This window comes from Brienomyrus brachyistius, chromosome 19, assembly GCF_023856365.1.
Source record: "Brienomyrus brachyistius isolate T26 chromosome 19, BBRACH_0.4, whole genome shotgun sequence".
Lineage (NCBI taxonomy): Eukaryota > Metazoa > Chordata > Actinopteri > Osteoglossiformes > Mormyridae > Brienomyrus > Brienomyrus brachyistius.
In genome coordinates this window covers 9,939,363-10,011,451 of record NC_064551.1, presented here as the reverse complement: position 1 = coordinate 10,011,451, position 72,089 = coordinate 9,939,363, and the positions used below count along the sequence as shown (strand labels likewise).

General features: G+C 41.0%; 4 protein-coding genes across 8 annotated transcripts; 1 reads left to right on the top strand and 3 right to left on the bottom strand.

The window, feature by feature from the left end:
• Positions 1-7,764: 7,764 nt before the first annotated feature.
• On the bottom strand, positions 7,765-11,204 carry LOC125714335 (cytosolic 5'-nucleotidase 1A-like). Its single transcript, XM_048984840.1, is given in 7 exon segments — positions 7,765-7,947; positions 7,949-8,268; positions 8,581-8,765; positions 9,063-9,185; positions 10,129-10,252; positions 10,436-10,525; positions 11,000-11,204. Coding segments are annotated over 7 exon segments (936 nt in total). The 5' UTR covers positions 11,036-11,204; the 3' UTR covers positions 7,765-7,889.
• Positions 11,205-34,923: 23,719 nt separating this feature from the next.
• Positions 34,924-37,358, bottom strand: LOC125714334 (retinol dehydrogenase 14-like). Its single transcript, XM_048984839.1, has 2 exons — positions 36,855-37,358; positions 34,924-36,196 (listed from the first exon to the last, which is right to left on the bottom strand). The coding sequence occupies exons 1-2, from the start codon at positions 37,221-37,223 to the stop codon at positions 35,579-35,581; spliced, it is 987 nt and encodes a 328-aa protein (XP_048840796.1). The 5' UTR covers positions 37,224-37,358; the 3' UTR covers positions 34,924-35,578.
• Positions 37,359-37,393: 35 nt separating this feature from the next.
• On the bottom strand, positions 37,394-41,562 carry LOC125714333 (cytosolic 5'-nucleotidase 1A-like). Its single transcript, XM_048984837.1, has 6 exons — positions 41,267-41,562; positions 40,943-41,110; positions 40,630-40,759; positions 39,755-39,877; positions 39,297-39,481; positions 37,394-38,756 (listed from the first exon to the last, which is right to left on the bottom strand). Exons 1-6 carry the CDS (start codon positions 41,372-41,374, stop codon positions 38,391-38,393), a joined length of 1,080 nt encoding a protein of 359 aa, XP_048840794.1. The 5' UTR covers positions 41,375-41,562; the 3' UTR covers positions 37,394-38,390.
• Positions 41,563-47,422: 5,860 nt separating this feature from the next.
• LOC125715156 (synaptotagmin-14-like) lies at positions 47,423-66,848 on the top strand. Of its 5 annotated transcripts, XM_048986438.1 has the most exons (9): positions 47,423-47,557; positions 50,395-50,442; positions 55,151-55,306; positions 57,600-57,782; positions 58,681-58,958; positions 59,682-60,131; positions 60,719-60,902; positions 62,707-62,763; positions 65,643-66,848. In XM_048986438.1, exons 1-9 carry the CDS (start codon positions 47,545-47,547, stop codon positions 65,957-65,959), a joined length of 1,686 nt encoding a protein of 561 aa, XP_048842395.1. In that variant the 5' UTR covers positions 47,423-47,544; the 3' UTR covers positions 65,960-66,848. The 5 variants fall into 5 exon arrangements, with proteins under 5 accessions (XP_048842395.1, XP_048842393.1, XP_048842394.1 ...); XM_048986436.1 differs by lacking the exons at positions 47,423-47,557; positions 50,395-50,442 and adding an exon at positions 55,969-56,932 and having other exon boundaries at positions 55,171-55,306; XM_048986440.1 differs by lacking the exons at positions 47,423-47,557; positions 50,395-50,442 and having other exon boundaries at positions 55,204-55,306; positions 58,808-58,958.
• The last annotated feature ends 5,241 nt before the right edge of the window (positions 66,849-72,089 follow it).

Below are 72,089 nucleotides of genomic sequence, written 5' to 3'. Positions count from 1 at the left end.
AGCAAAGGGTTCTGATTTATAAAACCATTCCTAGTATGTACAAATTGCCTGTACACGCAGGTATATAGGTATAAACAGCTACACGAAATGAATGTTAAGTCTCATGCATTTTAAATGTGTACTTGCACAGCACGATTAATTTGTCAACACTTTATTATGCCCATGTTTTTAGTCATTTATAAACACATTCATAACAAATAGTAATGCATTCATAAAGCATTATGCTGTAAACATGGGTATAAATATAAAAAGGCTTAACCACGTTTATTATGCATTATGAATGCTTTATGAAGTTCTCATCTATAATGCACTACAGATACCTTCATAATGCATTATAATGGTCAGTTAAGGATGCTTTGTACTGCATTATGAAGGTATCTATAGCATATTATAGATGAGAGCTTCATAAATCAGTGTGTAGTGTTGGGCCCTTGTGTAAGGCCATAAATCCCAGTTACTCTAGGGAACTCCAAATTCATAAACCAGGTAAACAAGTGCAAAGTTAAATACGGCAAAGCTGAAAACTAACAGTAAACAGTTTGGATAGCTTTCCTGTCCACTCCTGCCACATTGATCACCTTCACGGGAGTAGTATGTCACGGAAAGGACAAATGAATGGTATGGACCACTGCCAATGTATATGTGCTCTGAAAGATTCAGGAACCGTTCCTCAGTTAAATGATTGCAACCCAATTGCTTCATTCCCTGCCTCTCTCTCTCTCTTGCTCTCTCTCTCTCTCACTTTATCACCACACAGAAGCATACAGATTATCCCTACCCACAATGCATTGCTGAATAATGACTGACTCAGCAGTAGAGGCTCTTGTTACCAAGATTCAGGGAAAATACAACAATATGGCCCCATCATAACTGAAGTAGCTGCACTTGGCAGTAGCTTTTGGCCTTTTCCTGAAGTGTGCTCATCAATAGCACTCTATGCACTCTAATCACAGAAAATGCTTATTTTTCATTCCATCAGGAAACAGTGTCAAGGAGCATGAGAATGATTTGTAAAGGATAATGGAGCACTGGCAATATCGTTACATTATTTAAAAGAGAGCTTATTTACCATCACTGTATATGAATGTGCATACTTTGCAATCCGAATTATGTTCTGGTAGGTTAGTGTCAATAGACAAAATAATCCTGACATTAGCAACAAAATGGTAAATGAGTTGTGAAAGGCATCTTTGGCTCCTTCACCGATCTCCATCCATTAAAGCTGATTGGTTGATTCTTTAAGAGAACATATAGTATAGAGGGTCAGACGTCCTCCTCTCCCAACTCATTGCCACAGCTGTTATAATAACCAGACTGACAATGTACCGTTCACCCCGCCAGGTGAAATTAATTTTAGTTATCGCAACTATACATCAAAATATTTATTTTTCTGTATAAATGCGAGAGATCTATCGAGAGCGGCAGGCTAGCGGGGGCAGACTAATGTTCCGTGGGCTGGGATGGGCCGGTGTTCTGTGTCATGAATCCCCATTAATCGAGGCTCCCCTGTCACACTCAATTCTACAAAGAAGCTTGTTTTTATACATATGAACACTGTCCTACTCTGTTCTCAGCCCTGAAAAGCAAACAGGTGAACCAGGATTTGGTTCCGGTTGCTAAGAAGTAAGACAACCACAGTGTGCACTCTACATGGAGCTGGGACCGGGCCAGCAGGACTTTCTGTACTGTACCGACTGACACGCGATAGGCCAGAGGTCTCCATTCTGCCTGCAGCTGAGCCAATCGTGTGAGAAGGATTTACAGCTCCTCAGAGCCCACAAGCCACAGGCTCCTCCTACAGACGCCACTGCAGACCTCACAATGGCAAATGATCAATAACCTTTATTATTTTTGTTCAACTCCAGATTCCACCTTACTTGCATTGAGGAGTCTAGTGTCACATTTGCTTGCAGTGCCTTATTAGTCAGCAGAATTAGAAATCAATACCTGACATCCATGAATTGAATGGATTTCCTATGTACTGCAGGGGTGTCGCATGACGTAACATGCCGCAGAAACACATCGACAGGGTTGCTGGGGTTTGAATGCTGGATCAGCGTCTAATGTATGTAATTGCGAGTTAGGTTAAGGGGCACTTCAATCTCTTCTTTTGCAGTCATGCTGGCCGACCTAAGATCCGCGGATAAACTACCTTAACTTTAGATAGACCTTGTACTGGAGACTTCTAGAAACAAATTTCTGTATCATATACTGTTAATAGGCCACTAGGGGGCGCCATTCTCCACAAATCTGATAAAATACAGCTTGGTAGAACTGGTCCCATGACCCTGAGCAGGTAGAAAGATGGATGGATGGTAAAGCAGGTCTTGTACTTTAAATGGAATTTTAAATTGTGATACTGATTCTCAGTGTTGATTAAATATATAATGCAACCTAATGACAATAGTGGCCAAATCCCGACACAGACAGAAAAGCATCCTTCAGCACAAAAATTAGCTAAATAACCTCTTAGCCATGAAAAAAGTGTGGAGACTTTTCGGGAGAAGAACAGATGGCAGGAGGGGAGTCATTTACCAAAAGCAATACAAAATGCTTTAGTTTGACTTAAGACTTACATAATGTAAATCATAACATAATAATGATTACAATAAGGGCAGCATTGTGGAATTGCATATCAACAGTAACACAGTATTAGTATGGATCCCGATCTCATTTTATCAGTTGTCTAGCATAAAAAGATTACATTGAAATTATTGAATCATTGCTGAATTTTTATGTAAATGAAATGCAATACAGGAAGCGATAGACTGGGGTCATCATGTGAAAAAACAGACACTGCCTTGTTTACATAAGTAAACTTTATGCATGTCTAGGTTTCCTAACTAAAGGATATTTACTAACTGTGCATGTCTAACTGCAGTGAACTTCTTGTAGAAAGTTCAGGAAGGGATCTGTATGTCTTTTAATTGTACAGCGAGCTGTGAGCTGTGCTTACACTGCCTCCTTCTGGTAATTCTACAGTATATCAGGATTTTATTCTGAAGAACAGTGTCCTGCTCTCAATTACCCTGCTGCAAGACTAAAACTCTAAAATGCATGAGTATTTAGGGTTAGATAGTCATTTAAAATTTCCCCCATCTTCCTTGATGGTTTCCCTACAATAGAGAGCACTGGGATTCTAAGACCTAATATTTAATGAGTTCTCACTCCAGCTAACTAAATTCTGGTTTCAATAGTTGTTTTCTCCATTGTGTATGTATGTGTTAATAAAATACATCAGCAGAAACTACTACAAAAGGACAATTGAGTTTCCTACACAGTGTAAATTGCACTATAACTAATTCCATTATCTTTATACTTACACCTAAATGTTTAAAACATTGCAGAGAGGCAGTTAAACATACTGTTAATGAGTCATGTGTTTGTCAGAGAAATAAATACCATGACACAGGGTTAAAATTAAAATATACTTTAAAATCCACAATTCTTAACCAAAAAATGACAGAATCGATAAACAAATGTATAGCTTATGCACTGAATGGAAAACACATTTTGTATGTATATTCCCTCACATAAACGATTTGTATATAATATATAGAATAATTTTCTAACTGAAATCATGCAAGATGAGCACTGTGAGTAAAGCACTTGGCCTGAGTCTCAGTGTGTAGCTTATGTCCTGTGGTACTGTAGGACATACCATTCGACATGTGGGGATCAGTGTTAGGACCTTTCACTACATAGGAGCCTTAATTCAACCACCATATTGCTTTTAGTATTAATTAATACACTAATAAGTTACCAGAAATCTATTTCAACCCTCAAACTGGTTTTGCATATTAACCTGAGCTACATGACAATGAAATCCTTAGTAGCACAAGAAAACAGCAATAAATAGAAAATAAATATGAAAGACTTTTAGATATTGGCAATCTGCAATACTAAAACAGGAACATAAAACATAGAAAAATGTAGTGATGCACCGATTCCACTTTTTCTGTCTCGATACCAATAGCTGGGCTTTGGGTATCAGCCGATATCTGGTAATGATCTGACACCAGTGTTTAATTAATAAGCTATAGGCTGTTTCCTCACTGTGTGGAAGAGACTCTGATCATTCTTTTATGAGTAAGGCAACATCCGGCGTAACTTAAAACTTAAACTTATTGTTGTAAAACTAAATGTAACACATGCATATATATATTATTATTATTTATTATTATTTGCTAATCAGTGGTCATTGTTGACACACCACAGCACAGAGTGCAAAGCACATGAAATGTGTCCCCTGCATTTAACCCATATGTGACATCGTGACATAGCAGGGGGCAGCTAATCCGGCACCCAGGGAGCAGTGGTTGGGGGCAGTACCTTGCTCAGGGTACCTCAGTGGTGCCTTGCTGGTTGGGGATTCGAATATTATATGTACAATATAATGGGGTTATCATATATTATGTAATATGTATAATGAGGTTATTATATATTACATATAATGACAATTCAGTAACTTTATATACATGAATTTATTTACCTTACTTGAACCCCAGTCATTTATATTAGGATTCTCAATTCTGAGCTGAAAAGGTCTTTACAGAGAAATAAATCCTTGACTGTAAAGAATGATTTATACTCCTGCATCGAATCGATGCCGTGAGTACGACGTAGCGGTGGACCCTACGCCAAGGCCTGACATGCATCTCCCCAGAAATACAACTACGCTGTGCGGTAATGCCGACTGCAAGAACCGTCACTGGTTTGTTTGGTAACTCTTGTGTTTTTTTGTAGAAATGAAGAAAATGAACACCCATGTATATATATATTGGTGATTAAAGCTGAATCGTTCATTATATCTAACATTCAATAACTTATTTAGTTTAATCAGGTCAGATAAGGTTGGGAAGCATGCGCTGATGCAGCACGTTGCCACACCCACCACAAAGCAGAACTCCTCGGGATCCCGGGTGGCGACCCCCCCAGGCAGACGCGTGGTCCAGTCCCACACTCCGGAAATGGCCATCCATCTACCGCAGCCAGATGTTACGTGGGTGTCCCCTCAGCCTGGTCCAGCTGCTTGAGTCCTCACCAATGAGGATCCTGCAAGCCGGATCACCCTCAGGGAAATACGTCACATGACCGTAGTGCCGTAACTGACACTCCCTCACAATGCAGGTAATGTGCCACATTTAGGACTCCTTTAGCAACCGCTCGCTCAAAGTTAAACCAAGGTTAAACCAGTGGTACCTGAGGATTCTCTGAAGAGACACCGAAGGAGTGCAGTCTTCGTCTCAGCTCAGTCCATGTCTCACAGCCATACAGCAAGACAGGGAGCACCAGGACTCTAAAGACTTGGACCTTCATCCTCTTGCAAAGATATCGGGAGTGTTACACACCCCTTTCCAGCGACCTCGTGACTCCCCATGCTCTCCCAATCCATCTGCTGACTTCATAGGAAGAGTAACCAGAGCCATGAATGTAGCTGCTGAGGTAAGTAAATCTCTCGACCAGGTCCACATTCTCCCTGCAGACAGATACACTACTGATGGCCGTGCCGAAGAAATCATTAAATGCCTGGATCTTGCTTTTTATCCAGAACACCAAACACTCCCAATCCCAAACACTCCTTGCACAGTCTCGCGAGAGCCCTGATCAGAGACTCCATTGAGTCCGCTAAGATCACAGCATCGTCGGCAAAGTCAAGATCAGTAAATCTTTCTTCACCAACAGCGCTGGACCCCACGACTCTGCCCAACACCCTGTCCATAAAAGCACTGAACAGAGTAGGAGAAAGAACACACCCCTGGCGAATCCCAGAATGAACTGAGAAGAATGCAGAGGTTCTCCCTCTCAGTAGCAGTATACAGGCCGGCCATGATGTCCAGCAACTTTGGGGGATCCCGTGAAATCTCGAGATGTCCCACAGGGCAACTCAATCAACCAAGTCAAAGGCTTTATGAAAATCAACATAAGGCAAAGAACCACTGCCTATATTCCCACTTGTGCTCGATTAGAACCCTCAGTGCCAGGATACGGTGATGGTAGACTTCTTAGGCATAACAGCAGACTGCTCTGGTCACTGACAGGTGAGCAAGTGATTACGGATCCTGTTAAGGATGACTATAGCAAGGACCTTACCCAGCACTGAAAGCAGTGTTATTCCTCTGTAGCTGCTGCAATCCTGGTGATCACCCTTTGCTTTCCAGATAGGGACCACAAGTCCCGTTTTCCAGGCATGGTAGGTGTTCTCGTTGTGTGCACGTGTGTCTGCCTCCATGCATGGTGCGCCTGCGCTTGTGGTTTTGTTGAAAGGGACAGTTCTCAATTCTCTGGCAGCCAACCATGTTCAGCCAACATCTCTGTCGTCACACCCCACTGTTGATGTCATGCACCTCTATGGGTTAATCATCGCACTCTACTGATGACGTCACATATCTCCATCAGCCAATCATCGCGCTGGAGAGGAGGAGCTGGGGTCTTAAATCTTGCCCAGGAATGCTTTGGAGGGGCTGTTCTTTCCTGCTGCCTGCCAGTTGAAGAGGGTCCAGCTGCAGACGCCTGTACAGTGGAGCTCCACCGGAAATACGTGACCTCCACGGGAAACACGCGATCTTTAAGGACGTAAAGTGGAGTTCCGGTTAGGGTTTGGGTTAAGGTTAAGGTTAGGGGTTATTCACTGTAAGTTGAGATCACCTGTTTCCCGTGGAGGTGATGTATTTCCAGTGGAGCTCCACTCTACAGGCGTCTGCTGCTGGACCCTTCTCTGCCAGTTTCTTATACTCACGTTTGCCACGGCTCGCTCTGTTTTGCGGTTTGGTTCAGAGGACTGGACAGGGAAGCAGGGGCGCAGCTATACATTCTACCACGTAGGTTCGACCCTGTGTTTAGACACCCTAGGTAAAGGCACGGGTACAATCTCCTATGTTTTATTTTTATATAGGTAAGCTTAGAATAGATAGACATTCTTTTGTTTAGTTTATTTTCTAGTTAGATACATTATTGAGCCCTATTAGGGAAACCGCTTGGTTCTGTTGTGTTCTTTGCTGTTTCGCCATCCGCAGCCCAGGCCCCCTCTCCTTTTTCTTGTGAGTTTTGTGTTTAGTTAATGCCCAGTATTGTTCTCTTTGTTTTTATTTAAATTTTATATTCAATAGTGAAATAAATTTCATTGAATGTACTTCCCTGGTGTAGGTGTGAGTGTGTGTGGACTATCTGTTTGGGTTGCTCCTCCACTGTCCGAAATTTAAATGCTTTTCACCCCCCTCCATTCTTAGACCTTATACCGAGGAGGTGTAACATTCACACAAGCAGAAGCGGTGAGGGACAGCATCAGGCAGCACAGCGGTGGCCTGGACTGATGCCAAATGTAAATAATGCAAATAGCCGTATGTAGTCAGCGTTCATTGTTTTGTACTGTGGTGTCACGTGTGGTGTTAATGTTATGTGTTGCACCCACTGTGTGGCCTGTGAGTAGTCAGGGCGGCCGGCAGTTAGCAGTGTTTATGCGTGTGTGTTGTCAGAGTGACTGGCTTATGTAAGTTAACGTCATTTTTGTGCTTTCCTGCACTTCGATCAGGCTCATTTTTGCTATATATTGTAACCATGTCTGGTACCCACACCTCAGTGCAATTAGTGTATCTGTTACATTTCTTACTCTTATGTGAAATGCTGGTCATAACACAAAACAGAAATCAATATAATATTAATATTTAAACCTATGAAAAATATAAATACAATGAATGACATTTTCAGACATAGACATTGAGACATACACGCAGTATACAAGTAACCAGCTCACGACAGCAAGACTCAGGTAAAATCACATTTATTGATTTTCAAATTTCTCGTACTTCTAGAAATTGTACAGTTTGGATTAGACTCGTGGAGCACATGACAGAGCTCTCCGGGGAGAGCCCCCTTTAGAAGCCCCCTTCTCACAGCCCCCTTCCTAGCTTTGTTTTGGGGGGCTTCTCAATGACTTTCCCTTTGCTAATTCTGTGTGATATTAGAAGGCACACGTGCTGCAGTTACCCCATTATCGGCAGCTTTCTGGATGTGACCCAACTGGTCATCGAAAAAGATGTGTGGGCATATCACCTGAAGATGGGGGGTCTTTGGGGCCCCAGATAAAAAGTAAGCCTGATCCATATCCAGGCGCCAGCTCCTCAGGGTCTTCAGTGCTCGAAACCCCGCACTGGCAGCGTCGCGAGACGTCACCAGGTAGGTCTGGATCGGGCAGTCCTTCACCATGCCCTTGTCATGAAGCTTGCGCTGAAGATTGCTCAGGGCTTCTAGGAAGCATCTCAGAGGACCCTGCAGGTACCAGGTGGACACAGATGAGTCAGCAGGAGAACCAAGGAGCTTTGCTGCTGCTTCATAACAAAGTACAGTAAAGAAACAAAATACTGAATTTGGTCCTCAAACACTTTCAGAAAGTCAAGTTCATCCCCATACCCCAAAATGAACATTAAATTCAACTAAATAAAACTCGAAGCCCTCTATAATCACTGAGTATATCTGTGCACTTTATGTACCTTACTGCATTATGCATAGGAATATCCCCCTGGGTTCAACAAATATATTTTGTCTTTACATGAAACAATTCTTATATATATAATAAATTACCGGTTCCATGGGCTGGTCTTCCTTCGCCCTCTCATTTTCGAGGTAGGCTTCAAGACCCTTCTCGCTGAAAACTTTCTCCGATTCATTAGAGAAGAGGACGGCGTCACCATCGAAGGCCACGCGCAACTGAGTGTCAGGGGGTTCAATTGCTTTTTTAGGGCTGAACATGGTAGCAGCTGCAATACCTTCAAAATATATTGTTAGGTGCTTTAGGTCAGTGGGCCATTGTTATGCAGATAAAGTTAGTGAGAAAGTGTCATATGTCTTATTTTTTAAATGCATTAAACAACATTATTACCAAGACAGACCTGCATAAGACTTTCTTCCAGCGCAAGTCAGTAATCACAGATCAGTTCTATAGCTATAAATACCTTATATGTCTAATACACCTCTTAAGTTAATGGTAATAATAAGCACTGATCAAGTCAACTTAAATGGCTTCGCCTGAAGAGCCTTTTGATGTAACAGAAAATTCAATTTACCTGCCACCATGGCTTCCTGGACCTTCTCCTCGTTCTCGGACAAGTAGAGATCAATCTTAAATTTCTTCTGAAGTTCAGTTAGGCATTTCTCACCAGTCACAGAGAGCCTTTCAGTAGGCAAACCTACGAAGGATAAATACAAAATATATTACAAGATATTAGACTTCTCATGAAATTATTTTTTCATATAAGACATATTACTTATATGTGGTTAACTAGCATAACATTTCAGTTGAATATAAACTGGTAGTTATTCTATACGGTTTTGAATCATGGTACAGAAGCAATGCTCATTTAAAAAAACGAATTTTTAACTGGAATGTTGGTTTTGTTGCTAAAGTAGGTTAAGAACAATATCACTTGCAGGGTGCAATATTAATTGGATTTTAGGATATTCTAGGTAAACTTCATTGTCTGTTGTTGGCTTTGTGAAAGTGTACTCCTGCACTTTATTACAATGTACTTAATTAGCAGGCCATTTTATCCACAGCAGCCATGACATGCGCCCTCTACTGGCGTTTTCTTATGTGCCCGTTCTTGTTCATTTGCGATGTTCTCATTTCAGACAGAGATGCCGTCCACCAGGCCCTAATAGCAATTCTATAAAAGTCCATGACCAAAGCGGGGGGGGTGGGGGGTGGAACAAATAACAACCCTCCTGTTTGCACAGAGTCAGTTTTTTTCCTTATTTTTTGGTTGCCAGGTCCCTCCAGTTCCCTTCTCTTTGTGTTGCAAGTTCAGGATTCAAAATCAGTTATTAGTCAAATGCATGTCATGTGGTACAAAGTCGCTCCTGGACTGTACAGTAGAAAGAAGAAGTGGAGAAAGAAGCCGTGTGTAACATTACATTTCTGAATAATGGCTTTATGTTGCCGTTTTTAATATTACAGTCTCTTTTTGAAATTTTAGGGACTGAAACTTTATGTTATGTTATTCTTTATATAGTCTCTTTATGTTTTGTTTTACTAGCCGATGTATTGACACAATGACAATTAAAACTTTTGAATCTTGAATATTTACATCCACCAAAGATGACAAACGTGGACTGAAATTCCAAAATACCCACTAAGGTGTTCGATACTGTTCTTGACACGCCTCTCATCCTGATTTTCAGTCATGACGACAATGTCGAACAGCTCCTCACTGTCAGGGTACAGCTCACGCAGTTTGGCGTTCACTGTCATCAGAGCCTAAGGAGACATCATACAGGGCGGATGCTGCCGCATCGACTGAAAGCCATTTACTGAACCAAATACTTACAGTAATACAGCAGCCCTTTGATCATTATGGGATAAAACTAGATCTGCAATGTTTACAGAACCTGATACGTCCTTGAAGACCCATGCAACTCTGGATGTGCATTTTAAAAATACCTTAACGAATGGAAAGGCTGCTCCTGGCTTTAAGGGTTCGTCCTCCAGCAATAACACCCGTGATGACAAGCCGATGGTGAATGGCTTCATCTACAAAGAAAAGGATGAAATGGATGGCTTATGGGTGATGCACAGCCATTTCCACACTATGCCGACATCAATGTTCAGTATCTCCCATAGCGTGAATGGCTGCCTATTAACACAAACCTAATTAGGTGACAGACTGTCAAGGTAGCACCAAGTGAATGCTAGTAATAAGTCAATAACCACCCCCCCCCAGCTGCTGGCCATCTTAGGGCATTATTTGGTATGTATGACATAGCAAATAGTTAAACTAACACCAAAAATATAACATCTGACTTCAAAATTTCAAACTTTTTATGAAATAAACAAAAGTGTAACACTTAGAGAATGGCTAATCACCGTCATTAATCAATCAGGACGATCTTACATCACCGATAAAGAATAGTTCAAGTAAAACAATAAACAAAAATCCAATTCATATACTGCAAATATAGGAAGGTCAAACTTCTCCTTATAAAAATCTGAAAATACAGAACTTACCGCCTGGTTGTACTTCTTTTTACTAGGACTACTCATTCTCTCCTCTGATTTAACTAACTTTAGTTACTGTGTAAGCTTATAAAAGAGAACTTTCTCCAAGAGGGGACAAGTCAGGTATGACAACCTGTCTGGAAACTGGAAAATACTTCTCATATAAAGGTGGATGTTAGTTCCCATAATGCTTCACTTTATTGTTCAGTTGCGGTCATGTGGCTTTTTTCCACCGAACCTGTGTTTGACTAATAAACTTGCTTATGTACTTGTATGATCATCATATAATGACATATACTGTATGCCAGGAATGAAAAGAACATCTGCCTGGTCAAACCAGTCTGATATCTTTTGAAATTTTTCTACCTCGAACATTCACAGATATGACAGGAGTTCAGGGCGGATTGCATTTTCAAGGAAAGCGTTTAGTCCATCCTTGTCTATGACACCTATGAGTGAGTGGAATTTGGCTATTGTTCTTTAAAAACACAGTGGTGTGATGACAAAAAACTTGTTTTTCCAACTGAAATTCCTGTGAGATCACTGTTAATAAAATCAGATAATACTGTAGTTGTGTAACCACTAAAAACAGGTAAGGTGCGAGAGGGCATCTTCGCCTTGTACCTTTTATATATTGCCAAGGAGGTCAAGAGATATAGTCAGTTGTTAGTTGTAGAGACCCTATTGATTAAATACAGGCACCCTATTACTGCAACCCCAGAATAGATATGGAAGGTAGTATTCCAAATTCCAAAGAAGTAGGACAATGAATTGCTGAGTTGTCTGATTAAAACTGGCATGATTTATGTTCAGTTTGTGCATGGGTAGTGGTCATGTGATAGACAAAAACAGATTTTTTTGACAATTATTCATCAGCTCAGGGGTCTGATTGGTCTGAGATCACATTTGTCAGATTCGGTCAGAAGAGCTAGGAAGTTTTGGAAATTAGAAAAATTAGCCGAAACTATTTTTTGGACGGAGTTTAATAATGTGATTGGCAAGTTGGTAGGGCAGGGACTACTGTATCTGTGGTAAAAAGAAATTTAGAGTCTATGCCTAACAGGTCTGGAGATATAGGCTAAAATGTGAAATGCTGCAATGTCCCCACCCCCAATGACTGTCTGGGTTGGGTTGGATTTTCTGACTTGCATGATGGTCAAAGAGAAATGATGAAAATATCCGTCGTGCTGGTTTTGCAGGTTTAGAGACACATGTTTAGTTGCTGTAGTACCTCTATTGACTGACTTGCCTTAATTTTGGAGGGTTTGTCCATAGTTCCCTGTTACAGTAGCGATTCAAATTTTGCAAGGATTGGCTGAAGCATGCAAGAGATATAGCTGTCCGATAGAAATGGGGGTGGGACCGTTATAGTTTGGGCTTTTTTGAATGATTTTAAGGGCAGTCTGCTGATTTTATTTATACCAGTTATGTCTATAATGGGTGGAGAATGTAGGACTAGTAGAAATATGTCTTTTTTGAATTTATGGAAATTACTACAAAATGCAAATGACTGTTCCTTAACAGGGACTTTGAGTCACAGAACTCAAAGCAACAAGTATTGTCAAAGAGAAATGATGAAAATCTATCCAATGACAGAATCCTTTTCGATTTCGTGGAAATGTGGACATTGCATTGGTCGTTAAACAGATTCATTGCTCGCACTGCTACACCCTTATTCAGGTGCTTTTCTACTAAATTTTGACTATACGACTGAGACCGAGCATGGGAAATGATTACCCACAATCCCACAGTGAGAGAGAGAGAAGAACCATCGGCTCAGTTGTGATCACGTGACACCAAGCAGACGAAGTGTATACGTAATACTGGTATTGCAAGACCTCGCTCGTTTACTGTATCAAGTTAAAATTTATTTTCAAAAATTGCTCGTCTTGCAAAACACTGCCAAACCAAGTTACTTGCAATCCGAGGTTTGACTGTACAGTTTTTTGCAGGTTTAGAGACATGTCTAGTTGCTGTAGAAGCCCATATTGACCTACTTGCACCAATTTGGAGGGCCCCTTCACAGGGCAACGAGGGAATGGTCCAGGTGCTGATGTGCTTAATCTTTGTTTTTGGCCAGGACTGACAGCTGCACCTCATTGACTTAATTACTCAATGCTAGCGATGGTGCATTTGGTACTAACTCTCTGTATCATGTTGAGTACAGATGATGGTTTTCGCCAAAACTCTGCATCGACATGCTTATTGTTTCAAAAGGAATCACGTGACTGATACAATAGCCGCGTCAGTCTGAAGCATGTGCGTCTGTGCGTCAGTACTGAGTTGACACAATTTCTATGGCAAGTCATTTTAACATTTAATCACTAGACTGGATATGTATTGCAGATGTCCGTAACTCAGTTTTCCCTAGTCAAAAAGACCATTTTGGATATCACAATGACATTCTCATCCACAACTGCCATTTTATATACATTTCATGTATGTGCTGGGTGAGCTGCCCCAAGGTAACATATACAAGTTTGGTGACTGTGTACATATACAAGTTTGCAAGAAGACTTTGATTTTGAAGCGAACTCTTAGGACGCAGGACAAACAGGCTGAAACTGGATTCTCGAAAAGTGTCTGAATAAGTAAAAAATTTCTGAATAAAAGAAGAAAATATTGGATAACAATAGTGTCATCACACTAATGAATAGACCTGTAATTTGTTCCATTACTACTTTCTGAAAGCATTAAGATTTGCTTCAAACAGGTCACACGGTGGCACACCACGTCTATGAGATACTTAAAAACCTTGGCGAGCCCCCAGCAGTAGAATAAAGTCCTAATGAAGACACATTAATTAGACTGGTGCTTTCTTTGTTTCAGCAACAATCAGCTTCTTCCAATTTGTGTTTGTCACAACAAGATCTGGTAGGCAAGACGCTTTCTTCCTTCTACAGCTGATCTGCAGAAGTTTCATAGTCATGGATTAGCTAAACATTAGATTGCAATATAGAATGAAACACAGCAGCTCTTAAAATTCTTTTGGAAGCAACTAAAATAATTTTTACAATAATTTTTTGGCATTTTTCATCTTTACAGCCCAGTCATGTTTATTTTGTGTTGATCGTCATTGCATAACTCTGTGGGTAAAGGCATTAAATCAAACCTTGATCCCTATGATCAATGGTTGTCTTATAATAGGCAGCAAGATAGGCTGAGACATTGTAATATCCAAAGCATATCTATTGATCATCAAAAGCTGTTTCTAAAGGAATCAAATAATACACGCACTGCACTGAGCAGCAAGGCCTATTCAGTCAACCTGTCAGCTACAGTAAAACACACTGGAGAGAGAGTAGTTGATGAGACCAAGACTGTCACCTGTGTCGTAGACATGGAGATGCTAGAAAGATACCCAGTGGGCTGACTCATTGAAATGACATCATCCAAATGGTCAAGTATGACCTCAGCAAGGCAGAAGCAGCTTCTGCTTATTAGTCTCCTTGTGGCATAAAATGTGCATTTTCCAGGAAATTCAGACCAGGCTAAATAATAATTATGGCGATAGGAGTGTTTATCCTTACAGATCTGTGACCATAGTAGTGGAGAACACAAGATTCAGACAGGATTTGGCTCATTATGATTCATTATTTAATATTTATTTTTACAAAGTGCAAATAAGTGTGCGGTATGTTTCGTTATTCAGACACATTACCATTGGTTTACAACTGTTCATAATTGTTTGCAGTATTTAAAATATATATATATTTCAAAATAAATTCTGTTTTCCCTACTCTACCAAATTGTGAATCAAAAAACGAATTTTGTACCAAACCACAAATTTTATATACCATCACACCCATAGTGTGACCAAAAAGGCTCTGGACGAACATATCGTACATCACACCATAAAGAACAGGGCTCAGAACCAATATCTCCTACATCACACTGCGAAGAACGGGGCTCAGGACGAACATATCGTACATCACACCATAAAAAACAGGGCTCAGGACCAATATCTCCTACATTACACTGTAAAGAAAAGGGCTCAGGACAAACATCTCCTACATCACACCATAAAGAACAGGGCTCAGGATGAACATCTTCTACATCACACTGTAAAGAACAGGGCTCAGGACCAATATCTCCTACATCACACCGCGAAGAATGGGGCTCAGGACGAACATCTCCTACATCACACTGTAAAGAACAGGGCTCAGGACGAACATCTCCTACATCACACCGTAAAGAACAGAGCTCAGGACAAACATCTCCTACATCACACCGTAAAGAACAGGGCTCAGGACGAACATCTCCTACATCACACCGTGAAGAACAGCGCTCAGGACGAACATCTCCTACATCACACCGTAAAGAACTGGCTCAGGACAAACATCTCCTACATCACACCGTGAAGAACAGCGCTCAGGACGAACATCTCCTACATCACACCATAAAGAACAGGGCTCAGTACGAACATCTCCTACATCACACCGTAAAGAACAGGGCTCAGGACGAACATCTCCTACATCACACCGTGAAGAACAGCGCTCAGGACGAACATCTCCTACATCACACCGTAAAGAACTGGCTCAGGACAAACATCTCCTACATCACACCGTGAAGAACAGCGCTCAGGACGAACATCTTCTACATCACACCGTAAAGAACAGCGCTCAGGACGAACATCTCCTACATCACACCATAAAGAACAGGGCTCAGGATGAACATCTCCTACATCACACCGTAAAGAACTGGCTCAGGACGAACATCTCCTACATCACACCGTGAAGAACAGGGCTCAGGACGAACATCTCCTACATCACACCGTAAAGAACACGGCTCAGGACGAACATCTCCTTCATCACACCGTGAAGAACATGGCTCAGGATGAACATCTCCTACATCACACCGTGAAGAACAGGGCTCAGGACGAACATCTCCTACATTACACCGTGAAGAACAGCGCTCAGGACGAACATCCCCTACATCACACCGTGAAGAACAGGGCTCAGGACGAACATCTCCTACATCACACCGTAAAGAACAGGGCTCAGGACGAACATCTCCTACATCACACCGTGAAGAACAGGGCTCAGGACGAACATCCCCTACATCACACCGTGAAGAACAGGGCTCAGGATGAACATCTCCTACATCACACCATGAAGAACAGTGCTCAGGACGAACATCTCCTACATCACACCGTGAAGAACAGTGCTCAGGACGAACAACTCACATTATCAGATCATTACTTGTTAACATTTGAAATCCAGTATAGCCTCCTGTTGACCACCACTTCAAAGTATAGAATCAGACGTTCTATTAAGGCACTAACTACAACAACATTTATGAAACAACTTCCACAGTCCTTTAGCCTTACATCTGAAGCATCGTGTGTAAATGAACTTGAACAGGCAACTTCAAACATGGAAAAATCCCTTCGCAGCACTCTAGATCTTGTGGCTCCACTTAGGAGTATAAAGCATAGCAATAACAAACCTGCCCCCTGGTACTCTGATAATACACGTGAACTCAAACAGGCATCACGCAAGCTAGAGCGAAAATGGCGCTCAACTAAACTGGAAGTTTTCAAATATGCCTGGAAAGAGAGCCTCTCTAAATACAGACAAGCACTAGTAACTGCTCGGTCTGTGTATCTCTCCAGATTAATAGACATGAACGAAACCAATCCTAAATTCCTATTTGAATCCGTGGCTAGGATAACACAGAATTCCTCATTAAACTTGCAAATCCCACAAGCTCTTAAGAGTGATGACTTTCTTACATTTTTTAATGGTAAGATAACTACAATTAGACAGACTATACAGTGCACACCTTTACCTACTTACGGCTGCCTGCCTCCTGCTAGTCTTATGCCTACCAATAATGAGACCTTTGAATCATTCATTCCTATTACACACTCAGAACTTTTGAGCTTAATTTTCTCCTGTAAATCCTCTACTAGCCTTGTAGACCCAATTCCTACAAAATTCTTCAAGGAAATTGCACCACAGATTGGCACTACCGTGTTAAATGTGATAAACTCTTCTCTTAGGCTTGGATATGTTCCAAAACCTTTTAAAATGGCTGTTATCAGACCCGTCCTAAAGAAACCAAATCTTGAACCCAGTGTTTTAGGAAACTATAGACCTATCTCAAATCTTCCTTTCATTTCAAAGATCATGGAAAAGGTTGTAGTTCATCAGTTGTCCTCTTTCCTACAAAAAACTAATGCCAATGAATTATATCAGTCTGGCTTTAGACCAAACCATAGCACAGAAACTGCTCTAGTAAAAGTAATGAATGATTTACTTGTGGCTTCTGACCGTGGCTGTGTATCTCTGTTGGTATTGCTAGATTTAACTGCAGCGTTCGATACTGTGGACCATAATATCCTCTTGGACCGGTAAGAAGGTGTAGTTGGCATTACAGGGACAGCGCTCTCTTGGTTCCGCTCATATTTGTCTGATCGCTATCAGTATGCCCATGTGAACAATGAATCATCCAAGGCCACTAAAGTTGAATATGGTGTCCCACAGGGATCAGTCCTGGGCCCGCTACTGTTTACCCTATACACGCTACCTCTTGGTAACATTATTAGAAATCATGGTATTGGGTTTCATTGTTATGCAGATGATACACAGTTGTACATATCTGTTAACCCTGATGATATATCACTGCTATCTCGGTTAGAAGACTGTCTATCAGATATCCAGTGCTGGATGGCAAAAAATTTCCTTATGTTAAACACAGAAAAAACAGAAGTTCTGGTAATTGGTCCCAAGGCTGCTATAAATAAGTTCCACCACCTCAACGTTGGTAACCTTCCTACACAACCTAACATGGTAGTTAGAAATCTTGGCGTTCTTGTCGATTCAGATCTATGCTTTGATGCTCACATAAGAAGTATTACTAGAACTGCATTTTATCATCTACAGAACATAGCCAAGCTTCGTAAGATGCTCTCACTTAATGATGCAGAAAAACTAATACATGCCTTCGTAAGTTCCAGACTGGATTACTGTAATGCCCTCCTATCGGGTTGCCCGTCTGGATCCTTGCATAAACTTCAGATGGTACAGAATGCTGCAGCCAGAGTTCTAACAAACACAAAAAAATTTGATCATATTACACCGGTCTTATCCTCTCTTCATTGGCTGCCAGTTAAGTCTCGAATTGACTATAAAATACTGCTATTAACTTATAAAGCACTAAATGGCCTTGCACCAGAATACCTTAGTGAACTGCTGACCACATACAACCCTCCACGCTTGCTTCGCTCTCAAGCCATGGGATATCTGTTAGTGCCTAGGGTAGAAAGAGCTACGGCAGGCTGCAGAGCTTTCTCCTACAAAGCTCCTCTGCTGTGGAATGGTCTTCCACCGGATGTGCGGGTTTCAGGTTCACTCTCAATATTCAAGTCCAGACTAAAAACACACCTGTTTAGTTTAGCGTATAGGGACACTAGTTCTAGCCCTAGCTAACTCTTCACTCCCAGTCAGACCTGTAGTGTGAGGTGTAGAGCTGGGTGGGGATCGGTGCCATTGGCTTTGGATGAACTGGATTGTCAGTGCTGTCACTCTAGCTTTGCAATCTCTTGTGGAACTGGAGTGCTGACATTTCAGGGACTCCCCATGCCGGCATTCCCACTTGCCTCTCCCTCCTACTGATGCTGCCATAGCCATATCTGCCGGAGCTTGCAGATTGCACTTCATATTGTACTCACCTAGCTTTTAGCACTGCCAATAGCCTCCTCTACTATGCCTAATTGTACATTTTATTTCCCCTACTCCTCCTGGGGGGTGATGCCTGGAGACCTCAATCTATCAAGATATCCAGCACACCCGACCACCACCAGTGACGTCCCTGCATCCAGCTCGCCGTTCTGATCTTCCATGTATGACCCGCTGCCTTACCTCTGGTTTCCTGGCAATTGGAAGAAGACTCGGCTTCGGCATTGGCTTATCTTCCTTGCTCTCCTCTCTCTATTTGACTATCCCTGCCGGCCCCTGGAGGATGGGCTTCCCCTTTGAGTCTGGTCCCTCTCAAGGTTTCTTCCTTCTAGGGAGTTTTTCCTTGCCACTGTCGCCTATGGCTTACTCACTGGGGGCTTTGGGTGAGGATACTGTAAAGCGCTTTGAGACAATGTAATGTTGTGATAATGCGCTATATAAAAATAAATTTGTTGTTGTTGTTGTTGTTATGGCAAAATTACACAATAAAACTTCCAGGACTTATGGAAAAAAAATACCTTTGGGCCACTCAAAACTGTTTACAGTTACACTCATTATTGTAATATTTAACCAGTATACTTCTTCGAGACTTTCTGGAAAACCTCAATGAGTCTTATGTATGGAAATGGAGTAGATTTGGTAAAATTCACACCTGCAAAAAAATACTACCCATGCTATATCAGTATGAAATACATTCCTCCTTGAAATTTCGCTCAGGTGTGTTACCCATAATGTAAACATGCCTGGGATGAAACTCTGTATAAACCAGTGTGAGATTTACACTGCTGAGACAACTTTCTCACATTTAACAATTGTATATGGAAACTCCTTTTCACTTGCTGTTACAAAAACTGCGTGTCGGGTTGGGTTGGATTTTGTGACTTACATGATAGTCAAAGATAAATGGTGAAAAAAAATGATTAACTGAAGTAATAACTGAAAATGTAGCATGTAATTATAATTATGCACCTGATAAATTACTGAGATAAGTGAGCTTGTCTCTGGCCACACAGTTTATCAATTCTGGGAGTGATGGATGACAAGCAGACTGAGGTCACCCTCCACACGCAAAAGTGCTCTGTCCTTCGTTTTCATGGCAGCCAGTGCTGAGAATCAGACCTCACAAAGGTAGGTAGTTGGAAAGGGAAGCAAAATTCTCATGGCCTCTGCAGTAAGTTCAGGAAGCTCCTGTGAGATGGTAGGATAAAAATCTGCATGAGGCAACTGCTGGAATTGGACCTTTAATGTCCTGTCACACGAAAGCTCAAACAGTTGCTCTTCTGCCTTACCAGTTGTTGCAACTGATACAAATGGATCACGTACCCAGTCCCAGGCATCAGTGTTGACATCAGAGACGTATGAAGTGCTTACTGAGTGAAGTTAGGTGTGTGGTAGCCAATTCTCTCACTGTATCAAATGACAGGGAATTTTCATTAAGAAAATCTGAAACCCGGGAAAGCATCCACAATTCCATCCTGTAATCTTTTTTTTCCATAGCTCAGTTTTCTTCATGAATGCTGTGATCTTGTCATTCACCTCCAGGACAGAAATGTAACCTCCTTGGATAGAGAGATTGAGGCTATTTAGTGAGTTGAGTATGTCTACAGAGTAGGCCAACTTTGCCACAAATACTGAGTCAGCAAATAAAGATTGACATCTCTTAAAAAGTCTGAAATCTCCCTGCGTAGCTCAAACACTTTTCCTCACAAAAGCCACCACACTTCATAATACATCGTGACCAGCACCAATCTCCTTACAAAGCTGGCCAAACAAACATGACTGCCAAGCTCGAGACGTAATAAAATTCACTGTGGTCACAACTGTGCTCAAAACTGCATAGTCCTGGTTCTGGTTGTACAGTATACCTTTAGATGTAAGACCTTGCCGATGCAGCATGCAGTAAGTAGTTACGATAACTCCACTCTCCTGGCCCATCATTGCAGCTGTGCCGTCACTATAAAATAATGATGCATTTTTCCCAGATCATTCCCACTTAAGTCATGAAATTGTGCAGAAGTGTGAATAATTTCTCACCAAATGGCACCTCCTTATCAAAGAGAAAGTGTACCAGTATTTTTCCTTTCCCTGCGTAGTGAACTAACACAATTGAGCTACTTTAGCTACAGTATGTCTGTTGATTCATCCAACTGAATATAAAAGTGGTCACAGGAACTATCCAGTTGCAACGAGCGAATGTCAGCTGAAATTTCTTCAATTTGCCTCTTCACATTTCTCACCTTACTACCGTGTTTCCCCGAAAAGAAGACGGGGTCTTCTATTAATTTTTGCTCCAAAAGACGTTTTAGGGCTTATTTTCAGGGGATGTCTTAATTTCCCATGTACAACAAACTACAGTACATTTACCGGTATTCATCAACAAATATACACATTTATTCAAATACAGACACCATGTCATCTTCTAACTGTATCATTCCATGTAAACAATCTAACGGTACATTTATTCATGAACAAAATCTACTGGGTATACGTTTATTCAAATATAGTCATCATGTCATCTTTTTCTGGAACATCATCATAAATCTCCAAGCTCCAAATTCCATCTTGAATATCTCGCAACTCAATTTCCTTTAGAACCTGTGGCCCCGATCCCTCATGTCTGGCAGTAGCACTTTCCTTAATTGAGCACCTCTTGTCCATGTAGCCTGCTCGTAGTGCATTAGCAACGCAACTGTTGGCAATTTTATGTCATGAATTCTTCACCCAAGTCACGACCTCCTGTATTCTAGACTTTCCACACTGATTTCTCTCCATTTTATTTTCGGTGCAGTCATTCATTTCCATGCGCAAATTGTCCTTGAATGGCTTGTTCATTGCAATATCAAGAATCTGGAGATAGGGAGTCATTCCTGCGGGAATCATTATTTGATAAATTCTTCTCCGTGCAAGGAAGTTCTTCATGTCTTCAGCGCGGTGTGTGCTGGCTAAATAGCAGACTAGCAGACCTCTTTGGTCACCTCGCAAAACAAGTGGCAGCATTAAATTGAGCCACTTTCTTAAAACAGCTTGTGTCCACCAAGCTTTTTCAGTTTCAAGAACATAAATGCCGGAAACACGTTCAATCTTCTCTTTCTTGCCCTTAGTGATGATTAGGTGGGGCTTTATTTCCATCCAGATGAATTGCCAAAATACAGAATACAGGTAACAGGTGCAGTTTCATAACCAGTGGAGGGAATGTACTGTAGATTGAGGAGGCATCTCGCTGATCAATTGTAGTTTGGGCTCCTTGGCCCATATACACCGCAGTTTCATCCATAGCAGTCATGTTGGAAAGTTGATATTTTGAAAAATTGATCTCATCAACAAAGCACTTGAATGCAAGTGCACGTTTAATAATTTCAGCATATTCCAGTTTGATCAGTGTTGTCGATCTTAGAGTCAGTTCATATCGCTGGAGGAAGCCATCCAGCCAGCGTTGTGATGCTTTGAATTCTTCTGTGGTGCCATTGTATGGGCAAATGCTTGAATATCAACCCTGTGCACAACCAAAGCCTTCACTCTCCTGTCAATCCATTCACAGATCATGTCTTCCAACTCAGGAAATAGTGGTTGCCGACCTGATCCACACTTGCGCTTCTTAGCATTTTCCTTGTCCACCTGTTGACCGAGGTTATCATACTCTGCCCGCCATTTTCGGACCATTAGGATATCCAACTTCTCTTTGCAGGAAGCCGTAAGATTCTTCTCATGGGAGACAGAAGGAGCTCAAAGTGGAGTCGCTGCTCCTCTTCATCAAAAGAAGCCAGCTGAGGTGGTTCAGGTATATATGTCTTCTGGAAGCCTCCCTAGCGAGGGGTTGTGGCCATGTCCAACCAGGAGGAGACCCTGGGTGAGACCCCATGTTTCTACCAACCAGACGAGCATAAAGATTCACAGTCACAGAGTACTAAACTGGTTGGTAGATACAAAATCTTGGTCTGGATTTGTAGCTTCTGGAGTGAAAATGTCCAAGAAAAATTTTCTCTCTCTACTGGCCTGGGAATTTCTTGATATTCCCCAGAGGAACTGAAGGAGGTGGTCATATGTTCGCCCAAATAAACATTAACTTTTAAGTTTATTGTTACTTTCCAACTTATACGTAAATCTAATTTTAGTTGAAGGACTTGGCCTGAATCTCAGTGTGTATACCTGTAATACTGTACAACATATCAATACTGTACATACTAATTTCAACTACGAGTATTAATGTTAGAACTTTGACTTTATTCTTATGGCCTTAATTCTTCAACCATCCCATTGTTTTTAGAATTAGTAGTAGTACCATAATAAATTACCAGAATTGTATTTGTAACCCAAAACTCGTTTTTTATTTTAACCTGAGCTAAATGGCAATACAAGAAAGCATTATTAGATATTAGATGAACATGAAACACTTTTAAACAATCTGACGGTTTAATCATGAAATAAGGTACTTTCACATAGCAGGAACTTTTGTCAGGAACCAGAACCTTTTTCCGGAACAAGGAACTTTTGCCGCGTTAGCACAACAAGAACTTAGTCTGATTGTAGCTCATTGGAGGCGGTTCCAGAACCTGACACTTGCTCTTTCTTAAATTCAGCATGACAGGCTAACTAATGCTCAGATTTTCACTTCTGTGGAACAGCCTGGTAGTAAGCAATAGGTCCCCACCAAACTGCGGAAGAAAATGGGCTGAGGCCTGGGGAGACCCACACTACCAGAGCCTGCTAGCCACCCAGCTCCAACTAGCAGCCTGACTCTTTTAGCAGTCCCCAGCTACCCAGCTCGATCTGCTGACGGGCTAAAAATGAACAGAAACCCATATCTTGCAATTCCTGTACTTCTCAGCATCTGGTGTTTGAATGACATTTGATAGGAATATTGTGTCCTTCTATACAGCTGATCACTCCTGGGAAGATCCTACATTCACAGAACTGTAATTTGTAAAACTTGATATCTTGAAGTAAAACCTGTCTCCTTGGAGGTTTAGTTTAAGCGTTCCTTTACTCCTGGAGTACATCTAATCTTCCTCCAGGAAATCCATCCATTTTCCAAACCGCTTATCCTACTGGGTCGCGGGGGGTCCGGCGCCTATCCCGGAAGCAATGGGCACGAGGCAGGGAACAACCCAGGATGGGGGGCTAGCCCATTGCAGGGCACACTCACACACCATTCAGTCTCACATGCATTCCTATGGGCAATTTAGCAAGTCCAATTAGCCTCAGCATGTTTTTGGACTGTGGGGGGAAACCGGAGTACCCGGAGGAAACCCCACGACGACATGGGGAGAACATGCAAACTCCACACACATGTGACCCAGGCAGAGACTCGAACCCGGGTCCCAGAGGTGTGAGGCAACAGTGCTAACCACTGCACCACCATGCCGCCCCTCCAGGAAATCGACTCAGTTAATTCAGGACTAGGCTAAGTCTGGAACTATTTCATACTATGACTGAGAAAGCAGATTTCGGTTAATCTGGTTTAAAAGGCCTTTTTAGTCTAGGACCAGCATTAATCTCTGTCCAGGAAACTGCACTTAAGATGTATCTTACGTTATTTCAACACCTGTCTTCAGCCTTTCATTTCAAATATCACACACCGTGAATTTGCACTCGGAGTACAGGAAGTGACAAACGCACTGTCAAAGAAAGGACATGCTGAAATAGCCGAAAGTAGGCTATGTTTGGCACTCAAAAGGCTACTGCTTATTTTTATCATTCGTCCTGGACGTGGACATCTGAGAATAATTACTCTTGGAATCCTCAACCTCATAGCACAGCAACTGAATGTATTACTGTATATGCATTTTTTTAAAAACCTGATCCGCAAGTCACTATTCAATCACGTACTGTACAGTCACACCTGTGTTAATTTTGTTGACGAAAATTTTTCATCAGTTATCATCAAATACCTTTATTTTTAGACTAAGACGAGATAATAACTAAATAAAAATGATCTCCCGATAGAGATGGATAGCTCGACTCGTTAGTACACGAACTGCTGATATGTATAATGTTATCTCATTTGCTAAATAAAAGTATGTAGGGCTGCATTTCAAAATATGAGAAAATAAATAAAATGTGAAAATTGCGCACGTTGAAATAAAGTACTTAACTTACAGTAAGACATAAAACCCTAATGCAGTATTGTTTATGTCATATATTTTAGTGTTCATGGATTTCGATAATCCCACATCAGCCATAAAATTAAAATCTCGTTTTAATTTAAATACATATGAACTTTAATCGCTATTAGAGTAGGCTATGGGCGGCCTTATTATTTCAAAAGGATATGAAACGTGACATTTATATTTGTTTGCGTAACAACACAAACAGAATAACAAGCCGTTTCAGGCGAAAACAGCGCATTTCAATTTTCATTTCAAATAAAACATGGGGTTGCCAACTTCGGATGACTGACTGGAGTGAGATTTTCAATTTGAGATGTTTGCACGCATTGTCAGGGTCGGCCCCTGTCGTCCCACTCTGTGTCCCTTCCCCGTTCGGCCAGCAGGCGTCGTTGGTCATCCCGCCCTCCGTGTTGTCAATCTGTAGTGCTTCGTCGATTCCCTGTCAGCCACATGGCTTAACTTGTTGAGCATGTGGTTATCTGTACCCCTCTGTCATGTGTTCAAATCCCACTTCCTCCGGTTTTGTGTTTTACTCCCTAGTGATTCATTTGTATGAGTTTTTATAGTTCTTGTGATTTTGTATTTGGTTCTAGTTAAATTCTTTGTGCCCGTGCTTGTGTTCCTACCTGTCTGTTACTCCCCAGTCTTAGTTCCCGTTTCCCTGTTTCCTTGGTTAGTTCTTAGTTTCCCTCTTCAGTTCCCTGAGTGAATTAATTTCACCTGTTGCCCGTTCTTGTACCTGCCCTTGTGTGTTTTCCTGATTGCTCGTTGTCCTGCACCTTCCCCTATTGGTTAATTGCTTGTTTTCACTCTTGCTTGTCATTACCCTGTTCAGTTTTTGTATTTAAGTTCCTGTGTGAGTTTTAGTCCCTAATGGTTCATTGTTTGTGAGTGATTGTGAATGTTCTGTTGTTTGAGATTGTTGGATATTGATTGTTATGATTCTGTTAGATGTATGTTCTGCTTACCCACCTGTTTGTAATTAGTCTTGTTTATCCTTGTTTACTTTTGACCCCTCTTGGTCCTTTGTTTTGTTAGTGGTTTTTTGTGTTTTTTAGTTCAGTTAATAAACAGCGTTTGTCTTTTGAGCCGCAAGTGAATCGTCCACCTTTTGTGCCTGCACCATGCCTCTTCCCCGCTCGAAACCCGTTTGGATCCATGACACACATATGTAACAATTCTTACCTTATAGTCTGCTTTTGTATTTAACCGTGTAAATACACAGATGTAGCTAATTTTAGGTTTATAATGGTATAATATAGATTTGCCATAAGATTTCCTGTGTGAGTCTGAAAGCGAATTATGCCAGATTCTTGAGATTTGGCAACCCTGAAAACGTACATTTTTTGTTTCACCTGAGTTGATTTATATAACAAATTACATCACTTTATACAGTTGTTAAAAAGTGGAAACCTCAACGAAAATGAAATCACCAATAAACTACGTCCGTCTTTGTGTACTGCAGAATCAGACCTTAACACCATTCCTTAACACTGGCTTCATGTCATCTGGGTGAACATAATGACTTTCAGAAATCGAAGGGAAACATATTACACTGGGCACGTTTAATTTTAGTCGACTAAATACACTGTAGTTTTAGTCGACTGTAATCTTATGATTTTTAATCAACTAAAACTAGGCTAGAATTAAAATAATCTACAAGACTAAATTATGACTGAAACAAAATTACATTGTAGTCAAAAGACTGACAAAAAATAAAAATTTGCTGCCGAAATTAACACTGAGTCACACCCTCCACTCCTAGTTCCACCACTAACTTGGTAGGAATGCTGATGTGCATTGGCACGTGTGACCACAATGAGAATTCCAGTAAAGGAACTGCAGCTACAGACAAATACAACAAAACAAAAGAACCTGTCACGTTACGTGCTGGTTTCGATCGCTGGGCGAACGGGTGATCGCACAGGCAGGCGAGCGCGCGCACAGGCAGGCAGGCAGGCGAGCGCGCGCACAGGCAGGCAGGCAGGCGAGCGCGCGCACAGGCAGGCAGGCAGGCAGGCAGGCAGGCAGGCAGGCAGGCAGGCAGGCAGGCGAGCGCGCGCACAGGCAGGCAGGCAGAATTCGGGGAACAACGGGGTTTATTTTGAGGGCAGGACGGAAAACCGAGCACTGCCATTAACAACATCAATGACAGACATTGAACTCTGGTAAGACAAGGACTCAAATAGACAGGACTGATTGAAAGTAAACGGACACAGCTGGGTACGATCAGGGAAGCACACGTGGGTAAGCAGGGGGCGTGGCACACAGGAGGAGCGGACGAGCTGGGTGTGACAGAACCAAACACTCTGATTAAATAACATTATTACAAAGACAGACCTGTATAATATAATGAATCTGATTGAATGGTTCCTCACACAAGCGATTGTACTGTTTACACTGTATAGCAGCTGTCACGCCCAACATCTCTTCTCCCCTCATTGTTCTGTCCCTCATTTGAGCCACACCTGTTACTTTTTTACTTTGTACATGTCCTTACAGCCTTCATATGGATCACCCCAGGTGACTCTCGTCTTCTCACGCATGTGCCCTGAATAAAGTGTCCTTCAATCCTGCGATCCCCAGTCCAGTCATTGCTGTTACGATCTGCATGTGTTCCTGAGCGTGCCCTGTGTCTTATGTTCCTGCCTTTTTCTCCTCTCCCTGCTTCAGCCCCTCATGGTTTGTTTCATTTGCTCTGTCCATATTGTAGTGTCCTGTAATAAAGCCACTTTTGATTTCTCCACGATGCCTGCCTTCACTTCCGTCCTTGCCCTTGACATATCAGCAGCCATCCATTAGCCAGAAACAGAACAAAGCAGGATATTTCAGCCAAACTCCTGAGAACAACAGCTCCGGAAAATGTTCGACTCGGAAGGTCAGTGTTCCCAGATTTGATACTATGCGAATTAAATTTGACCAGAATCTCACACACTCTTTCATGCACTGAATGTCAGCAGCAGTTGGCTGAACTTACCTGTTGACCAGTGGCATTCTGGTGATGATTTCGACGCATCCAAAACATTCGTTCACTCCGTGAAAGTTGTCAACGATGCAGCTGAGCACAGAATCAAACTCATCACTGACCTTGGTACATGTACAGTATCATCCCTGACCCAGTCCAGTGAGGAGCTTTGCTGCAAGCTGTTAGACATCATACACAGTTGTATCCAGACAATCAAAAGAAAACTTTAAATGCTTGAAGTTGGCTGGCTGCAGCCAAACACTGACAAACAACAGTATCTAATTGGAATTACAGTTTGATTGGCATTTATAGGCCATCATGAGAATATGTTTATGTACTTGTGCAACAGTGTTGTCAATTTTCTGTTCTAATAAAATTCAACAGTATGGTATTGATCTGTGACTTTTTTAAAGTACAGATTTATATTATGACTAGTACAAATGCAAATGGGAATATGTGTATAGATATTATGGATATATGTAACTGTAGTTCTTTCCACAGAGAATGTGTGAATTTTCCACCAGGAACAGGCAAAGGAGCGGTAGTACCTTCTGGGCACTGTGTGGCGGCAGCAGCATCTCCTGAGCAGGCAGTTGGCTCCACCCTTGCCCAGAGTTTCTGCTTTTTGCAGCAGGAGACAATGGAGAACCACGGAGGAGTCAGCAAGCAGATCAGTGTCTGGCTGTGGTGAGCCAGCGGGCAGATAAGTGGCCATCAATGGAGTCAGCAGGTACCTCAGGGGAACGATGGAGCTTGGACACTCAATGAAATGAGCGGAGCCCAGCAGCCCCTGTAGTCACGCAGAGTTCAGACACCTCACACTTGATCACCTCCTGCAGCATAATCAGCAGACGGTGGATCTTCAGTGCATCATGGGGGTTCAAGCCAGGGGTGGGGCTGGGAGAGCTCGTTCTCCACTAATTGGTAGAGATCCACAGCTTTGGGGATCCTCCATACTACTGGGTTTGCCTTCAGCTTTAGGGTGAGGTCCAGGAGGGTGAAGAAATCCTCCACCTGAAGAGAGGGCTTCTCCCAGGGTCTTTGTAATCCCCCCCCCTCCCCGGGTCTCTGTGGTACTCAGGGTATCCGGTATCATGGATGAATTGATGCACACAAACCAGACACACTAGACACAGGGACAATCACTGGACTGGGGGTCGCAGGACTGAAGGACACTTTTTACAGGGCACATGAGGGAGCAGACGAGAGGCACTTGGGGTGATCCACACGAGGGCTGTAAGGAGAAGTAAGATTAAAAAATATCGTAGCCACACAAGGGAGAGAATGAGAATGAGGGGGAAGGAATGCAGGGTGTGACAAATATACATTAATAATCTAATAAAACATCTCAATGAAAATTCTTATAGAGTAAAATATGCAATTGTAATCAGTCAAACATATTGCTATCAAAATAAATATACATGAATTATGTAATAAAACATGTTGATTGTACTATCAAGCTAAATGTAAATTATTTCTTAATAATAATAAAAGCACATTTGTGAACGCATTCGATCTAGCTGACTAATAGAACATGTCGGTTCTAGTTCCATATCGCTATCGAGCTAAATATACATTAATAATCTAATGAAACATGCCTGTCATACTATCGAGCTAAATGCAAATAAGTTGTTAATGATAGTTAATAAAAACAATTTAAAAAAAATCATTTGTAAGCATATTTTATTGATGTGAACACTTGGTAATGGTGAACCTGAAACTTACAGGTAACTTGAAACTTATGGAGTAACTCATAACTTACAGGTAACTTGAAACTTATGGAGTAACTCATAACTTACAGGTAACTTGAAACTTATGGAGTAACTCATAACTTACAGGTAACTTGAAACTTATGGAGTTTCATAATCATCGCGATTGCGTCATCAAGCCTGACAGGTGAGCGATACGTCACAGGAGGAGGGAATTCAGGCAGCTGAAGAGACAGATTAGGCCCCTCAGCACCTGGACCATTCCCTCATTGCCGTTTTCACTCCCCATAGGACTGACAGCTGCACCAGATATCTGTAACTCAAGTTTTCCCTAGTCAAAAAGACCATTTTGGGTATCACAATGACATTCTTCTTATCCAGAACTGCCATTTTAGATACCACAATATCACTCTCCCTAGAACAAATTACATCATTTTTACCATTAATGTCCAATAATTTTAATTTCAGATATCCAAAATGAAACACCATTCCCAGATATCCATAATGTAATTTACATGTAATTTTGAATAACCATAAATACACTGAGACTAGTATAAATGTACAACCCCAAATCAGAAAAAGTTGGGACATGGTGGAAAATGTGAATAAAAAAATAAAGCAGTAATCCACAAATGTCCCTTAACTTTTATTTCATTGCAGACAGTATGAACACGAGACAATTAATGTTTTTTTTGGTCAACATAATTTGATTTGTAAATAAACATCCATTCCCATTTTCCACCCTGTCCCAACTGTTTCTGATTTGGGGTTGTAATTACACATATTGACAATTTATATTATGACTAGTACAAATGCAAATGGGGATATGTGTATAAATATTGTTTATATCTGTAACTGTCATTCTTTCCATAGAGAATGTGGTTTTAGAGATATTTGAAACTGTAGGCTAAGGCTAACTGCTAATTGACGCATAATGGACGTAACTATGACTTTTGACACACTGTATTGACGTGTACAGTCACAAAACATTTTAGCAGGATTCTCTGGGATTCAGAAAAGAAAGGTGGAAAGATACATGGATAGAGCCTCTACTTTTAATCGACTGTTCCACAAAGTCCACAAAGTTTACTTTCTACCACAAAGTGACGTTTCCGACGTCGTCCAGTGACACAAAGTAAGTTTGCATGATTGCATTATGGACAGTTTACTATTATTTTCAGGGGCAGACCATCAGGGCATGCGAAGCATTCCCCATCGCTACGCGCTTTATGCTCGTTCCTTGTCCATGTAACGGATTACAAACTTAACTATATAAGTGCATTTCCTGAAGAAAATGCACATGTGATTGCTGGGCCGTAGCACAAAAAGATGCGTGCTGATCACGATGGATGGATATGTGTGGGATGAGTTGGTCCGAGTTATTACAGTGTAATGGCTGTTGGATGAATCATGACTGAGTAGGATATCTTGTATGATGACCAGTGTATTTCTATGGGGCCACCAATGTGAGAAAAGGCGATGGGTGAAAAACAAGAAACAGATGAATACGGGGTCATCTTTGGGCCTGATTCTGTAATGGAAATGACTAAATGGGCTCAGGTGTATTTCCGGAAAACATTGTCGGTGACCACAACCCGCCGTGCCATCCGCAGATGCCAGTTAAAACTCATTCAAAGATGAAGCTATATTTAACTATGATCCAGAAACGCAGACGTCTTCTCTAGGCCAAAGCTCATTTAAAATGGACTGGGGCCAAGTGGAAAACTGTTCTGTGGTCAGACAAATCTAAATTTGAAATTCTCCTTGGAAAGCAGGGGCGCCGTGTCATCCGGACTAAAGAGGAGAAGGACCACCCAGCGTGTTGTCAGCGCTCAGTTCAAAAGCCAGCATCTCTGATGGTGTGGGGGTGCATTAGTACGTATGGCGGGGGCAGCTTGCAAATCTGGAAAGGCACCATCAATGCTGAGAGGTATATCCAGGTTCTAGGGCAGTGGTTCTCAAAGTCCTGTGGTCCGTGAGCGACCTCAAGTGGTCCGCGAGGCGATTCATAAAAAATATGTGAATTTAGTTAGTGTTTCCCAGTGTTTCTACGTTCCGCCGTCACATCAGTCAAGTAAGAAAGTGAAAAGAAACGAACAAAAAAAATCAAATGAACTTTAACTAAAACTAACATATATGTGGACTATATGTGGTCCTTACAGCCATAGGTTTTACCTGTATCTTTTAAAAAATTGTTGTTCCAAAGAAATAGGCCTGTTTTGATGTATGTTCCTGTATATATGAGATCGTGTGTGTGTGTGTGTGTGTGTGTGTATGTGGGTTTTGTGGGTGGGGGTTGGAGGGTAGCAGCACGTGGCTCGGGGAGGGGGTACGGTGACAAAGTGGTCCTTGGTCTGAAAACGTTTGAGAAACACTGTTTTAGAGCAACATATGCTGCTATCCAGACGCCGTCCCTTTCTGGGAAGATCTTGCATTTTCCAACAAGACAATGCCAAACCACACACTGCATCAATTACAACGTCATGGCTTCGTGGAAGCAGGGTCTGAGTACTGAACTGGCCAGCCAGCAATCCAGATCTTTCACCCATTGAGAATATTTAGTGCATTATAAAATGGAAAAGACGACACAGAAGACAGGGCGGCATGGTGGTGCAGTGCTTAGGGTGAGGGGGGCGGCATGGTGGTGCAGTGGTTAGGGTGAGGGGGGGCGGCATGGTGGTGCAGTAGTTAGCACTGTTGCGTCACACCTTTGGGACCTACGTTCGAGTCTCCACCTGGGTCACATGTGTGTGGAGTTTGCATGTTCTCCCCATGTCATTGTGGGGTTTCCTCCAGGTACTCCGGTTTCCCCCCACAATCCAAAGACATGCGGAGGCTAATTGGAGTTACTAAATTGCCCATAGGACTGCATGTGTGTGCCCTGTGATGGCCCCCCATCCTGGGTTGTTCCCTGCCTTGTGCCCAAAGCTTCCAGGATAGACTCCCCATGACCCAGAAGGATAAGTGGTTTGGAAAATGAATGGATGTATGGACACAGAAAACCTAAGACAGTTGAGCAACTAGTATCCTGCATCAGACAGGAATGGGACAATATTCCTCTCCCAAAACTCAAGCAGCTAATCTCCTCAGTCCCTAGACGTTTACATACCGTTGTTAAAAGAAGAGGGGATGCCACAAAGTGGTAAACGTGGCCTTTTCCCAACTTTATTGAGATGTGTTGCTGCCATGGTATTCAAAATTACCGTATTTTCTCCTTAAAATTATACATTTTCTATTTAAACATTTGATATGTTTTTTATGTCCTGTTATGAATAAAATATGGGTTTATCAGATTTCTACATCATGCAGAATCGTCCTAAATGTTTTTCATTTTAGTAGCTCAATTAGTAGAATATTGTCCTAACAATGCAAACATCGTAGGTTCAAATCCCAGGAAGCACACTCCTGTACAGTCAGTTTTTCTAGACAAAAATGTAAGATAAATTAACAAAAATATTTAAAACATCATATTTAATATATTTCCCAGTGTCACATAAATGAATGTGTGTATACATATATATATATATATATATATATATATGAAATTTATGCTTTACATATATATATATATATATATATATATATATATATATATATAAAGCATAAATTTCATGTGCACGCAGTCTAGACATTGGTTAGCTTACCTTTGGTTTACATTGAAATTCATACTAAGGTACCTTTGTGTAATAGTGTCCACAAAATCTTGTAATTCAATGAGATGATGTAGGTCAGGGGTGTCAAATTGTAGTCCCGGGGGGGGGGGGGGCGGTTTAGTTCTTTCCCTGTTCCACCACAAATGATTCAGCTCAAAAGCTGTGTGGTAATTAGCACAAGGAGTTGAATCAGGTGTGTTAAATGAGGGGAAACCCAAAAATGTGCAGGGCTCTGGTCCCCCAGGACTGGAGTTAGACACCAGTGGTGTGGGAGCTCTTCAAACCAGGATGCCTCTATAACATCTTCAATCCACCAGATGTCGCTGTTTAATGTGTCGAAACAGCAACACTTTTCCCAAGACATGGGTTTTTACTAATATTTTATCAATATCACTAGTATCCCTTACAGGTGCCTTCTTACTACGTAACTTGCTTCCCAGGAACAAACTTGCATCATGGGATTGTTCTCGTTAGCGAAGATACAACTGATGCATCCTTGACATTTTGGGCTGAGCAAGAATGACATCCGGGGATTTTTACTGTCCTCCGTACTTCTGATCATGAGTATTGGAACTGGTCTTCGGCAGTGGAAGATGACGTCAAACAGGTATGTGAGAACACAAGTATGATCAAGTTTGTTTATTGATAAACACACTGTCTGCCAATCACTACCTAATGCCGTATAACCAGCGTAGTCAGTCTGCTCAGAGTGACGAATTGACTCGTGTGTAATTGCAGAGCATGGTACTATCTCCCCGGATTCTCCCGAGTGCCTGAGATGCAATTAACTCCTACAACTGGGTCAGATCTTGTACGTCCAAGTTCCTGACCTCTATGCCTAGTGTCTATATGGAAAGTAAAATACAAACACAAAAGTCGGCACCTAAAATGGGTTGATCCGTGTTATATGCTATGTAGCTTTAATTTCATTATTAAATTCATTATTAACTATTAGTATTTTTTGAAGAATCAAATGCATGTTTTGTAAACTGCCTTGTTTACAGCCGAAAATGTTTTCATGTTATTTCCCAAGTAAGCTTAATGCATGTCTAGGTTTCATAACTAAAGGATATTTACTAACTGTGCATGTCTAACTGTAAATAACTATTTGTAGAAAGTTCAGGAAGGGATCTGTCTGTCTTTTAATTGTACAGTGAGTTGTGAGCTGTGCTTACACTGCCTCCTTCTGGTAATTCTATACATCAGGATTTTATTCTGAAGAACAGTGTCCTGCTCTCAATTACCCTGCTGCAAGACTAAAACTCTAAAATGCATGAGTTTTTCAAGCATGTCTCTTAGCGACCTGTGGGAAGGTGTGGTTGAAGATCCAACCCGGCCCATATCCAAGCCGGCCTGCCATATGTCTCATCACAAGCCTGTTAACCATTCTGCTCATTCAATAAGCATTTTGCGGCGATTGATTTAAACTAATATATGGATGGTACCACAATGGTGTTCCTAGCTAAATTACACTGTAACCAATCCCATTATCTTTATACTTACATTACACCTCATCACACCTACATTTTTATGACATGTTAATGCATGTTAGAGGCATGTTAATGTCCCCCACCATGTGCCATGTTTTTGTCAAAGAAATACCATGATAGAGGGTTCAAATTTAAATATATATTTATACAGACGCTCCTCTTAAGACGCTCTATACTTTCCACTTACGAACTTTCAGACATACAAACGAAGAGGATTGTAAGTTCAAAGTGTGTTCACTGGGCTCCCGTTTCCTGTCCACAACATCAATTTTTTTTTCTGCGTGCCAATTCCGCCTAGTACGACATCTGACCACTACTCCTACCGTGCAGCAGCGTAGTGTGCGTACTCCCAGCAGATCATAGTTATCTGTACTTGCATATACCCTTAAAATGATGTTGGACGACGACTTACGAACATTTCAAGTTACGAACGGTTGTTTGGAACGTATCTCATTCGTAAGTAGAGGAGCGTCTGTAATTTAAAATGCAGAAATCTATACCAATAAATAAGGTAATGCATAACAAATGTAAAGCTTATACATACAATGGAAAAGATATTTTATATATTGACACAATATAATGTTATAACTTAAGTATATTACAATTTCATTAATACAACAATACTTAACTATAATGTTCAAGGCAAGACCATTGAAGCATTTGGCCTTAATGTCATGTGTATTGTGTGAGTTATGTCCTGTATCACTGTAGCATAAACCATCATCATACATACCTATTTCACTAATATTAGGTCTTTTAGAACTCATTTGAGCCTTAATACTTCAACCATGCATCATTTTGCTTTTAGTATTAATTAGTATCCTTATAAATTACTAGAATTCTATTTGTAAGCCTCAAATTGTTTTTTAGTTTTAACTTGAGCTAAATGGCAATGCAATCGGCATCAGGCGGTGCTTGCCTGGGCTGTGAATTAGCATGAGACCTGGTAATGATTTTAACTGGAATCACACAAACGCAACGGTCATTCTGTGAGCCCCACCATGAGAGCACTGGCGTCCCACAGCCTCCTAGCCGTTTCATCATCTGTGGCATTTGGGGCCAGCTCCTGCTCCTCACAGTTGGCAAAGTACTTCCCCTGGACGCCCTCCACCTCAGGTGAGCAGGCCAGGTAGATGGGGGTCTGCGCACCCTCTACAGGGGTCTTGAAAAATGTCCAGGAAATGAGGTGGAAGATGGGCCGGGCCAGGAAGGGGATGTGGACGTGTCGACCCAGCTGCGTCCTCACGATGCCTGGTGTGAGGGCACTGACTGCCACACCGGTGTCCTTAAGCCGCCTGGACAGCTCGCGCATGAACAGCAGATTAGCCAGCTTGCTCTGGCTGTAGCAGAAGGCCTTGTTGTAGCTACGCTCGCTGTTGAGGTCGTCAAAGTTGATGTGGCCGTACTTGTACAGCTTGGAAGACACCACAACGATGCGGCTGGGTGCTGACTTCTTCAGGAGGTCTAGCAGGAGGTTGGTAAGTAGAAAGTGGCCCAGATGATTGACTCCAAGTTGCATCTCAAAGCCATCCTCTGTTCTAGTGTAGGGGCACTGGAAGACCCCAGCATTATTGATGAGGACATCGATTCTCGGCTCCTCCTGTTAAATGTTACCAAACACAAACCAGATGAATTAACCACTTGCCAAAGGTCTGGTCTAATGTCACATCCTTTACCATCTTTAAATTTCCAGCTTTATTTTGAATTGGGAAAAAAAAACACACGATTTTACCGGTGGGTCCAAAGACATGCAGCTGGGATAACTGAAGCACACGCGTATTCCCCCCACCCCCCCCCCCCAAAGCTGGCTCCCTTAAAAATAACCAATCATAATCATGAAACTTTCCGAAACCAACCTACATAACTGGACAATATCTTTATTATATGTACAAAAATAAAAATGTCTTACATTAGACAGATGTTTAAGAAGAAACTGAAACTGACAATTTTCGCAGGTTCGTTCTGAATGATACAACATACCATTATCGGAAAACATCGGTTAAACGTTTAAATTATTTTTAAAAAGTTTTTTTCGAAGAAATAATTAGCAATTTGTTACCCAGTAAAAGCTTTAATTATTAAAGTCAAACACACTACCGGGGACATATGCTAATTGAGATGTACCTCAGCTAAATGTCTATAATGCAATACCAGATAGCGAACAAAGTGGCTTTATGCCTAATTAACAGCAGCCAGCGCAGAGTATGGGATCACATTTTCATAATGATCTTTAAAGGCATGTCATGGCTGCTATGTACCTTGATGATCTCTTCACAGAAGGATCTCACGGACGTAAGGGAAGCCAGGTCCAGACGTTTAATGATCACCTGTCCCCGATCAGAACCTGCCTCCTGTCGTATCTCACGGGCGGCCTCCTCGGCCCTCCGCTCATCCCGACAGGCCATGATGACACGGGCCTGGAGCTTCAGCAGCTCCGCCGCAGTGGCCTTCCCGATGCCGCCGTTCGCTCCCGTCACTATGATGGTTTTTCCCTTCATCGTATCGGCTGGAAATCGAAGTAACTTTGCAGACGACCGTCTGAAAAACAATCGACGGGCTACAAAAATAATCCCGCCGCCGACTACGGCGACGAGAATAACGGTGGCAGACATAGGGCCTGCGGCCATTCATTAGCGAAAGCTGAGGACATGCCAAAATCCTCCAATACCCAGAACCCTCTGCGACAGAGCCCCCCCAATCACGATTCAGATATTACAAGGCACACGGAAGTCATCGCTGCATTTTCAAAAAGTCTGCATATTAATCAGTTGACATAAAAAATAAATAAATAATCAGCTAACATTTTAAAACCTAATTTTTATTGTGAACCTTGTGCCGTGAAAAAGTTCCAGCTCGCCTTTATATACTATAGACGTACAAAAACCAGCACGGCATTTGACTTCTTTGTAAATAATAAAGTATTTTTACATTCTCTATGTGTTTCACGTCACCGTGTTTGCAGCAATTTCAGAATGAGCCATTAGATTTAACCTAATGAAAAGGCTAGCTCAAACCGTAAGAAACAAATTATACAAAGACGCAAAATATAAGTAAATATGTAAAAATGATTTTAGCTATAAATTCCTACGTGTAAAGTTCTCTGACAGTGCACAGCATTTCAAGTAGAAAAACAAAATAAGAGTACAGCCACATATTATGTAATACTTTCTAAAATAAACTAAATGTAAACAGGAGGTGATAATATACTGAGGTGATTATACAGTAACAAGCTTTTTAGTAATTATATACTCATCTGACACTGACAGTACTCTCATACATACAGCAACCATAACGTTTTTTTAAACATTATTATTAAAAAAAAAAAACCCTTAGAAACACCAGTGAAAAGCCATAAACTGGCTGTTCATTATCAAAGAAACAAAATTTGACCTGTAAATTGACCTTTCCTATACAATTCAAAAGACTCCTCTACACGTGCAAGAGAACAGATGAAATCTGTAGAAGGTGCATACTTTTGTACGGGTAAATTGATGTTATAGATACATGTCAAATTTTCATTGCAATAAAAACAAAATGCTTTCTTTTTATTGCAATGAAAATACAACAGAAACTAAAAGTTAAATTTGTACAGAGCAGTTTGCATTTTCATCTTTTTTGGAAAAATACCATTTTTAGAATGGTAATCTCATATATATTTTAAGTGGCCAACAGGTATAACATTATATTTTAAATGTAAAGGAGTGTATAAAGTATAATAAAACTGTAACCCTGATTATAAAATGGATACATAAAATGCCGGCATCCTGCCCGGTAACAGCTGATGCCCAACGGCATCATTTTGTTTTGCCGGTCTTCTCAATCAGCTGCCCTTTGTGGTACTTCTGTCCTATTCCATAAGGCACGTGTGCAGCAACTGTCCCGAGCTCCTTGGCTCCCTCGATGTGGAACATCTGGTCATCGAAAAATATGTGCGGCCGTATCTTCTGAAGAAGGGGGCCCTTTGGGGCCCCGGCCAAAAATATGGCCTCGTCGATCTCCAGGCCCCAGCTCCTCAGGGTCTTCAGTACTCGGGCCCCTGAGCTGGCTGCGCTGCGGGCCGTCACCAAGTAGGTCCGGATCGGGCAGTGAAGCCGCTCGTTCTTGGCATAAAACTTGCGCTGAAGTTTGCCCAGGGCTTCCAGGAAGCATTTCAGAGGACCCTGCAGGTACCAGGTGGACACAGATCAATCAGCAGGAGAACCAAGGAGCTTTGTTACTGCTTTACACCAATGCACAGTAAAGAAACAAATTTGTCCATTTTTTGTCTCAGCCACAACATGAACACTAAAGTTCACTAAATAAAATTCATCTTAGTGGGACCTCATAGCCAGGGTCCAGCCACAGATTGATCCCTGGCTTTGGCAGAATAGTCACATCCCTGCTGGGCCAGAAGCAAGGTCCTTAACACCACCCCCAAAATTGCACCAGACACTCAATAAACTGACACTGTGGCTGGACCCCAAACTTCACTCTGGACTGTATATCTAGATGTGTGTGTCTCAAAGGAGATCAAGATGGGGCAGGTGAAAAGAAGCATTCTAGTGTATTTGCAAACAAAGCATCATTTTATAACCCTGTTAAATCAATATTTCAATAGATATTGTTACATGTATTCAGGGGTCCAAGCAGCGTTAACTGCTATATCCTAATTGTTTTTTTCTAATTTCCTTTTTTGTTTTATAACTAATTATGTCATTCACCTGCGCCAGGGGTATGTTTTCATTTGCTTTCTCGTGTTCAAAGAAGGTATCCAGACCGTGCTGCTTCACAATGATCTCCGACTCGTCGGAGAAGAGGACGGCGTCACCATCAAAGGCCACACGCAACTGAGTGTCACTGAGGTGAATCTCCATGTCGGGGGTGAACAAGGTAGCGGCTGCGATACCTTCGAAATACATTGGTAGGTGCTTTAGGTCGGTGGGCCATGGTTATGCAGATTATATTATTATTAAATGCATTAAATAACAGTATTACCAAGACAGACCTGCATAAACCTTTCTTCCAGTGAAAGACAGTAACCGCAGATTAATTCTATAGCTATTAATACCTTATATGTCTAATATACCCCTTAAGGTAATAGTGATAATAAGCACTAATCAAGTCTGCGTAAACGGCTTTGCCTGAAGAGCCTTTTTTTGTAACAGAAAAATCAACTTACCCTCTTCTATGGCTTCCTGGACCTTTTCAGAGTCTTTGGACAGGTAAAGGTTGGTCATATACGCCTTCAGATATCCTACTGGACTTTTCCCACCAGTCATGCAGAATCTTTCAATAGTTAAATCTAAAAACAACACATACAAAACCATCATTATAGTTGTCAATATAAGAACTATGTAATAAGAACTATTACTTATTTGTGGTCACGTTTTAAAAAGAGTACAATTGGCATAAAATTTCAGTTGAATAAAAAAAATGATAGACATTATATATTTTTGACATATAAAAGCGCTGCTCATTTGAAAAAGTCTTATTTAACTTGGCAGTGTTTCTTTTTTTTTGCTGCAGCAAGTAAGGAACTAGAACTTAGGATATTCTATGTAGAATTCAGAGTGTTTCGGGGTTCATGAAAGGGTATTACAGTGCACTCCTGTACTGTATGTTACTGCTCACTAGGCCTGCCTCAATAATTTACTCATTTAGTTTTACTGTCTTTATATTGTTTACATTTATATAGTTTAGTCTTTTGTATATCATTCACTTCTTTTATGTATTGTTTACGTCATATTTGTTGATGCTTTTAAACAAAATCTAAAAGCTTTTTAGAAAAGACATTTAGTTAAGTATTTTATAGTATAGTCTAGTATTTTTTATTTTATAGTATTTTTTATTACACTATTATTTACTTTGTAGCACTTTGAGATAGCTAAAATATAAAGTGCAGTACAAATAAAATTTACTATTATTATTATTTGTGACTGCAGTGGTTTGGGAAGTCACTAAGATAAGACAATAAAAACATCTGAATCTTATATTTTTATATCCACCAAAGTAAATGAAGATACTGTATTTGGAGGGAAGCTGCACCACACCCACCATAATGATTGATGCTGTTAATGAGGCGGACCCCGACCTGGGCATGGTTATTAGTCATGAGGACAATGTCGAACAGCTCCTCACTGTCAGGGTACAGCTGACGCAGTCTGGCGTTCACTGTCATCAGAGCCTAAGGAGACATCATACAGGGCGAATGCTGCCGTATCGACTGAAAGCCATTTACTGAACCAAATACTTACAGTAATACAGCAGCCCTTTGATCATTATGGGATAAAACTAGATCTGCAATGTGTACAGAACCTGATACGTCCTTGAAGACCCATACAAAACTGGATGCTCATTTAAACAACACCTTAACGAATGGAAAGGCTGCTCCTGGCTTTAAGGGTTCGTCTTCATGTTGCTGTTGATACTCCACGTACTTTTCCAGTCCCTGGTCCTCATAGATCTTCCTCTCCATGGTCATGTCAAACAACGTCCGTGACGACACGGCGATGGTGACGGCATAACGAGATTTCGGCTAGAAAGAGCGTGTCGTAATGGACGTTCAAAAAAGGTTTAAAATGTAACGGTTTCACAAAGCAGAGAAAAATAACCTAATATATAAGAACTGATTCAGTGTCAGCATTGCTGGAAGATCTCGTTTCTACTTTTAGCCTGAAAATACGTAACTTACCGGTCTGGGTTTCTTAGATTTCAAGTTATCGAAAAAGGCCTTAGCGGCTGCCCAGTCGCGCTCCTCTCCGCTTGCATCTTTCGCCTCTGCTAGTTTGATCTCACTCATACTTACCTCCAGTGTTACTAATTTTACTTAAGATATGGATGAACAAAACTGAATCCTGTCCAAGACGCGATCGGGCAGCTATGACAACCTGCCCGGAAATGGGAAACTTATTTTCAAGCTGGATGGTACGGAAGTCTGTAGAGGACATGTGTCATCTTTCCCATTTCGTTATATCGAGATCACGACTTATTTTTCTCGTGACCTCGACATAACCCATGTTACTTTCCCGTGATCTCGCGACAGGTTTAGTATTATCCTCATGGACGAATGCATCAGATTTTACTTTGATCGTGGACTGTCCAAGTCAGAATCATAATCATAATAAATACTCACATTGCGACTACACAATCACAAATATACTGTATTCTTGTCTTCGTGTCTAAGTATAAAAATAAGAATGAAGTGTAAAACAAATTACACTTTACACAAATTACACAAATTGCACTGTTAAACATTCTAATAAATAATATAAAAATAAGATAGAAAATCTCTGTACAGGAATCTAAAGTACCTTTGTAAAAGTGTATAGGAGTATATTGCACAATAAAGTAGAAGTATATTGCACCAGTATCATAAGTGGTTATATTGCACTTGTTTGTAAAACCAAGTTAGACTTCAAACTGTGGAAAAAAGTCGAGATATATTGCACCGTATCATGGATAAGAGGAAATTACAGCGTGTCTGTTGGTGCTAGAAAATTGTCATATTAGTGTTCGTCATTTGAGAAGAAGGATAAGAAATTTGCTGTCATACCGTCGGAGAATATTATAGTGAGCCTGAACAAGTAGTCAGTTTCATTACCAACCAACTGGAGAGTGCGGGACGTCTCAATGGTTACCGGATGATGTTTGAAAGATGGCATAAAAAAAAGAAGAATAAAATAAGTCGTGATCTCGAGACAACGACTTTGGTTATGTCCAGATCATGAGAAAAATAAGTCGTGATCTCGAGATAACGAAAAGAAAAAAAAGTTGATGCATATCCTCTACAGAATTCCGTAGGATGAAGGTGGGCCTTGCTTCTGTTCCCATAATCCTCGGCCTATCTGAAAACCCTGGGTAACACATACTATATTGTAACAAGTTAGGTATTATATGCATACAATAACTAATACAGTATCCAGCATGCTACATTGAAATAAGGGTAAAAAATGGTACCTTTGCTTGTCTTTGGGGCTGGTCAGACATGGATGCTGAAGAATCCATCCCAAAGGTACAAACAGCATTAATGTACCATCAATGGTGCAGTAATGTATTGTAAAAGGTAAAATACAGCTAAGGGTACAACTGGCAGGCCCATGTGGGTACAGCCCAAGTGACAAGAAAAGGTACAAGAGTGTAGAAATGAGAGTGTAGAAATGTCATCAATACACTGGTATAGTACACTCCAAAGTTAAACTTTATGAAACCGCCACCAAAGTTTCAGACCAAAAGGTATGTTCCTGTACTTAAAAAATCATAATAAAATGCTTTGACCTAAACCAGACGTCTGTCTGGTCTAACCAGTTGCATATCTCGCATGCACTGATGTGATAGGCATTTATCCATGAATGTGACCTCTGTAGAAAGAGGAAGAAATCAAATAAAAGTACATCTGTCTCCAGCTTTTTTGAAACATTTGTCCAGAATTGAGCACAGAAAACAAGTTATTTATATGAGCTATTTACTTTAAACATAATCTCTATGTCATGTAATCATGATGTTTCCTCCACCACACTTTATGGTAGAGATGATGTTTTCATGATGATTTGCAGTGCCCATGTTACGCCAGATATAGTGCTGCATGCTCTTTCCAAATAGTTCAGTCTTAGTTTCATCAGTCTACAAAACATTTTGCCAATACTGCTGTGGAGTGTCAAAGTGTTCTTTCGCAAATTTCAGGCATGCAGCAATGTTCTTGTTATTAAGCACTGGCTTCCTTCGTTGTGTCCTGCCATAGACACCCTTCCTGTTCAATGTTTTACATACTGCAGACTCATGAACACAGATGTTAGCCAATTCCAATGACACCTTCACATCTTTGGCTGTCACTCAGGGTTGTTTCTTAACCTCATGGATGAGTCTATGTTATGCTCTTGGGGTCATCTTGACTGGCCGCCCACTTCTTGGTAGAGTAGCCACAGTCCCAAAGCGTCTCCTTTTGTAGATCGTTTGCCTAACTGCAGACTGGTGAATTTTTACAGGCTTTGAAATCACTTTGGAACCTTTTCCATCTTTAAGTAAATCAACAATTCTTGATCGTAGATCCTCTAAAAGCTCTTTTTGGCGAGGCATGGCTCTGGAGCAAACTCAGAAAGTTTGAGTGGCTTTTATTGGTCAAAGTAGCTCTAGTCCAAACTCATTTTCTTACCAAGACTCCAGGTTTGCTCACGCCTGACTCCAATTAGCTTTTTTGAGGTCATTAACTCAAGGGTTCACTTTCTTTTTCCACTACCAGTATGAGTTTTTTATGTTTGTACTCAATAAAGACATGAAAGATCAGATTTTTTTGTGCTATTATTATACCCACATCATATTTTTCAATACCCTTGACTTACATGAAGATCAGGTCACATTTTATGACAAATTAATGCAGAAAACCATGAAATTCCAAAATGTTCACATACTTTTTCTTGTCACTGCAAGTGTCATGGAAGATGCCTCAATAAGGATTCAAGTAAATCCAGAACATAAGCCAATAAAACAACGGCAATTAAAAATGAAACAATGTTCCTATTATGATATGCCTCTGGCAAAGGCTCTTGAAAGTTATATGCTCATGTAGAGCCAGACTAACTAGAATGTAAAAAGCTAATTAGAATATAAGATGAAACCTTTTGATGCAAAAGGGCGAGACCTAAAAATAACCATTACTGTAGGTGTGTGGCATGTCACTGTCTAATGTGCCATTTGAATCAGTGTAAGTGCTCCTACCAGATTGAGAGAAAGTGTAACCAACGGGACTGGCAGCAAACAAAAATGCTACTCTGGATGAAACTCAATGCTGAGGGCAGTATATAGTGCGTATTTGGCAAGAAATCCAACTGGAGCATAAGCAAGATCTGCCTATACATATAACTTTGAAGTTGAATATGTGACTAATGAGATCAATGCACAACTGAAGGGACAGACATTCAACGTGGCTTTCAAGAGTCTTGCGTTTCTCGAACAGGAGATTACAACATAGGGTTGTGGAGAGTTGGGCAAGAAGGTTCAGTTGTCTAATATGATTTAGCCGCTTAATCAGGGATTTCATGAGTAAAGACGGCAAAAGGTATATTACTACTCAGACTTGTAAGCTCAGGTATCACAATGTCCTGAATATTGAAATAAAGCAAGAAAAAATGAGGATAGAGTGCTCGAAAGAGGTATGAAGCATGGATTCCCAGCCTTTCCACAACCACAGTGTTCACCGTTTACAAAGTATCGATGGCCTATTGGAGGGGGGTGGGGAAGCGGGGGTATGGTAGCCTTTGTAAATTTTGCCAAAATTACATTTACCTAACATAGATCAGAAGGCCACATGAGGCTGGTCTCTGAGAAACGTTTGGTATGGAGTGTTTCTCCAATTTTCTGGGATGATGATCTAAGTACAGTACATTTACTTAGCAGATGCTATTGTCCAAAGTGACCAGAGGTGGACATTTCTGGTCCAGAAAATAAAAACCAACCAACCAACCAGTTGACCATAGAGTCACAGTCACATGTACTCAAATGGTTAGTTGAAACAAAATCTTGATCTGGATTTTTACTTTCTGGACCTGAAATTTCTGCTTCTGAAAGTGGCAACTGAGGAAAGTGGGCCAGGGAAATCCTGGAATTAAGGGCCTTGCTCTGGGCCCCACTGACAATATGATTACATTGTGGGGCTTGTGGTTTGAATCCATGACTTTCTGAACAGAGGCACAGATCTGCATTCCAGCCCCAAACATGACCAGTGCAATATGACTATGGGGATGGTAACAGACAGAAGAGGGCTTACTCTAGCCCTGCTACATTGGTAATTGAGCAGATTAGCATTTAGCGGGGAAGTTGGTCAATGTCTTATTGGATTTGACATAAGAGAATTCATCAGCTTGCAAGCACAGTTATTTCCTTATCTCCTGTCCAGCTTACTTACACTGATCTGAATCCAGTCAGCTTGGGCACCTTGTAGAGAGCCTCTAATGAAAGAACTTGATACTGATCTCTGTAACTGAATCCCAGCAAACAGTGTAATGTGTCTCGGTAGTGAAATGAATGGTTGTGAAGCGCCCCAGAGCTGTGAATCTGATTCAAAGCTGTAATAGTAATATTTCTATGATCGTCTGACCATGACTAACCAAATCATAACTGACCAGCTCATTGATGCAGGGAAAATCCTCTTAAGAAGAGATGTAACTGTTTCTAAAGAGGCAGTGGATATAGACAGATAGAGTGGTGTTTCATTCGTGACAATGGACTTCGCTACGACCTAGAAGACCTTAATAATAGTGTATAATCCAGCACATGTGTCCTACCTGCTCTTGCTTGGGGAGGATGCCTAAGTAAAGCATCTCCCTCTGGCCTGAGTTCCAGCTGTGGCATCGCTGTGTCGGGTGCAGGCAGACTAACCTAGAACACACTCTTTAAACAACCAGCTGGGAAGAGCTCAGAGACGCAGCTCTGCATCTGACAGAGCAAACAGCCGAGGTGTCACAAAGGATTTTACACCGACTTTGGAAACCAGCATAGATGTTTGTCCTCACAATGATAGTATTTAGAACAACCAGCAACGACTTCAAAGATGTGATGTTGTTAATGCAGGAGGTAGGGCTAGTGACCTTTATATTGTATTACCCGGATGTTAATAAAGATTTTTGTATAAATTTTATCATTTTATGTGTTTGTTTTCTATGTGTATAGTTTCTGTTTACCTCTGGTAGCTTTTTTGAGCTTTATTACCTAAAAGGATTAAAAAGAAATGCCCATTACTGAAAACGTACCTATAACATTTACATTAATATTACATTTATTTAGCATAGCTTTTTTCCAAAGTGACATAAAAGTGAAAATCAGAGAGTAGGTTCAGCAAAATTATATATATAATGGTAGATAAAACATTTTATATTCCGTTGAGGCTGCACCCCAGCCTTGTACCCTAAGCTACTTGTGACTGCCAAGAGCAATGCTAAGTAGTACCCTGCAATGCTTTTCAGCGCTGTTACCCAACCTGGTCCTTGGGGACCCACAGAAAGGCCATGTTTTTGCTCCCTCCCAGCTCCCTACCATATAGTCCACATTTTTGGGAGCTGGGAGGGAGCAAAAATGTGGACCGTCTTTGAGTCCCCAAGGACCAGGTTAGGGGAACACTGCCTTTCACTGATGTGTGACTCAAGGAGCTGTCAGAACTGCCTATAAGTTACAGATAGTATGAGTCCGGCTCTTAAAAGAGTAAAGGGAAGAAAAATATAATCCGATTTTATGAGCCAGAAATAGCTTTACATTAGCAAGAAGAGGTGTTAACAGATAATATCTCAGCAAGATCTCCATTAGGTCATTTGTGATTCAGGGACCGTTTCTGGCAATTTCCCATGATTCCCAACACACTGGCGAAAAACGTAGGATAGAGAAGCCTGGAGAGGTTGATGTTCTGACAACTGTCACTTCTCATAGTGGCCTGATTCAGATTAAACTTCACCTTGATGTTGAGCAGGGCGAGCTTTTTTATGTGGTGATGGACACTTGCTGGCAGTGAAAGAAGTATTCAGGGAGTAACTTGCAAGATGATGCCGATATTAGAATCAGGAAAATGTGCAGAGCATTGAGGACTGTATCTAAATCTTTCATAGATAGATAGATACTGCAACAAACACATTTAGACAGTAAACAGATGGTTAGAGAGTAATAAATGGTAACAGCGCAGACGCATCTAAAAGTATTGCATGGAATTTTCTATTGGCATTCATTGGTTAAAAGTTGTAATTATGATTTTCATAATACCCTATACCCTAACAATTAAGGAAAATAATTACAGTGCAAATGTTTGAAAATATATGCTACACTATTAATGTGGAATGAATACCCCCCCCCCCCTTTCCCTTCACCGGACATCGGCGTGTCTTGAGGGAGTAAGCAAATGTTAGAACAGGACGCACCATTTTATGCACTAAATCTGATCGCTCACTCCCCCGTCTTTATCAGTCTGCTTGGTTGGACCCGAAACGGAACATCATGGCGATTGATGGTAAGTAGGCCGGTACCGGTCCTCCTCCAACTGATAAGTCCCGACAGTGATTTGATCTAGACAAAAGATAACGTAACATAATCTAAAGCCATATCGAGAAAATACGTTCATTTCTGTTTATATCTGATTTTTATATTTTAAAAATCTCAGTCGGTGTGATTTTTAATGACTGGTTTTCGTCAGTCGTTCTTGAATGTGAAATTAAGATATGTGAGCCGGTGCAGGTTTGATTTCGGGCATCCGTGCACCTATGAAAGTACATAACATCAAACTGCACGCTCTTTTGTGTGTTTACGTATTACATAGACTACTTATTGCATCTTTTTACGGGCTATTGATTTAAACAACGGCTTGTGTTTGTGCCTTTGATGGAAAAGGTGCGTGTTCGAACTTTTTATTAGATATAATATTTGTAGGTATAATAAAGAGCAGACCTCACGTCATTCAGTGTAATGACTGGCAAATTAATTATATATAGTTTGCATTTGCAGTATTTTTCCATGAAGCGAAATGTAGTATGCCTTATCATATATTGTTGCGAGATCGGCTATTTTTGTTTTTCTTACATTTTGTTTTCCTACAGTAACTGTTACTTTGAATAAATCACTTCGAGCAACATTGCAATATTCAGAATGCACCCAGCGTAAGTGTGTCTATGTATAATTAGCTATTAATACCACGTGGCTATTTTGTATTGCAAATTAATATTAAAATGTGTTTCTCAGAAATATTTGTGGTAGAGTATCTCAGTGTAGATATATGGCTGACCTAGCTCTGTCCGGGTTACTTCAAATGCAGGACAGACGGTAAAGAGAGAACATTTTTTCCCCAGTTTAAGAGACTTTTATTGAAAAAGATCAAATTTAGATTTTCTAACTATTCGAATATTTACAGTTGTCAAATATGGCGATTTTGTTTGCAATTACAAAAAGCAAATAACAGCAAGAATTGTCCGATTTATATGCAATTATTGGCTTTTAAAATGTCTGATTTTCACAAAAAGTAAATTTTCTCTCATGCCTATTTTTAACCACGAAATCAGAATAGTAAGATGTAATAAAAACAACTTACACAGTAAGCCATTTTTAACATTAAATTGCGGCACTCAAGCAGTTTCATTTGCACATAAACAGACTGGCATTTACATGCGGTCACACAAGTCAACAGGCGATTATAATTGTCATCGTCACTCTTACCCATGCATGTTTCACATTCAGTCTGTCCGTCTATCATAGCTTCTGTAAACAGTTTTATCGAAGTGTTGTGTACGTTTCAGCATTGCTGGGTGCTTTTCAGCTTTCTCGGAGCAGAGTCCGACCTGCGTGCTCTGTCGGTGCTTAGCTGAAACAATATATGGGCTTTTCTTGTCTTAAGGGGTCCTTATGTGCTCACACAGAAATTACAAGGAGTAGCATTAAACAGAGACTAAGGGCTACGAAATCCCACAGATCCCTGCCGTTATCAGGCGTTCATGTTTCCACCCAGCCTCGGGCTCATGTAAATCTGCTTTTTTATTTTTTTCAGGTATTTGTGTTAATATTCTATTCTCTTTTAAAAATGTTTAATGAAAAGTTACATTTGCAGTATTTCCTATGCCCTCCTCCTCCTTCACTCTTTTTATGTTTTTTTTTCTGTGTCCAAAAAGTTTTTTGGATCACATTTTATAGCCTGATGGTGTGACAAGTTTTCCCAGAATGCAGCAGTGCAAAAACACGTCCATAAAAATGCTTAATTAACCTATGAATTAAAACATGCTGAATACTTAACGTATGTATGGCTTGCACCGCAAATTTACCAGGGAAAAGGCAAATTTAAGAATGTAGCTCTGCCTGTATATACGCATAAAGCATCACACAGCGTACATGGTATGTTTGATATGTGCGATACTGAGGCCTCAATGTATCGTACAGTATTGCACTGTAGATATAGAAAGCGGAGTAGGAGAGGTTGAAGCACAAGGTGGAGAACAGGGAGCGAGTGAGAAGGTTCCTGTGGGCTCCAGCGGTGGTACACCTAGTGTTCGGTGACAGAACGCAAGGCTGCACAGGACATAGCAGCTGCAACTCGATACCAGGGGGAAAACACTGTCCGGGAAGTAGCCTATATTAATGATTTATGGATTCTAAATATTGTAAGTGGCCTGAATAGATTTATAGTGTACTGAACAGATTTTAAGATGCAATATGTTTAAAATCAAATTAAAACAGCATGAATGTACATTACATTTATTTAGCAGGCACTCTTGTGCGATGCAACACACAAACAAGACAGAGTAGTTCATTACAGTATATTATAATGTAGCTTTACTGCAGTGAAACAGAAAGTATAGTTGATAAGAACCTGAACAATTTAAGGGATTCAACTTGTCTGCTAAGAGAAATCTGAGAAATGTGAAATCTGCCTGAAATACTGTTGGCCTTCCTCATTAACGGCAACCTCATGACCTCAAGGGCAGATAAGTGATCCACTTCCTGTCTCCGCACCTGCACTTTAATACATACGTTTACTTATTTAGCAGGTGCATTATCTAAAACAATGTACAGTTGAAATGGAGCAATTGGGAGTTTCAGGGCCCTGCTGAAGGGCCCCGTAAAGAAATCACGACCTAATGCTCACAGACACAGCATCCTAAGCCGCCGCGAGACGCTGTTACGCAGAAGTCCTGAGGAGGTACAGTATGTGGCTGTGTTCAACATTTCCGGCTAAAGAGGGGTTCTCTGCTCTGGGCGACTGCAGAGTTGGTGCAGCCTCACCAAGACTGAAAAGAGGCATGAATCTGAAGCAGGCTATGAGAGAGGAGCTTTGCACAGCCTGTAAATATTCTGTTTTCTCCACAGGGGGACAGCGGAACTGTGGAGGCCATGAGCTGATCTGTGCCAGAAAAGGTAAGGGGGCAGGCAGGCTTGTAAATCCATAAAATGGTCTGTTTGCGTGTGAGGGGTGTGTGTGTGTGTGTGTGTGTGTGTGTGTGTGTGATTGTTGGGTCTGAGACCTAAATGTCTACATTTCTATTTGTTTGCATTTAAGGTCATTTTTTTCTATGGTTAAACATCTGAATTAAACAAAACCATTACATGGAAAAGTTTATCAGGCTACAAAAGGATGCCAGTCTGAAATGTGTACAGTTTACAGTGTTACCCCGATTTTGCACGTTTTTTTTTTTTTGCTGTTTTTTTCAGAAAAGAATAAATTTTGAGATAATTAGAAAGTCAAGCACTAGTTTCTCTGTTGTTAAGATGCTGAATTAGGTAGGTCTGTGCGTGTAATTTTGGGTGATTATTCCAATGTGTAGGTGGGCCTCTGAGGGTGTTTATGAGTGGGCATGCAGCAATGGTGCGAATACGAGTCATTCAAGATGTTAAGCTCTTGGATACCATTTCTATGCCAATTGTAATTTCACATCCGAGTACAATCAGTGATGCCAGAACATAATGATGAAAAGTGCCGCTTATACTGCAAAAAGTCTTATTTGACAGGAATGCCTGGAAGGCTTTATAACTTTCTGAAAATCTTCTTAAAATTTTATAAGAAAACATTTACCTTCTTTAAAAATATATAGCCCAGCCTTTTAGCCTGTGCTGCTTGGGATAGGCCCATAACACCAGGATGAGTGTTTAGTTGATGGATGGATGGATGGATGGATGGATGGATGGATGGATAATTTATTTGTATCTCCTGCTTAATGACACGAATGTTAGGAAGGAACCAGAACTTTTTTTGAGGATGGTCATCTGGACAATTTGTAAAAAAAACAAACAAACAAAAAAACTGGTGGGAGGATTGAAGACAAATGACAGGCATTGTGGTGCCGCACGAGAGGTGAAGCATAGACCAAACAAACTGAAACAGGTGTCAGCTGGCAGAAGCACTAGTGTTTGGATGGATGGAATCGGTTTGGACATGTTTATGAGGATCAAGAAGAATTAATAAACAGTATTTACAGTAATGAAGAGCAGGTGAACTGAGCCACTGTATGTGGTAAATCCGGCTTCCATCCATCCATTTTCTGTAACCACTAATCCTATTCAGGGTCACATGGAACCTATCCCAGCGGCTATGGTGCAAGGCAGGGAACAACCCAGGATGGTCTGGCAACCCATCTCAGGGCACACTCACACTCACACTCTATTTACCCTTAATATGTTTTTTTTACCGTGGGGTGAAACTGAGGAAATTAGAGTATCTGGAAGAAACCCCACGATGACACAGGGAGAACATCCCAGCTCCACACACATGGTGCCATGGTGGAAACTCAATCCCTGGTCCCAGAGGTGTGAGGCAACAGTGCTAACCACTGCACCTCTGTGCCGCCCCATAATTTCAGCTTAACACCTGAAATTGCGGCACACTTCACATTTACTTAGCAGACACTTTTATCTAAAGTGAAATATATTTTTTTCAAGATAGCAGGGCTAGACAGATCCTGGAGTAATTGGGGAATAAGGGCCTTACTCAAGGGCCCAACGATGAAATTGCTTTTTTGAACTGCGGGGTTTGTACAGGTGACCTTCTGATTAGAGGCACAGGGTGTGTGGCAGATAAGCTGTTAGAGGTTGGGTGGGTGGGTGTGCCCTGTGCTCCCTGTGATTGGTTCCAGGCCGCCCTATGATCCTGAGCAGGGAAAACTATTGGATGATGAATGGATATTTGTGTTGTTTTTCTTCTTTGCTGAACAGCTATTGGTTTCCTGGTTAATTTATGACCCGCTTCCCTTAATTTGACCATCCTTAGCAGAAGGATCTCTCCACATTTTACCCCCATTACCTTAACAGTACACAATTTGGAGCACTAGTGTATGATTTTCATTTTTTTAAATTGGTTTAATTGGTGCTACTTCATTCTGCTGAATTGATTCAAACAGCAATGTTTTCCTTAATGCTTTGCAGCCCCCTCTCTTATTTCCCCTTGGCTGGGCATCTTGCTGTGTTTGCAGAATGAAATTAATTTATATAGTGATTATGATCATGCTGAAATTTAGAGAAATATGAGTGGTTCTGTGTGAGGTGAAATCTGAGAATGTATATGGGCTCAAATGCCACTTTGTTAGGTAATCTTAGCTAGTCTGACAGAGGACCTACTTCTCTATCCCTTTTAAACAACAAAAAATAAATGCAAGTACATATATGCAGATAGATTTGCTTAGTACGTTAAAGGATTTTTTAAATACAAAAATGGGATTACAGGCTCTGTTCATTTCAGTGCTGAGATATTTTCTGTTTTTATTTAGCATTTAGCCATTGTCAGTAGCATGAGAATATGTAGCTTTTTGGTTGCAGCAGGATTTGTCATGTTTTGGTCACAGTGTTTTTTATATTGCAGTTCTGAATAAAACTTAATCTATGATTTTTACATATAATTATGTGATTACATTGTACTTGTTCCCTAAAAGATTGCATTTATTGAAAGTAACTTGCAAATATTTCTCTTTCTAATTGTCTGTGGTTACTCTCCACTGTTACATAATCTTTCAGCATATGGATAATGATTGACATATCAAGTTATGATCAACTGTAGTCAAAGATATCATTACTTTTAGATTATGAGTATGTGTAAAAAGTTGCATCTGAGTTTAACAGATATGTGGTCAACAGGTGTATTTGAATTCTTACTGTTTCAGCCTTATTTACAAAACACTAAACAATACAGTTTGGTGAAAACAATACAAGGCAGTGCAAAACAATACAGGACAGTGATAAACAATATTAGACAGTGCGAAACAATACAAGACAGTGAAATACAATACAAGGCAATAATGCACGCAGTGCAAAATAATGTGAACACTGCAAACACATCATAAAATACATTGTTCTGTATGGTTGCTGACGTCTAAATAACAGTAGAGTTCTCAGGATCAGCTGTACTGTAGTGAGAGACTTGTAACTAGGATATTCTTGGGAGTTTGTAACTTCTATAAATAGTTTTGCGCTGGCGTTGTACTTGGCAAAAATTCTCAGGCCATTTCAACTCATTTCATTAAGTCTCACTGCTGAATGTAATAATGTGAAAATCCCACTATATATGTATGGCTGAAAATCGACTTTTCCAAGTAGGTGGCAAGCATGAACAAAGAGTCATATTAAAACTTAATCCAATTACAGGAAACAACCTGAATCCTACCAAATGTGTACACGTGTGTGATGAATAAACTTTCTGTCTGTTGATGGTTTCCGTGGCATAGTAACTTAACGGACTTACCACTTCCAGTGAGAAGCTTGATCAGATCTATCCTTATAGGGACGACATTTTTAAGAGCACATTGGAACATTACTAAATGTTAATTGAAATACTCTAATTTTCTTTTGAAAAAGTAACTGTGACTAGTGTATTCTATTATTATTTTTTATTCATTAGCTGTGATATAAGAGGGATAAAACCACTTATTGTCAATGCTTATTTTCCTATAACCACACTCCTTGTCATAGTCTATCCCTTATTTATCTTGTTTCAGTGGCACATGTCAATGGTGTCATTATATATTAGGCAAGGGAAGAGTTTGAAGTTGATGTGCTGGAGGCAAGAAAAATGGGCCAGCATAAGGATCTGAAAGACGTTGGCTAGACGACTGGGTCAGGGCATCTCCAGAACGGCAGGTCTTGTTGGGTGTTTCTGCCATGCAGTGGTTAGCACCCACGAAAAGTGGTCTAAGGAAGGCCGACTAATTACATGGTGACAGGTTCCTGGATGCTCAAGGCTCATTTATGCATGTGGGGAAGACAAGCAGTGTGATGCTCTGGGCAAAGATCTGCTGGGAAACCTTGGCTTTCATGCGGATGTTGTTTTGTTTCTCGACCCTTATAAACATGTCCAATTATCCAGAAGTGGTATAATCATATTGCCTTTACACTGAAGCTTTTGCTGTACGATTGATCATCATCATCAGTAGTACGCGGTAACCATGGCCACGAGCGTGTTTCTCACCCATTGCATGGCCTCCTGTCAAAATGAGGAGATTGGCAGCCTCTTATCAGGGTTGGCTTAGGAAAAGTACAGGTGCTTTGTGTGTGGTTAGGGTTACAGGGGTCTCATCAATAATTTAACCAGGATGGGCATATATATTGGACAGCCCCTTAGGGTGTCATGTGACAGATTCCAGCACGTGTATTCCATTGTGTTCTCCATTCTAAAAGAGGAGCAACTGGACTCTTGATATCAAATGAGACTTTCCTTTCTACTGGAACTAATGTTACGTCTTGTGCAGTTTCCCTCTTTTAAGACTGATATTGATTCTACAAGCTTTGGCAGTTTTGAGACAATGGCATGTGCTCTTCTCTCAGTTTTGACTGCTTTAACTTGAAGAAAATTCACACAAAAGAGATTTTTTTTTTCCGGAATGCGTCAACAACAGCAAAGCGTCGAAACAAGGATGTGTATTTCTGTTAGTGGATGCATTTAACCAGACAGACAGTGCATTGTTAAGCTGTGAATTGTAAGCTGGTGTCAATTCTTCTTTCTTTATGGTTTCTTATTTTCCAAAGACATTTAGTCATCTTATGAGACTATATATTGAATAAATGCAGTAAGAAAATGTTAACCTGGTATTTCGTATGACACAGACACCGAACCTGCCATTCCCCTCTCTCCTTATTTCCTCAGTGTCCCCAGAGGTTTTAGGATTCCTGATCACCATAGCAGTTTTTAGCTTCCTGGTTATTCTGTTTTTTCTATACGTAAGCAAGAAACTTTCGATCAACTCTGCCAGTCAAGCATCATACCTGGACTCTGAACTAAGGAACAACAAGGATTCCAAAGGTAAGGTTCTACCTCGGATTGTTTTTCCAGTTGTATAAATGATGAACACATTCCTATGGCATATCTGTTCCTAGACATCCAGTTTTGAAAAGTGATATTTCGTATTTTAAAAATTTCTGTAAATTGTGTGTGTGTGCGTATGGGTGTGTGTATGTATAGCCATATGAAAGGGGTGTCTAATATTAATATGATTTTAAAATTAATATGATTTTAAGGGAATTGTAAGCTGACTCATGGAGAATAACTGAAATCAATTAACTGTTAGGAATTTAAATAATCTGAGACAATGAAACTAAGTTATTGTTGGTAAATTGTAATTATATGACACAGATCAAGCTTGTTATAGTATGTTCGAGGGTTAATAGTTGCACGTTTTTCTGCTGTAAATTACTGCACGTACTATTTTCATCATGAAGTCAATATGCAGTTTGAGGTTCTCTAAAAGTATAGGTATAGTCCCATGGCTGGAATGAAATTTTCATGTAAAAAGCTGTTTTCTGAAAAAAATTAATACATTACTTCAAATTTATCATACTTCCTGAATATAATGTTTCTGGAAAATGATTTTGGCAGCAAATAATCATCATATCCTGGCACAGTGTGGCTGTAACCGTATCTCCTTGTCCTGTCTTACTAATTATGTCCATGCATTTACATGGAAGCCATCCAAATCAGCCTCAGGATGCCACTTACACAAGACTCCAATACTCTACCCATGGTTTCCATGACGATCTGAAAAAAAGACAACTGGACATTTCCTCAGTGAGCCAGAGCTCAGGAGACACTCTGCAGGCCACATGGAATTTTTTTGGAACTTTCAGCAGAACCTGCCCTCTATCTCCTCTATCCTCAATCCTGTCACCAGTGCCATGGGTGACCTGGCTGATGTCATGGGAGATGCTACATATGCTGTAAGCGACCAGCTGACAGAGCAGATCATGATCATCAAGAGCAAGGTGCAGCTCAGCCAGCAGGAAGAGGTTGCTACGGTACAGATGTGCAAACCTGGGGCAGACGACCGCCAACCGAGATCACAAGCCATGACTAATACCACTCACCCCCTGGGAGTCTATGCAAACTCTGACTGCCTGCAGTCCACTGGAAAGACTGTAATGGGGGATTCGGATATCCCAGAGAAGGGAACCTTAAAAATAGGTGATGCTATTCATGCATCTCATTTAGAAGAGCAAACGCAAGAAGAGGAAGTGTCCTTTCATATTTGCAAAGACAAATACCAAAAAAATAGTATCAACTCCCAAGGCCATGTATTGGACCAGGCAGTCTTGAAGAAATCCCAAGACTCCAGAATTCTGGATCCAGTTGGGAAAGAGAAAAACTTATCATCCACCATGAGGGATTATGATGCTGAGATAGAGGTAGTGGGCAGAAGGCCAATTCCATGCGATGACCGGCTAGGTCAACCATTACCCTGTTCCCTTCATGTTAAAGACAACAATAGATGGTCAAGCGAAAAGAACAAAACGAGTTCTAATGTGAACAGCACCGTGCATGGGAATCCGGTAAGAGAGAACATGCCAGAATGCATTCGAAGGAACCAAGAAGAGTCACGTAAAGTGGATTCAGGGAGATTCACAGAAAAGAGAGAGAAAGCAAATCCAGCAATTGGTGAGATGGTGTGCCCTAGTTCCAGGCTATCAATGAGCTCCTCCTCCAATGTTGCACTCCTCCAGTGTAACCCTGCTACAGTGTAACGCTCCTCCAGTTTATATACATCTCTTCCAGTTTGTTCTCCAGTCTGCTTACATTTCTGATTCTTCAGTACGCCTGCTGGCTGCTTCGATCTTACCTCTGAGTTGTCCTTCGCTACATCTGCTTCCTTCTTTTTTCCTCCTCCTGAAGCTGCCTTTCATCTCAGAGAGACTCCAGTGAGGTGGTGGCATGCTGACACTGCACGTTGATTTCATAGCTTATGGAGCTACAATCAAGGCTATGCAAAATCTCCAGTGTGACATGTTTAATTTTAGATCAGACATTAATTTGAGTAAAAGGAATAAAGTTAAATACAACTCCTGCTCTGCTGTACTGTAGTTAATATGGCTGGGAAGATTACTGCCATAGTTAGGTTGTTCTCTTCTTGTATTGTGACATTTGTAGGTGCAATGATTTCTGTCATCATAGAAGAACAAATGAGTTTCCTAGTGCATACGAACCTGGCATCAGTTGATGCTCACAACCTACATACGAGTATCTAATAAAACTGTGTTTTAGTCCGGTTTTTTTTCCCCAAAAAGCAACCCCGTAATCACATACAAACTGTTCTTACCGTTACCAGAGAAAGATCTTCTAGGCTCTTCCTCAGATAGTGAGGATGAGGAGAGAAGACGGCACCTGGAGGGCGTACAGCGATGGGGGGCACCTTGGCCCCGGCAGGACTTTTACTCGGAGCCGAGACCAAAGTACAGCCCTCTGTCAGCCGAGAGCAAGAGCTACAGCAGCAGAGACTCCACTGGAGAGGGTCAGAGACGTGTTCTGAGACATGTGTAGTACACAGCGGTATACAGCACTGTGCAACGTCAACGCTAGTCTTAGAAAATTGTGTATAAACAATCTTCATGTTTGTCAAAGTATCCAATATATCAGTTTTTCTTTTTTGATACGACCACTAGCACACCTTATTTGGCTAATCAGTACCTCACCGAATAATTCACTTAATTCAGTTAATTAATTAAATGAGATGGTGATGAAATGTGTCAAATACAAGAAATGCCTCTGAGGAGAGGCTTGAGAGCTGAAGCGGTGTTCTAGCCAATCAGCAACGTATCAGTAACTTTTTGGAGAACAAAAGAAACTTGTTAATTTTTTATTGTCTTACTTTTAATTTGCATATGTTCTTTTTAATTGTGCTTTTTTTCTGAGCAGACGTGTACTTACTACCCAAATAAATAACTTGAAATATTTTTTAAGATTTCTGCACAGTACTGTATATCCCCATCCAAATGTAGCCTTCGTAATCCATACCCTTACACATGCATGCAAATGCATGTATATACAAACAAATCTAATCTCCTCACTCTCAAATGCATGCACTCACCCATCCTTACACACATGCATGCATATATTTTACTGGTCCACATGCATGCCCATACACCCTGTATTTTTATACTCCTTTAGTCATACGAAACACAGAGACACAATAATGGAGACATTTATCATTCTAAGTTTTGGGTTTTGTATACTAGCACCCCCTTCTGGGATAGAAGGGTATAAATATGTGCACTCAACTACCATGTTGTCTAGTGTTGTGTCCCCTGTTTAAAAACATGTATGTTTTGAAGGCTCATTAGGCTTTACAAAAAAAAAGCCTCTTGATAAAGCGTAAAACATGGCCTGATTCTCTGGCTCTCGATTTACAGCCAATGGCATCCAGAGGATGAGGCGAATCCCCCCACTGGATGAGCTGCAGCCCCCCCCATATCAGGATGAGGAAGGGTCTCCGTGCATGCCCTGCATGCCTTCTGACGCAGGTGTCACCCACTGTAGGCCGTCCCGCGAGGCTGGCTGTAGGGCTCTCAGCAGAACCCGGGAGCTGTCGCTCAGCGAAGCCAGCGCTGACCTGGAGATGGAGAACTACTTAACCAAGGGCTACGAAGAGGATATTCCTAGTGACAGCACCGCGGTCCTCAGCCCACAGGTGAGAGCCCTGATCGTGGCCCTGACCAGCAGTACGCTCACCGATCCCTCAGAAACGGCTGCTCACGTCGTTGGAGATGATGCTCCAGTAACACACTAGGTAGCATAAGGGGGCCATTCCAGCATTTGACCAGAAGAGGGACTAAGCTCCTAAGAAATGCTGGACCAAGTCACTATTTAGATTAATAATTTTAAGGGGGGCCGAGACTAAAAATAGGATGGATGAAGCCCCGCTAAATAGGGTTATAAATGGTCAGTGTTCTGAGACTATGTTAGCTGGCGATAAGATTAATCACATAAATAAATTATAGAGAGGCCTGTGGTATTTCTCTAGGGTGACCAGATAATCCATGTCAGTGAGGACAGTACCGGCTAGGACAGGGTTTGTAAACTACCATTTCAGTTAAAAAGGCCTGGTTTTCACTTTAGCGCTGAGTTCTTGCTGTGTGCTGATTGGTCAATCCCCTATAATCATGCATGTGTCACTGATGTTAATGTGAAACAACTGGATTAGTCTTTCAGTCAAGCCCTTCGGCTTTCACCTCCTGCTGGTCCAAACATGACATCGTGTTTTTCTTTCTCCCGCTGATGTCATTTCATACATGATACTGAGAGCAGAGCCAATTGTCAGTTTACATTTAAATATGTATTTTGCATTCCTCAGCTTATCTCTCCACTTTAACCGTCTAAAGCTTCTCAGATATGTTCTTATGTTCTTACCCAGAATGCTCCAGTCTGTGGGGCGGCCCTACAGTTCCCCATAGGCTATGAGCCAGAACCCCTGGCCAAGTATGGCACTCTGGATGTGGCTTTCGACTACGACGCCCGGGAACAGCGGCTGGCGGTGACGGTGACGGCCGCCACGGACATCCCGGCCCTCTGCAGCGCCGGCAACGTGGCCTGGCAGGTACACCTGGTACTGCTGCCCACCAAAAAGCAGCGGGCCAAGACGGGCGTGCAGAGGGGACCCTGTCCAGTCTTCACTGAGACGTTCCGCTTCAGCCCCGTGGAGCAAGATGCCATCGGGAACTATGCCGTGCGCTTCCGTCTTTACAGCGTGCGACGTATGCGCACCGAGAAGGTGCTGGGCGAGAAGGTCTTCCACCTCACCAAGCTCAACCTGCAGGGCAAGGTAGCCCTGCCTGTCACTCTGGAGCCTGGGTGTGTCCCCACGGTGAGCCTCACTCTCTGGGGAGTGTGTGTAAATTCACAAAGCTTATGACATTTTCCTTGCTAAGAAGGTAATGATGTCCTAGATCAGGGCTGCTCGTTCTTCATTACATAGGGTGCAAGTATAAATTACATCCAGCATTGTTGACATAAGCTGGCTCTAATACTGAAATGCTAGCCCTGCCCTCTATGTTACTGGCTAAACTTCAGAATAACATCAAGAAGAATGAACTAGGCAGAGAAGCTGTCATATATTGAAGCCACAGAGTTCTGTGCGTACTGATGTGCAGAGTCTAGTAACAGGCGGGCAAAAATAGTCAGCTAAAAATGTAGAAACTTTCAGTTCTTGGGTGAAAGTATGAATTAACGTTATGACCTACAAAGGTGTTGTAGAGGTGGCAGCACGTTTCGTAACGCTTCTGGAAAGCGGGCCGTTAGCTAAACCAGGCAATGACGTTGAAAAACGTACTGTCCGTGCTGGTATTTTATTCGTTAAGTGCATGTTTTGGTGGTAGCTAAAGTTAGTGTTTCCTTTGTGCATGCTTGACTGTTCCCCCTGTCCCTCTTCGTTTCTTGTGGGACACCCATCAGGGCTGCGGCTCGCTGGTGAGCATAACCCGCAGCGATGGCACGCCGTCCTTCCGCTCGACAGGACACGCCCCCGCCGCCGCTGAGATCCTCGTGGGGCTCATTTATAACGCCGCCACGGGCTGCCTCTCTGTGGAGGTCATCAAGGGTAGCCACTTCAAAAACATGGCTGCCGAGAAGCCGCCCAGTAAGTGTGGCTTCATTATCAGTATTTCGGAAATACAGCACCGGCTTTGCATGTCAGGATATCTTTATTATGTGATTTGGGGCTATGGGTTGTGAGTATAGTTAGGTTCAGTTGCAGGATGTCAGACAGAGCCAGTCTTCCCTTTGTTAAATGACTGGACTGTCATTCAAATTGAATGACATACAGTACACATTATAAGATCAATTTAAAAACTTAAGCTGGTATCTTTAACATAGGCAGTGTTGCCTTCATTCTCATGCGGCAATATACAGTCGTAAAAAAAATGTACACCCCTTTCAATTCAAAGGTTTTGCGAATCAGAACATCATAAAAAATCATCTGGTCTTTAGAAGGTCTTATGTAAAATTAGGGAAATACAACCTCAGATAAACAACAACACATTAAATATTACATCGTGTCGTTATTTATTTAACAAAAGTACATCCTTACTGCTTCCATAGGAATTAAGAGGGTAAGTAGCGGCCAAGTGCTGTTAATCAACTGCATTTTATTAATTGATCATCAGCAAGTGTGAGCACCTATATAAAAGCAGACATTTAGTCAGTTTGCTGGTCTGGAGTATTCAGGTGTGTGTTAACGCAATGCCAAGGAGAAAATGCATCAGCAATGATCTTAGAGAAGCAATTGTTGCTGCCCGTCAATCTGGGATGGGTTGCAAGGCCATTTCCAAACAATTTTGAAGTCCATCATTCTACAGTGAGAAAGATTATTCACTGAGTGGAAAACATTTAACACAGTTACCAGTCTTCCCAGGAGTGGATTTTCCCAGAAATTCACCCCAAGGTCAGACCATGCGATGCTCAAAGTAACTGCGAAAAAACCAAAGAGCTATATCTCAGACTCTACAGGCCTCAGTAGGCATGTTAAATGTTAAAGTTCATGATAGTACAGTTACAAAAAGACTGAACAAGTATGGTTTATTTGGAAGGGCTGTCAGAAGAAAGTCTTTCAAAAAAAACATGGCAGCAAAGCTTCTGTTGTGCATTGGTTTACACCAAATTTTAATTATTTTAGAACCTAATTTTAGAACTGTTTTTTTTATTTTAAATATGTTCTGATACATAAAACCATAGAACTGAAAGAGGGTGTACGGTACTTTCTTTTTCCCATGACTGTACAGGTAAAAAGATATTTTTTTAAGACTTATTTAAACAGTACTAGCCAAAAGTCTAGACATACCTGCTTTTAATGCATTTTTCTCTATTTTCTCTCTCTATTTTACCCATATTATTCACCTTATAGTACAAGGCCTGAATAAAGTAATCAAATATTGCATCTCAAAATTTTCTCAAGTTTTAGATTCTTCAGATGAGCCCCCTTTTGCTTTGACATCATTGACTCTTGGCGTTCTTTACACCGGCTTCCAGATGTAGCCTCCTGGAATGCTTCTCCGAGAGTCCTGAAGGAGTTTCCACGAGTTAGCCACCTTGCTCTTACTCATTCCAGGTTTAGGTCAGGGCATTGTGGGGACCAGGCCATCTGTTGCAGCACTCCATCTTCCTGGTTCACAAGATGATATGGTACTTACATAACCTGAAGCTGGGCTTAAGGTCATTATCTTGTTGAAAAACAAATGATTTTCAGTAGGTGTGTCCAGACTTTTCACTGGTCCTGTATGTGTAGACTTTTTTTTTTTTTTTACCAAATTCTTCTCTTCTCCAAAGAGTTTGAAATCCCCCTATTTCTCCAGCTCTTTAAACACTCATGTTTAGCTCTTCCCCCTTCAGCTTCTTCATCTGTTGAAATATCATTTATTCTCCTGCTTTCCAACTCTTGCTGTCAGATGGGCTGTTCTGTTGTCTGAAACATGTAATAGGTGGGCAGATTTATATAATTCGAGGTAAGTGTTCTTTCTTTTCATTCTCGCCCTCGTTTATGTATGCCTGTTCCCCTATTCGTGAATGTTGGGTTCTACAATGGGCACTAGTCACTCTTTTCTTCAATACTGTTCAAGGTTCCCGCATTATGTAGACCCATAAACAGTAGTCCCAAGTCCTTTCAGTATTGGGGAACTTACTCTAAAGCAAGTGTTTCCCAACTGGGTCTTTGGGGACCCACAAGACGGTCCACGTTTTTGCTCCCTCCCAGCTCTCTACCAGAGATGGTCCACATTTATGCTCCAGGTAGGGAGCAGAGAGGAAGCAAAAACATGGACTGTCTGTGGGTTTTAGAGGACTGGGTTGAGAAACACTGCTCTAAAGATCATTGCATACTCCTCATAAGTACCACAGAGACCATTTGCCAGTCTAGTATCATGGGTAACGCTTCACTTGAAGGAGCACAAATAATATGCTATTATACTTATAATTAATCATGAATCAATCAAGACTTAGCACTACTTGTCTATTAGTTCCATTATTTAGTTCCTTATATTTTAATCTCATGTTTCTTCATCATTAATGAATTGTAACGGATCATTTATTTAAAGCAGTTACTATATTTGTCACTATATCTGATAATTCCATAAACCTTGGTGAACTGCTGATGGAAGAAGAAATGAATAACAAAAAGTGAAATGTTGATCTCATGTTTGTTCATCATTGATGAATCGTAACACCTTTTATCTCAAGTACCTACTATATTTGTTCATGATTTGTATGTGAGGATTACAAACTAATTCCTACGAAGTTAATATGGAACCATATTGTACTGATACTGGCCACACTTAATGGAACTGAAATAATATAGTACATGCTTAATGCATTTATTAACCAGTATTAGTTACATACTGATCACATGCTTGTTCATCATTAATCAATCATGACGTTTCATGTATTCCATTAAAGATCGATATTAGTTTAGTTAACTAATTAGTTTGCAATTAATTTATTTCCAGAATGAAGACATAAACCATCATAATTGATTAGTGTTGAACTAACACTTAGCTAATGGTTAATTAATGCATTAAATAACCATGTACTACTACGTTATTAGTGTCTCATAAACTTGTTACTGTACCATGTGACACCTTTACACCAAATCTCATCCATCCTCACATTCAGTTTTTTCGCTAATAGAATAATTACAGCTATAAATATGGCTGTCTTGCTCTTCATGTGTTAATCCAGAAAAGTTATATATATATATATATATATATATATATATATATGTGTGTGTGTGTGTGTATTACATGCATACATACATATCCATATCCTCTTTTGCTCTTTGAATAAAAAATAAATCATACATTTCTTAATATTTAGTTAGACAAGATATCTATTGTCATTGTCACTTGACAATGAAACTGAAAAATGCAGAACACCCAATGTGAGGCGCGAGTAATAAAAGAATATATAAAAATATACAAGTTGCACTGCCTATACAAATTGCACTGACTATACAAATTGCACTTATCAAATATAACAATTAACAGTTCTATTTTGAGTTTAAGGCCATGATTGCTTTATGATACAAACTGATTTTCATTGTTCTGGATTTCTTTCCTGACGGCAAAAGCTGAAAGAGACATTTTGGATACATTCTGCAGTCTTTAGATTATATGCTAACAGCAGAATGATCAGAATTTTAGAAACAAGACTTCAAAACTGCTGTATTCTGTGGTTTCCATGTTGACTAAACATGAAAAATATAATGAACTTCTTAATTTTTAAGAAAATGTTTCCAAAGAAGTGATGAGAATCAGCATCAATCTGCAAAGGCTACTTCATGTCATAAACCCAAAGCAATCACCTCATTGACCAGTTTTAAAATTCAACGCTAACAGTTATGCAACAGCTTCAAAGGTCACCAATGGGCAGGAGACACATATCTCAGCTTACAAAAGCCTAATTTCACACTGGCTTTCTTTCACATTGCCGCTATTTGCTGCTAACATTCTCTGTCTTATGGTTGCATTCATATTTTACTACTGGTTGCTGTAGGTCACCAGTAAATTTCATATAAAAACCTTAGAGGTGAATTTGAGAAATGGTTTTACAGGAAATGTCTTACGGAAATGAATTATTAAATGCCAGGCAGTAAATATCTGAATACTGGGGTCAGGTATTTTCCACACATACTTTGCTGCAGGGCTGGAAAATGTGGCAAAATCTATCTCGGTAATTCCCTAATGGTCCAGATCCTCATGTGTTATTGAGATTGACAATCATCTCTCTTGTTTAAAAGTTTAGTCTACTGCAGTTTTATTTTTTAATTGAGTTATGGTAAATGGACTGTATTTATATAGAGCTTTTCTACTACTAAGTACTCAAAGCGCTTTACATTTCATGCCTCACATTCACCCATTCATACACCGGTGGTGGAGGCTGCTATGCAAGGCGCCAACCTGCACACCAGGAGCAATTTGGGCTTCAGTGTCTTGCAAAAGGACACTTTGATGGGTCAGGAGGAAACAGGGCTCAAACCTGCAACCCTCCGGTTGCCGAGCAATAGCACTACTTCCTTCGCCACCATCTTCCCCATAGGTTGTTGTGGCTAACAGGGAAACACATTGTCAGAAGGCTGGGGCACACCATGGATGGGTTGCTAGTCCATCACAGGGCGCACACACACACACACACACACACACACACACACACACACACAGCCCAGATCCACCACATTCCCATAACTTTTACTTTTGATTTAAAATGTAAAACTATCCGGTGATTATTTAGATTTAAGGTGTTCCTTTGCCAGGAATGGGGCTTTTGTTTTTGTCAAAAATCCTCCTAATGTTTCTTAATGCTTTGTTCTATCTGTCCCCTAATTCACCTACAGACACATATGTGAAACTGACAATGCTGAACTCAATGGGACAACCCATGTCCAAATGCAGGACGTCTGTGTCCCGAGGCCAGCCTGACCCCACGTACCAGGAGACCTTTGTGTTCCAGGTGACACTTTTCCAGCTGTCGGAGGTCACGCTGGTCCTGTCTGTCCACTGCAAGCGTGGAGGCATGAGTCGGAGGGGACGCCTGGGCTGGCTCTCCATGGGCCTTAACAGCTCCGGGGAGGAGGAGCTCTCACACTGGGCCCAGATGAAGGAGACTGAGGGTCAGCAGGTATGCAGGTGGCACTCACTCCTGGAGTCCTAGCAGGAGATGAGTTGACAGCAAAGCCAACGGCTCTGGAGGCGTCAGACAAGGCTGCCTGGAGAATTACCCAGGAAGAACCTTATAAGAAAGTTTGCCTGTTATTTGGTTTTAGTCTTATTTCGAATTAAACAGCGAAAGCATCAGGATCGGAGGTAGGGGTACGTTCAGCATATCTTCGCATCTGACCTCAGCCCTAAAGCAGCCACTTGCCAGGACTGGAGAAGAACTGAAATTATCATCGTGCATCTGAACTGCAACTGAGGCACAGACATTTAGAATCATACACTGATTATTAAAATAATTGGTCTGAAGGGGAATTTAGTCAGATGAAGAAATTCATATCATTACCTGCATAATATATGGTCAGATGACGGAGGATTGGAAGCTGTAACTAAGGGCTGCTGTCTTTAGCACATATCAAAGCAATACTCAGTCTCTGTCATGGCCACAGTGGCTTAGGTATGCTCTGGATATTACTGTTTACTGTGATGAAAGAATATGTGTTTATTGTTATGCTGTCAGGCAGGCAGCATGTTTGGATGTTATTAGTGCTCTCTGTTGGTGAAAAGTAACAAAAAACATTACAACAGGACAGGCTGTTTGGCCTTGGTGGAGGCTGATATCCACAGATAGTATCTCTTTCTGGTAACTTTCTTTTCATAATCTCTGCTCTCTCTTTCAGGTAATGCATTACATTTAAGAGTGATAACCAAATTATTGTTGCATTCTTTGACTTTGTAACAGAATTTTCTTACCTATTTTTATATTCTGATAAATTACAGCTCTGTGAGCATATAGTTAAACACATGCTACAGTCTGTCTATTTATTACTTGCATTATACTTTTTTTCATCCTGTCATTTTTCAGAGAAAACAACAAATAAAATAAATACACAAATAAAATAAATGTAAGCAAACACTGATATTCAGTATGGGTTTTATCTTTTTGTATCTGCGATCATTTAAGGTGCAAATATCTCCATGACTAGCACTTGGTGTTCTCTTAGCATAAGTGTAGTGTTGCAGCAAAAACTGCATTTTCTAAACATCGATCCTACGTATTACGATGGTGAAATTGGTTAAATGATTGTCACACCAGACATATGCAAATGCAAATAAAAATATAAACTAATTAGAAAAATTAAACCAAAATAAAATATTTGTTGCAAATATAGAAATGGGCTCCAAATGTGATGTTCCTTCCTTGAAAGCAGAATGTAGTGGTGGGCAGCAATAGGAAAGGGAAGTAATACTTCTCAAAAGAAGCCTTAAAACAACTTATTGAGGAGGAGGTCAAAATACATTGATCCATCCATCCATTTTCCAAACCGCTTATCCTACTGGGTCGCGGGGGGTGCAGAGCCTATCCCGGAATCAATGGCCACGAGGCAGGGAACAACCCAGGATGGGGGGCCAGCCCATCGCAGGGCACACTCACACACCATTCACTCACACATGCACACCTATGGGCAATTTAGCAACTCCAATTAGCCTCAGCATGTTTTTGGACTGTGGGGGGAAACCACAGTACCCAGAAGAAACCCCACGACAACATGGGGAGAACATGCAAACTCCACACACATGTAACCCAGGCGGAGACTCGAACCCAGGTCCCAGAGATGTGAGGCAACAGTGCTAACCACTGCACCACCATGCCGCCCCCGTCAAAATGCATTTTAATGAAATAATTATAGCAACATTGTGGAGCATAATACACATAACAAAAACAGCACGGCAACATTCAGAGGCGAATTTATCAGCTTCCAAGGACTTGTGCAGCACCAGAACCACATCTTTCACATGCCCAAAGCCCCCTCTACAGCAGTGTGTGTTTTTTGGCGTGAGGTGTTTTACCTCTATTCAGCCACAGTTTGGGGATTCAACACTGGAATCTGCAGATATTCGCTTCCAGGATATCTGCTGTCTCCCAATAACCAGCCCCCACCAAGCACACCATCCTTTGCCATCTGACATGCTTCAAAGCTGGACCAGATGTAAGCATCATGTGTACTCCTAGGACACTTGGTGACAATGTATGTAAAATGCCGTTGATGGGTACATATCACCTGAACATTTAGCCTTAATGCCAAAAACCCTTTTCGACAGTTGCAGGTGGGATTCAAGGAGCTGCAAATATGAATAGGGTTGAGGGTTCCATCCACTGCACCCACAATGCCAGTTATGCCTGCAATGGCATGAAAACCAATTTTAGTGTCATGCAAGGCATCCCCTTCTGCCGGACATTGTATGTAGTTGTGCACACGGTGCAACAGCAGTATGATCAATGCATGCACAGCTGGAGGACACAGCAGCCTTGCTGAGGCCATGTGCGTCTATAAGTCTGCTGGAATCCACTGGTGATGTAGAAGCAGAGGGCTGTCAGAAGCTGCATGGTGCACTGAGGGCAAAATTTCAATGTGTTCCTTTTTTCAGTTTATTCTGCACCAGACCAAGGAGGCTCACTATTTCACCCCAAGTCAGCCTGCATTTCTCTATAAATTGCTCATTACAGGAGTGGTCCAAGGGGTTCATAGCCACTCATAAAAGCAACCTGGCTTCCTGGTTTTCAATGCCTCCAATGCTGTCTTTTGTTGATTTGCACAATTCTCTGCCATTGCTAGTTGTGAGGGATTATTCACCTTCCTAATTCAAAAGATGTGACTGAACACATAGCAAGTTTGATTAGTTAGCTCATCATGTGGCCTACCAGGGTTGGTCACCATTTATGAATTAGATTTTGAATTGATTTGGCCACACCATGTACTGGAATGACCCAAAGAATAATTTTATTCATTTCAAGTCAGTGCAATCACACAAAACATGAACAATTTAATCTAGCAAAACATAATTACTTAACGGATTTACTTCCAATGTGGTAGATGTATATACAAGGAGCAGTATACATTATATGCATTAGTATATATGTACCAGTTGAGTGAATTTTATATTTGTATGATTGTAAGGTACAAATTGTGTAATTGTTTTAACCTAGTCTAACAAAATGCATTTGGTTTATGTCAGCCCTCTAAGTCCTTTTTCACGTGCATATATTTATTGTTTTTGTATATTTAATTGTTTATGAGTGTCAACATTTTCGAGGAGCCTACATGTAGTAGCTTTTCCTGTCACATCTGAATGGTGCACAACCCTGTTATGTATTCAAATGGTATATAGGTGTTATGAACTCATTTATTAAAATTTAATATTATATGGAAATACAACAAGTATATTACGAGATCACAAATGATCAAATTAACAAAAATTATACTTCATTTTGGGTTTTCTAGAAAATGTTTCGAAAGAGAAGCAACCGGCATTGTGGAGATAATGGATGTAAAGGCTGCCCTGAAACAAGAGAAGCTTCCGAGTCCTGACTTGAATGCTGGACTGGAGTTTGCAAAAGAGAGGCTCAAACACATGTTAGCAGCCAAAGTAACAGGGGCCACGCTGATTGTTGAAGGAGAGAACCTCACGGTAAAAATCCAACCATATAAAAGCAATGGAGTTCACTTCTTCATCTCATTTGTTTCTGGCCATCATCAGCTTAAACAGGATGTGCTTGTAGGGGACCAGCTCACAATGGATCACATAAGGCAACAAGATTTTATTGAGCACCAATGTCGAGATCAGATAAATCCCTGCTTTAAACAGGCAAGAAAACTCCTGGGTGTGACGCCATGGAAAAACGCACAACTCAGAATTGCTTGCAATAATTTGTCTATCAGATTCTCCGCAGATTGTACTAATATAGACGCCAAGGTTTTCTGAGTGAAGCCTACGCTCAGATTTCCATATAATCATTTCTGGAAAATTAGAGATGTACTCCAGACTAAGTGCTGGCTGGAGCAGGAGATGCCCGAGAAGAAGGGTTTACTAGAATGTGTATTTCATCTGTTGAAAGAATTGTCAGTAACGGAGGCGGGCAGAGATGCTGAACTGTATGATGTTCAGTGGGTTCCACAGGGTGATGGGGAAAGTTTGGAGCTGACTACTGAAAATTTTATTCCAACATATTATTTAATATATCTTTCCGGAAACGTGATCAAAGTAAAAAAATAGACAGAGTTCAAATTCATTGGTATTTGCTTTATTGAAATAATAGCTTAGGGTGCCATTTACTTCAGTATTTTAGGTAGTGTGCTGAGCAGGTCAGACCAGGTCTCTCTTTCCAAGGTCACAGTTCTGGGGGATCCCTTGATGTTCAAGTGGTTACAGGGAGCCTCCGTGTTTTGGGTCTGCCCCTGGCCTCCACTCAGTGGGACTACAGTAAATGTTCTTACAGTATACTTCAAAATGTTAACATGTTCAGTTTACCAAAGTACTTCCACTGGGGGCAGTGTTCATCCACTGTTCACATTATGAATCACTGTGAACTTTCTGCACTGCACTGGAACTTGTGCATTTTTCATTGTAAGTGGAAGGGTATGTTCACAAATTAAACTCATTTTTGAGTCCTGTGTGGTTAATAATCATCATACTATCTTAATCCTACCAGTATGGAAATGTTTTTAAGAGTTATATGTTTTAGCCAAATCATACAAACTCCTTATATGACACTCAAAAATACAATGCATATTAATTTGTTTTTAACATATAATCATGTAAAATACATAAGAAATTAATGTACTGTCAAGCATAAAACTCTACATTCATGTACAATCCATATTAAATGAATGTGCCTTTAGTCATATACTACCCAGCCAGTGAGGATGAACAAGCCAGCGTGTTTCTTTGTGCCAGTCCCAAGCCCGGATAAATGGGGAGCGTTAGGGCAGGAGGGGCATCTGGTGTAAAACTTTTGCCAAATCAATATGCGGAAAACTACAGATTTCCATATCAGTTCTGTACTGGTACCGATTTTCAAGAATAAGGGGGATGGAAAGAGTTGTAGCGACTACAGAGGGGTGAAGGTGATCAGCCACAACATGAAGTTATGGGAAAGACTAGTGGAAGCTAGGATAAGGATGGTTAGTGAGCAGCAGAATGGGTTCATGCCAAAAATGAGCACTACAGATGCAATGTTTGCTCTGAGAGTTTTGATAAAGAAGTATAGAGAAGTTCAGAAGGACCTGCATTGTGTCTTTGTGGACCTAGAGAAAGTATAGGGTTGGGTGCCTAGAGAGATGTGGTATTGTATGAGGAGGTTGGGGGTGGCATGTAAGAGTGGTACAGGATATGTATGAGGACAGTGTGACGGCAGTGAGGTCTGCGGTAGGAGTAGTGGATGTGTTCAAGGTAGAGGTGGGATTACATCAAGAGTCAGCTCTGAGCTCTTTCTTTGCTATGGTGATGGACAGGTTGACAGATGTGATCAGACAGGAGTCTCCATGGACTATGACATTTGCAGATAGCATTGTGATCTGTGGTGAGAGTAGGGAGCAGGTGGAGGAGACCGTGGACATGTGCTCTAGAGAGGAGCGGAATGAAGGTCAGTAGGATGAAGGAAGAATATATGTGCGTGAATAAGAGGGAGGAAAGCGGAAGAGTGACAATGCAGGGAGTAGAGCTGGTGAAGGTGGAGGAGTTCAAGTACTTGGGGTCAACAGTTCAAAGTAATGGGGATTGTGGAAGAGGGGTGAATAAGCAGGTGGTTGGTGTGAAAAAGGAAGATGCAGTGGACAGGAAGAAATGGAAACAGATGATCCGCTCTGGCGATCACTAACGGGAGCAGCCGAAAGAAGAAGAAGTCATTAGTCATATTTGTCTTTATTCATGTAAAATGTATGAACTCAGTTGAATAATGAAAAGTGGTTCCACACAACTATTTTGAAAAGGAAACATTCTTTGTTCTGAGGACATAAAATAGTTTAATTAAACCAACTGAATGTGGAGAAATTATACATGTCTTTCATTAGAATAATTTAAAAGGAATAAAAAATGTATTACGAAACAACATGTGATAAACATGTATTTCCTACTAAAGCCATATGTTATATGTAGTGAAAAGTAAAGTTCCTGTAGAAGTTTTATATTTCTCCTACAGCCTTTTCCTTTGAGTGCCTTACATGGTATGTGTGTTTTTGGTATGAATGTGGCCATAATCATACAAGAAAAAACACTGACTTGCAGTGAACATAAAGAACATGATATGTTGTCATCCATCCAATTTCCAAACCACTTACCCTACTGGG

Coding starts and splice junctions, on each gene's coding strand:
- LOC125714334 (XM_048984839.1), bottom strand. CDS start 37,223: ATGGCCGCAGGCCCTATGTCTGCCACCGTTATTCTCGTCGCCGTAGTC. Junction 36,197..36,854: donor TCTGTGAAGAGATCATCAAG/GTACATAGCAGC, acceptor AACATTTAACAG/GAGGAGCCGAGAATCGATGT.
- LOC125715156 (XM_048986436.1), top strand. CDS start 56,104: ATGGAATTTTTTTGGAACTTTCAGCAGAACCTGCCCTCTATCTCCTCT. Junction 57,783..58,680: donor CAGAGACTCCACTGGAGAGG/GTCAGAGACGTG, acceptor CTCGATTTACAG/CCAATGGCATCCAGAGGATG. Junction 58,959..59,681: donor CCGCGGTCCTCAGCCCACAG/GTGAGAGCCCTG, acceptor GTTCTTACCCAG/AATGCTCCAGTCTGTGGGGC.
- LOC125714333 (XM_048984837.1), bottom strand. CDS start 41,374: ATGAGTGAGATCAAACTAGCAGAGGCGAAAGATGCAAGCGGAGAGGAG. Junction 41,111..41,266: donor AATCTAAGAAACCCAGACCG/GTAAGTTACGTA, acceptor CGCTCTTTCTAG/CCGAAATCTCGTTATGCCGT. Junction 39,878..40,629: donor TAACAGCATCAATCATTATG/GTGGGTGTGGTG, acceptor TGTTGTTTTTAG/ATTTAACTATTGAAAGATTC.